Source organism: Chlorocebus sabaeus, chromosome 2 (genome assembly GCF_047675955.1).
Source record: "Chlorocebus sabaeus isolate Y175 chromosome 2, mChlSab1.0.hap1, whole genome shotgun sequence".
Taxonomy (NCBI): domain Eukaryota; kingdom Metazoa; phylum Chordata; class Mammalia; order Primates; family Cercopithecidae; genus Chlorocebus; species Chlorocebus sabaeus.
This window is the reverse complement of record NC_132905.1, coordinates 14,565,053-14,636,557: the sequence shown is the minus strand read 5'-3', so window position 1 is coordinate 14,636,557 and position 71,505 is coordinate 14,565,053. Positions and strand designations below refer to the sequence as shown.

Sequence of the window (71,505 nt, the reverse complement as noted above, 5' to 3'; positions counted from 1 at the left end):
ATTATACCCTGCAGCATTCCTATCAACGCAGACCTTAAGTCTGATAAGAAACCTTTACATCTATTCGCTCTGAAGCCTGCTACCTGGAGGCTTCGTCTGCATGAGAAATCTTTGGCCTTCACAACCTCTTACGATAACCCAGACATTTCTTTCTATTGATAATCACTCTTGCAACCAATTGCCAATCAGAAAGTTTTAAAATCCACCTATAACCCGGAAGCACCCCCCACATCAAGTTGTCCTGTCTTTCTGGACTGGACCAACGTATATCGTCAATGTATTTGATTGATGTCTCATGTCTCCCTAAAATGTATAAACCAAGCTGTGCCTCGACCACCTTGGGCATGTGTTCTCAGGATCTCCTGAGGCTGTGTCACTCATATTTGGCTCAGAATAAACCTCCTCAAATATTTTATAGAGTTAGACTCTTGTTGTCGACAGTGTTTATGTATGGATGTGTGTGTTTATGTGTGTGTATGCATGTGTATGTGTGTGTATGCATGTGTGTATGTATCTGTGTGTATATGTGTATGTGTATGTGTGTGTATTCATGTGTATGCATGTGTATGCATATATGTATCTGTGTGTATGTGTGTGTTTATGTGTGTGTATGCATGTGTATGTGTGTATGCATGTGTGTATGTATCTGTGTGTGTGTATGTGTGTGTGTGTGTTTATGTATGTGTGTATGCGTGTGTGTGCATGTGTGGTGTGTGTGTGTGTATGTGTGTATGTATGCCTTTATGCTTTCTTTTTTCTCTCCTAGGTTCTTGTTTTTTGAGAAAAAAAAATTTTTTCTTCCTAGTCGACTGATTCTGTTTTCTCCATTTACTTCTGCCTGTCTCTCCTTCCTCTCGCCGCCCTCTGCTGCATGAGGGACCTAAAATAATTTCTAACAGCCTGGGATTCCTTAAAGAAAACAGAGAAGGCGCCAGACTCCTTCTGGGGAGAAACTTCTGTTTTTCCTTATGGAATCCTAAGAATGTAAAAAGACAAGTTCCTCTCAGATCTTAAAATGATTGTTTTTGTATTGCGTTATCTGATTTCTTTTCTTTTTCTTTTCTTTTTTTTTTTACTAAAATAGTTATTACTACAGGGTCTACTCTTGTGTATTTAAGAGAGGGAGTGGTGTCTTTGTAACAAAGTGCACTGTGAAAGCATTACATGGCCTAGTCTCATGATCTCTCTCTCCCTTTGGAGACCCAGGATTCAGTGTGGGCTCTGCCCAGAGCTCAGAGGTCCAGTTAAAAGACAGAGACTAAATTTAAAACTACCTTTCTAAATGAAATTGGTCTCCTCATAAAATCCTACGGTAGATTCCTATAATTTTATGTGTGGCTTGTGGCTTGGCATCCATTTTTAATCTCCCTCTAACACACCCAGTCTCTCTCTCCCTCTCTCTGGTTCTCTCTCTCTCTTTACAGATATACATTTCCCTCTCTGATTTTCACCCGAGTTGTTCCTTTAGTATGTAAGTTTGGTTGACAATTGCCTAGGGCAATGAAACAGGTTATCACGAAATTGGAAGTCTAAGGTAGTTGTCCTCTTTAGACCCAGGAGTCAAACCCCTATAACTTAATAGTACCAGGACTTAAAAACGATACAGAAAGTTACATGGATGTAATAACTTTTATTTAAAATTGTTTTATATCTGCTTTCCTAGGCAAATAAAAACATAAACAACTTAGACATATTAAGAAAAGCCAGGAGCTTTATAATAGGAGAAAAAAGGGGGTCTTATGAATTTTATCAGGTCTACTTCTGCCTAATATGTCTATGTATTTATATAATGTCTCACTACAAAAAAATACATAAAAGAGGTCTAATTGGCTTAAAGAAAAAAAATCAAATACTTTATCAGAAAAATAGAAACTTTAAGCCCAAATGGTTTTTCAAGCTCACATGACTTAAGTAAATCTTTAACAAATAAGCTGGTTTTTAAATTATTGGTAAAATAAAATTAGAAATGGTTTCAGCATTGTCAATATACATTATTTATTGTTTATTAGTCAAAGGGTTTTATATTTATCTCTGCTAGATATAGGTGACAAAATTTGGCATGAGGATTATGAAGCTATAAATCCAGCCCAAAAGAGAATTATCGTTGCATAACTTTTTGATAAATAAGGCATTTAATATTGTTTCTTTAATGAAAACAGTTAAATCCTGAGTTATTGGTAAAAAAACAAAAAACACACATGTATTTAACTTTAAGGTTCTTACTTAAGTAAACATCTGAAATTCACAGCTATAAAAATGATTAACAGGGAAATAACTTTAAATAATGACTATCACAGTTTTCATAAGTAATCTAGGTAAACTATTTTTACAAATAAACTAGGTAAATGTAATGAAATAAATGCTTATAAATAAATGTCATATAATTCAGAATCTAAAGTGATATTAAATTAAATAATAGATACCCATTAAATGTCTGGGTCCTTTCCAATTTTTCCTTAAAAAATTATAGAAAAACATTTTTCTTAAAGAAGTGTTCTTATTAAAAGGAAATAGTTTTGTCTAATTCAAAGGTTGTTTATTAAACAAGATAAAACATAAAAGTAAATAAGAGAGATGTAAAGAAAATTATAAAGGGGTATCTTTGGCAAGAAAGGTTAAAAGAAAAGTAATTATATATGGAAAGAATCCTGTAAAAATTTTTTGTCCTAAAATAAAATGATTGCTCATTTACAAAAGAGAGATGTTTAGGATAAAACAGGAAGCATGTTGTCAATGGTTTGTGTAAGTCATAATAAGGTTTATAAAAAGAGAATTTATGAAAAAAACTTTATGTGATCAAGTTGACTATAATTAAAAAGAAATTATTTATAATAGTCTTTGTAGAGTTTGGGTTTTGATATTAAAAATGCACTAATACACTAAAGAATTGGTTAGAACAACATTTTCTTAAGGAGTTGCTTTACTCATAATAAAGTTACATGAGATTTTAATTTTTTAACCCAAAAGTTCAACTTTTATTGCATCTTGCTATTTTCAGCTTTCTCTCCCCTTTGAGGACTGAGAGAATAATTCTCTCCTTCATCATTTTCGTCAGCTCATATAAATTTTTTCCCTCAGGTCCTAACTGTTGTGGCCTGATGCTAAAAATGTTTTATCATAAAGGTCTAAAGGAAATGTTTTCGTCCAAGATAACATTCTGTGCTCCTGGCATTTCTTAATATGTCCAAATTGTTCTGTGTTTTGATTTGCCTAGGAAAGCTGATATAAAAATTTTTTAATGATGGTTATTACATCCATGTAACTTTCTGTAATGTTTTTAAAGTCCTGGTGCTGTTAAGTTAGAGGGCTTTGACTCCTGGGTCTAAAAAGGACACCGAGTCCTGTGAAATCTTAAACACTGGTAGCAGTTAAAGCCTCACCTTCAGACCTAGGAGATGACATTCAAAATAAGCTGCATTTGTGAGACACGGAGCCAGAAATGAAAACTATTCAACCTCTCTAGGCCCAGGGACTATCATGGAAGAGGTGGGCATATGAGATTGTAAGGGCTGATTTTGAGAGATTAAATTAGTTCAGAGTTTCTCTATTAATTAAGCATTAACATCAAGGGCACATTGATGCAAGACCAGCATCTGGACTCCTGTGTCAGATTAACAAGGTTTTCCTGAAGCATTATTCCACCCTGTAATTAAAAAATTATAAAAGTTTAGAAAATGGTTTATGGAAATTACATCTTAGGGTCAAGATGATTAAAATTTAATAGATTTGTTTATAAGATTTGAGAAACAGGATTTAATTGGCCTCATGCTGTCTTTATTAGAGCTTATTATTTGGGAAATTAAGTCTCCTCTCTCAAAGAATAAGGTTTTTAGCCCGGGTGTGGTGGCTCATGCCTGTAATCCCAGCACTTTGGGAAGCTGAGGCGGGTGGATCACTTGAGGTCAAGAGTTCAAGACCAGCCTGGACAACATGGGGAAACCCTGTCTCTACTAAAAATACAAAAAAATTGGCTGGGTGTGGTGGCAGGCGTCTATAATCCCAGCTACTCGAGAGTCTGAGACACAATAATTGCTTGAACCTGGGATGTGGAGGTTGCAAAGAGCCAAGATTGCACCACTACACTCCAGCCTTGGTGACAGAGTGAGAGTGTCTTGAAAACAGAAAAGAATAAAGGTTCTTGCTTTTTTTCTGAAATCTCTGAGTTATACCTTTGGCTAAATGAATGACTTATTTTATAATAACCTGTGATCCTATTTTGTGATATCAAGTGTTTTAAACTTTCTGCATTTGACACACTTTCCAAAATAAAACAGTAAATTCACTAATTTGACCTCATCGATTTTTCAGCATTAGTCCTCTGAAGTCCAAAAAAGACACATTCGGCTTATTTGGTAAAATAAAATCATACAGGAAGCACTGTCAAATATGAAATGGTGTTTAATCTTCTTTGGATTATATTTATATAAATTAGTTGTTTATATAAATGAGTATGTGTTCCAATATTGTATGAGATTCCTGTGATTCTGATATGTCTTAGTATATATCTTCAGTAGTAATTATGATTATTATGTAAAACTATTGTATACCACAGAAGTAACCAAATTTCCTTGTCAATCGTGTCTTTATGGCTGTTCTAAGACTTTTGTCATCCACAGTTGTTTTAGTTTCATCCTTTTATAGGTGATTTATAATCAGCTGTAGAACTCTGAAGAGTACTCTTAAATACTCTTCTGACAACCCTAATTGTGCCATCGGAATAGAGAGAAAAACTTCCTGGGCTGTCATGGAGAGCTGATGTATTCATGAGGATTGTTAATCCAGTCTTGAGCACAACAGGAGCTATTCGCATGAACTGAACTAACAGGAGATTGAAATAATCTTTTATGAGTTTTTGTTTAAAACATTTATTGATTCTTTTGTTTTACAGAGTCAAGAAAACTTTCTCTTCTTTTAAGCTGTTTATAGCTTTTAGCAATTTTATCGCTAAAAGTTTATTGCTTTTAGCAATTCAGTTAGCTGTTTGTAGCTTTTGGCAATTCAGTAAAGTATACTCTTATGAGGAAAATTTAAAACAGAATTTCTTTCTCTTTACCTATTTTTCCAAAACTTGGAAACTATTTGTGAGTATTCTTAATTTATGGCAATGTAGTTATTTGTGTAAGTTCAATAAGCATCTTTTTTCTTTTATAACAGGGCATAATTGAAGACACTGTTAATTTTACCAAGGCTTTAACTGGAATGACATATTTTCAGACTTCTTTGAGAAAATGAGGCTGAACTATAGAGCTAATAAAAGCCCCTTGGAAAAACTGGCTTCATATACCCTGTCCTTTACAGGGTCCTGACCTGTGGAAAGTAAAGAACGTCACTTTCTGAATTCACTCAATTCATACAGGTATCTGCAGGCACAAATAAATCCTTGGCTGGGTGTGAGGCTTTTAAAAAGGTCTAATCTTAGATTCCTTATGGAAAAGCTTCCAGCAAAGCCAATTTCAAAAAGAGAGAGCCCATATGGCAAATGATTAGTCTTGCTTCACTTTATGCAAATAATCAAGTCAAGTGTAATAGAACTAAAATTTATTTTACAAATAAATTGGTCCTACTGTGATTTTGTCTTTAATACAATTGGGGAATTGGGGAGAGAAAAGTCATGTTTCAAAATTAACTATAGTACACCTGTTATTAGATTCTAGCCTTGTCTAATGTTTTTCAATTTTTATTATTTTCTACAATTTGGACTGAATTCTAAAACTTCTCCTGGCTACAGTTCTCCAAAATAATGTTTTCAATGTTTTCCCTTCTTTCTTTTTTTTCCCCCCTCATTTTTTCTGATGTGAAATCACTGAAAGTTAAGCTGTGCTTTTCTTAAAGCCCTATAAGCTGAACTTAAACTTTGGAAGAAAATAAAAGCAATCTCTTTATATGCATAAATAATTTTCATACCTGCCTACTGATATATGGACTTGAGAGTAATATGGCCTCTATCAGTTTTCCAGGCTTGTTCTTTCTTTTTTTTCTGCTTATTTCCTCCTTTTTTCTTGTTTTCTTTCTCTCTTCCTTCCCCTATATTTTCTTTGTGCAATGTGAGACTTCACAACCTACTAAAAATGAGCTTTCCTAACAATGTGGGACCTATTTGTCTAGAAATAAACCATCCTAGACATGAGAGATCAGACAAAAACTAACACCAGACACTCATTTTCTTCTAAAATGCTTTCTCCAAAAGATCTTAAATAGAAAACGGGGGCAGGAATACATGGTGGTTCATGCCTGTAATCCCAGCACTTTGGGAGGCTGAGACAGGAGGATCACTTGAGCCCAGGAGTTCAAGACCAGCCTGGGAAACAGAGTGAGACCCCATCTCTACTTAAAATTTAAAAAATTAGCCCAGCATTGTATAACACATGCCTGTAGTCCCAGCTACTAGGGAGGCTGAGGCAGGAGGATCGCTTGAGTCTGGAAGGTTGAGGCTGCAGAGAAAAAACCCTGTAGGAAGAAAGAAAAGAAAAAAAAAGAAGAAAAGAAAAGAAAACCAGGGAGAAAAGAAAAGAAAACCAGGGAGAAAGGAAAATAAAAACTCAGGACACCAATTCACTCTGCCGTAAGGAAAAAATTAAGCTGAAAGCTGAGTCATGCAAGAAGCTGCCTTTCCTTTTGTTCCTAAGCAGATAGCTACAGATAAAAGGTTCAATATCTCCATAGGCAGCTACTCTACGCTCACCTTATTTTATGTAAAGTGCCAATTTACTGTGCATGAGACGAATATATTATTGACTATGACCTTACCCACTCCTTTTCTCTTGTGACATGTGGATTACCATACCTTCCCTCTTTCTCTTACAGCCCACCTTTCCCTCTTTAAATATTGAAACCCTCAAAGTTGTCTTTGGAGAAAGGCACAGACCTCTTTTCTGGGCGTGTCCTTAACCTTGGAAAAATAAACATCTAAATTGATTAAGACCTGTCTCAGACACTTTTTCGTTCACAGGTACCACTTCACCCACCAGGATGGCCATAATAAAAATAAAAATTTTAAAAAAGGAAAATAAGGCTGAGCATGGTGGCTCATGCCTATAATCCCAACACTCTGGGAGGCCAATGTGGGAGGATCACTTGAGCCTAGGAGTTCAAGACCAGCCTGGGCAACATGGTGAGACCCTGTCTCTACAAAAAATACAAAAATTAGCCAGGTGTGGTGGTGTGCACCTGTAGTCCCAGCTACTCAGGAGGCTGAGGTTGGGGGATCGCTTGAGCCTGGGAGATGGAGGCTATAATGAGCTGTGATTGCGCCACTTGACTACAACCTAAGCAAGAGAAAGAGACCCTGTCCCCACCACCAAAAAAAGGAAGAAAATAAGTGTTAGCAAGGATGTGGAGAAATGAGAACCCTCATACATTGCTGGTGGGAATGTAAAATCGTGCAGCTGCTTTGGAACACAGTCTGGCAGTTCCTCCAAACATCAAGCATAGACTTACTACAAGACCCAGCAATATACCCCAAAGAATTGAAAACATTTGATCTTATACAAATGAATACACTATTATTTTAAGCAGTGTTAGAGGCGTTCAAACCAGAGCAACTCCATGTTGAATAGGAGCTGGGTAAAATGAGGCTGTGACCTGCTGGGCTGCAATCCCGGGAAGAAGCATTCTTTTTTTTTTTTTCTGAGATGGAGTTTCGCTCTTATTGTCCAGGCTGGAGTGCAACAGCACGGTCTCAGCTCACTGCAACCTGCACCTCCCACGTTCAAGTGATTCTCCTGCCCCAGCCTCACAAGTAGCTGGGATTATAGGCATGAGCCACCATGCCCAGCAAGTTTTATATTTTTGGTATAGACAGGAGTTCATCATGTTGGTCAGGCTGGTCTCGAACTCCTGATCTCAGGTGATCCACCAGCCTCCACTTCACCAAGTACTGGGATTACAGGCATGAACCACCATGCTCAGCCAGGGAACTAGGCATTCTTAATCACAGGATGTTTTCAATTAAGGGAACAACGTGTCAGGATGGCCGAGTGGTCCTAAGGCGCCAGACTCAAGTTACTGCTTCGATTAAGGGAACAGGTTAATAATGCTTACCCCACAGACCCAAGACTTAACAGATCCAGGACTTAATAGACCCAGGAAATGTCCTGATGTCCCGATATTTTATGAACAAAAGCCTTCTTAGTTTAAGAATAAGTTTTGCTTTAAAGATAATAATATAGATTCTTATGGAAGACTGTAGGTAACAATCCTTTGTCACCAGCCCTTGTGGTAGAGCACATCTCTCCCATGATTTTTATCTTCTATCTAAACAAGAAGAATTGTACCTAAGGCAGACACATTCCTCCTCTTGCCTTCGGGAATGCCCTGGTCTGTCTATGGTGTGGCCACTCTTTCGTTCCTTTACCTTCTTAATAAACTTGCTTTCACGTTACTCTGTGGACTCACTCTAAATTATCTCTTGCATGGGATCCAAGAACCCTCTCTCGGGGTCTGGATCAGGACCGCTTTCGGGTGACAGCAGCATTATTCATAATAGCTGAAAAGTGAAAACAACCCAAGTGTTCACCGAGTGACGAATGGATAAACAGAATGTGGTGTATCAATGCCATGGAATGTTACTCAGCCACAAAAAGGAACGAAGTACGGATTCATGCTGCGATGTGGGTGAACCTTAAAAACATTAAGCCCAGTGAAAGAAGCCAGACACGAAAGGCCACATATTGGATTAATCCACTTATATGAACTGTCCAGAATTGGGAAATCAATAGAGACAGAAAATAGATTAGCAGTTGCCCAGGACTGGAGGAGGGGGAAATGGGGAGTGACTGCTAATGGGTACATGGTTTCTTTTAGGGGTGATGAAGATATTCTAGAAGTAGATGACGGTGGTGATTGCACAACCCGGTGGATATACTAGAAACCATTTAATTATATACTTTTTTTTTTTTTTTAAGATGGGGTCTCAGTCTGTCGCCAAGGCTGAAGTGCAATGGCACGATCTTGGCTCACTGCAACCTCCAACCCCCAGGTTCAAGCAATTCTCTGCCTCAGCCTCCTGAGTAGCTGGGATTACAGGTGCCCACCACCAAGCCTGGCTAATTTTTTGTATTTTTAGTAGAGACGGGGTTTCACCATCTTGGCCAGGCTGGTCTTGAACTCCTGACCTCGTGATCCACCCACAATCTCAGCCTCCCAAAGTGCTGGCATTACAGGTGTGAGCCACTGCACCCGGCCGAATTATACACTTCAAAAGGGTAGCTGGAGTGCAGTGGCACGATGATAGTTCACTATAACCTCAAACGTCTGGACTCATGCAATCCTCCAGCCTCAGCCTCTCGAGTAGCTGGCACTATAGGCACATGCCATCACACCTGACTTTTTTTTCCTATTGTTTTTAGAGACAGGGTCTTGATGTGTTGCCTATGCTGATCTTGGGCTCAAGCACTCCCTGCTTGCCCTCCCATAGTGCTGGGATTACAGGCATGAGCCACTATGCCCAGTCCAAAAGGGTGAACTTAATGGGATATGAATTATATTCCATTAAAGAAAAAAGAAAGCAGAGTGGTGTGAGACAGTGAGGGGAGCCAGTTTACAGAAGGTGGTCAAGGAGGGCCTCCTCAGGAGATGCCATGTGAGCAAAGACCAGAAGTATGTAAAAGGAGTGCTCTGGGAGGGGCAGGGAGGACAGTGTTACAGGCAGAGGCAACAGCAAGTGCAAAGGCACTGGGGTGGGAGCATACTCGCTGAGGTTTTCAAGACAGCAGGAGCCAGCACGGCTGGAGTGGAGAACGTGGAGGCGAGAGGTAGGCAATGATGCTGGAGATGACCTTGGGGACCACGAGGGCCAAGGCCAAGGTGAGAATCTGGCTCCTCTGCCACGTGGGACAGGGATCCACTGGAGGGTTTGAAGCAGGAGCCAGTAAGTGATGTGACCACACCTTTAAAGGGTCATACCAGAGAAAGACAAGAGGAAGGAAGGAGATGTGTCAGGGAACTACCAGCAACATGGTGGAAGCAATGGCTATGGTCCCTGGGGAGCCAGACCTGACATCTGAGTCTCCCACTTTCAGCACAGGGGCTTTTGTTCCACACCCAGCAGTTCAGCAGCCACTTCTCTTCCTCCTTTCCCCTTCCCTCTCTACCTCCCTCTGCCCCGTCTCCTGCTCCCACTTTCCCTCTACCTGGCTGCCCCCAATATAACCCAAAGGGTAGGACAGGTGGTGGACAGGAACAAATGGCCAGATTTGAGGGCCAAGGCTGGGAAAGATGGGAGCAGAATCAAAGATGAAATTTGAGGGCCTAGGAAGTGCCTCTCCCAACCATTCCCTCCTCTCCACAGCTCATCCCGGCTTCTCTAGTCAAAGAGGAGACTTGCAAATTTGAGCTCTATCAGTCTAAGGAGGTACAGGGCCTTTCCTTGCCCCTCATTTTCTTGTGAGCCCCTGGGCTAAGGCCACTTCTCCTGAAGCCTCCACGTGTCACGCTGCCCGAGTAGCCTTGGAATAACTGGCTCATGCCAGCCCCCTTCCAGCCCAGGTCAGAGCCTGGCAAACTAGACTCAGGAGCAGTCATTTTTCCATAAGAGGCAGGAGGGCATGGTCATGATGAGTCCGAACTTTAGCACCATACTTCCTGGCTTCAAATCCCAGCCACGCTTCTTGCTGGCTGTGTGACTTAGCTTCTCCATGCCTCTCTTTCCTCATCTATAAAATGGGAGCAACAATGCTACCGACAGCATCAGGCTATGCCAAGAATGAGGGGAGTTACAGAGCACCTGGCACCTGGTAGCTGTGGGGCAGCTGAGAAGCAGGAGCAGTAAGATTCCTGGGCACCATTTACCTAGTGCCAACTACACATCAGGTGCTATACTTGGCATTTTCCAAACATTTCCTTGCTTGGAAATAATGGCTAACATTTAATGAACCCTGATGGTGTGAGAGACACCACTCTGAGGACTATCCCAGTGACTCAATGAATCCGCCCCTAACCTTAGGAGGAAGCAATTATTACTGCCAGGCCCATTTTACAGAGGAGGAAACTGAGGTGCAGAGGGCTAAGTCACATGCCAGAGGGCCCACCATAGAGGACTTGGGTTTCTAATCCAGGCAGGTCTGGCTGCAGTGACCCCCCTCTTGATACTACCCTGGCCCCCAGTCACCCTAAGTGGGCATTTTGCAGAGAGATTTCAGAGACCTCCTCAAATGCAGGCCCTGAAATTTTCTCCTAAATCATCTTTGCAGGTGGGAGTGGGCTTCCCTTCCCTGCCTTTCTCCTGGCTGTGGCCGGAGCTCCCCAGCGAGCCAGGTGTTATTCCTGGCAGCTTTCCTCTTTCCCCAGAAAAGTCCCAAGGAGGCGTGGACAAAGGCAGGAAGCCCGGAGCCCAGGCGCCTGACCCCTGACGCTGGCTCTTCCAGCCCCGGGCCCTCAATCCAACTCAGGCTGTGGCCACATTCCAGGGTGACTCAGCCCGTGGCCAGCGGGGGCGAAGGAGGCTGTTTTGGGGCCTGTGGGCTCTAGCCTCACCCACAGACACTCTCACTTTTTTAGGCACTGCCAGGCCCTGGCTAGCAGGGCAGTGGGCCCTGACCTTTCCGTCCTCGTCTCCTGCCCACACAGCTGGTTTCCTGCCGACCGTGGGTCAGATCCCAAGGCATCTTTTCTGACTCCCCACTGGAGCCCCATCATGTGGGTTCCTCAAAAAACTGCCCATTCCTCACTCACTGACCCCACGGCCACCCCTACCGCCTGCCCTGGATCTGTCTCTCACGTGACCCTTTGTGAATCAGGGAGAGGAGTCAAGGATGGGATGTCACCCGCCTCCGTGCCCCCTGAGGTATCGCATCTTCACTAGATGGAAGAGCCATGAAGGGAGGACGTGTTGTCCACTCCAGCACTCAGAACAGTGCCTGGTCTGAATGAATCATGTATGCAGTCAGTGTTCAATGGGCAGCACCTGCCTCCCAGAGTTGCTGAGAGGGTTAAGAGAGCCAAGGCAGGTTAAGCGCCTGACACAGAGTCCATCTTCTAGATTGTCCAGAGCAGAGGCTGGCATGGTTCATCTGTGCAATGTTGGGTAGACTGCCCAACCTCTCTGTTCAATCATTTCAACTTAATTCAGGGCCTTAAGCTCTGGGAGGATTTGATGGGGAACAAAAGGGTTGCTCCAGCTCAGCTGTTAAACAAATTTCTGTTTAACCCGCTTAACCCATTCTTCCCCCAGGGCTCACCCACAGGCCTCCAGGGTTTTCAGTCTGCCATTAACAGGGTTTCCCAGATGCTCTTCCATACCTGCCCCGCACTGCTACCACTGTGCAGAAAAAGCACATGGCCTAGCCCTAGTTTTTACTTTCTGGCTTTTGAAATAGATACAAATTCACAGAATTATTTCTCAGCATAGGAAACAACAGCAGAGGAAGTAGAGTGGTAACTAGAGTAGCTGCATGTTGGAGAGGCAACAGGGAGTAGTGGGGACTGTGGCAAGGTTTAGAGAGGGTGCTACCACTGAGTCCCAGGAAAGTATTGCTAGATCTTCCCATTTTTCACAAGAAGTTGGAAATCTAGATTTTTGTGTATGGAATCCCCCCGTTTTCTCCTCTTGTCCCACACAGCACAAACCCAGCCCATCCAGGGCTGAATCCAATCATGGACTACTGTTGGGTGACCTCTGATCAGTGCATGTTAGAATGAGACAGATTTATTTGTGCCTATAAATTCTGCATCTTGCAAGGGCCCAGACCAGCCACTGGGCCACAGGGACCCTCACTTGATGCCACTATGCCTTCTGGACCCCCAGAAAAGGAGCCTCCCAACCAAGAAATCCCTCTCAATTCTCCCCATGGTGGTCGCACAAGCCCAAAGAAAGATGCAGTAGCCTGGTGACATGGCTGGGGCTTGAGAGACCACCTCCATGAGCCACCTCAAAGTACAGATAAACTGAGGCCTGGGAAGCAAGAAGAATGTTTCTGATACTCACAAGGCAAATCAATTAGCCTCAATGGACCCACAAGCCATAGTCCTAACTCTCAGCTCACCACCCTCATGTTCACTGAATGGGGCTTGAAAATTCTTGCTGTAATTGCAGAAATTTGAATTTAAACTGGGAACTAGATGATATTAAGAATTATCTTTTTATGTTCTCAGGCAAGAAAATAGAATTGTAGTTGTCATTTTTTTATGCATTCTGAAATATTCAAGGGTGGAATATCATGACATCTAATTTTTTTTTTTTTTTTTTTTTTTTTTTGAGATGGAGTCTTGCTCTGCTGCACAGGCTGGAGTGCAGTGGCGTGATCTTGGCTCACTGCAAGCTCCGCCTCCTAGGTTCACGTCATTCTCCCACCTCAGCCTCCCGAGTAGCTGGGACTATAGGCTCCTGCCACCGTGCCTGGCTGATTTTTTGTATTTTTAGTAGAGACGGGGTTTCACCGTGTTAGCCAGGATGGTCTTGATCTCCTGACCTCATGATTGGCCCGCCTTGCCCTCCCAACGCACTGGAATTACAGGCCTGAGCCACCACGCCTGGCGTACATCTAATATTTTTTAAACAATGTTAATGACTATCAAATCAAGGTATCGGTACATGGGGGTTCTTACTGTATTCTTTTTCTTTTTCTGTATAGTTGAAATGTTTCCTAATTTAAAAGTTTTAAATTAAATTCTAGAGGTAAAGATGGAGTTGCTCACTCTCAGAAGCAGTGGTTTCTTACTGGGATAAGCATGAATGTTGGAGGGGCCTAGATGTGGAATATAATATTTGTATGACTTTGGGAAAGTCACTTCGTCTTTTTAAACCTCAGCTGTATGATAAAGGTGGTGGAAATTACCTCAAGCCTTGGTCAGGATAAAGAAATGAGACGAGGGAGCTGCAGAGCCTTGCTTATTTCAACCCAAACTGGATCACCATTCACAAGGCATCAGGGTCACCCACTTGTTCCACTTGTTTGTCCTTCTTTAAGAATCTTTTGCTTATAGTTGCATCTCTTAGTATCTTAAGGCCACACAGTTCTAAGACTTTTAAGTGTTCAGATTACCAGTATAAAGTGTGGGAAGAATGAGAATTCATTCTTCCTGTGAATTAAAAATTCTTGCAAAGCCAGGCGCGATGGCTCACACCTGTAATTCTAGCACTTTGGGAGGCTGCGGTGGGAGGATCACTTGAGCTGAATTTGAGATCATCCCGGACAACATAGCAAGATGCCATCTCTACAAAATATTAAAAATTAACTGGGCATGATAGCACACACCTGTAGTCCCAGCTACTGAGGAGGCTAAGATGAGAGGATCACCTGAGCCCAGGAGTTCAAGGCTCCAGTAAGCTATAATTGTACACTGCACTCCAGCCTGGACGACAGTGTGAGATACTATCTCTAAAAATAAAAGCTAAAAATTCTTATAGCCCAGAGTTTTAATCCAGACAGACCTTGAGCAAGTTGCTTAGCCTTTCTGAGCCTGTTTCCTCCTCTGTAAAATGGAGATAACCAGAGTGTCCCTAGCTAAGCTGGAAGGAGAAAGTGAGATTAGGGATCTAAACTGGGGTCCCCAGGGTCCATGCACCTGCCTTCAAGCTGCCAGTGACCCTCATTCCCACACTTCTCCCCACTACCCCCTGTTGACCCTTCCAAGGTGCCCACAGATATAAAAATCAAAGGCTCAGCAGGGCACAGTGGTTCACACCTATAATCCCAGCACCTTGGGAGGCCAAGGCGGGCTGATCACCTGAGGTCAGGAGTTCAAGACCAGCCTGGCTAACATGGCAAAACCCCGTTTCTACTAAAAATACAAAAAAAATTAGCCAGGCATGGTGGCACGTGCCTGTAATCCCAGTTACTCGGGAGGCGAGGCAGGAGAATCACTTGAACCCGGTAGGCAGAAGTTGCAGTGGGCCGAGATCACACCATTGCACTCCAGCGTGGGCGACAAGAGCAAAACTCCATCTCAAAACTAAATAAATAAATAATAAATAAAAATTTTTAAAAACCAAAGGCTCATCCCCAAAGATAAATTTGCTCTTCAGATAGTTAGCAAGAACTAGCCAAAATAATTTAAACTGGCATTTCTTCTAACCCAGCAACTCCACTGTTAGCTACTATGATCATCATCTCCATTTTAAAGATTGGGAAACGGAGGCAGAGAACAGTTACTCAACTTGACCACATTTCCACAGGCTGAGAATTTTCATAGGTCAAGAATGCCGGGCTGGACACGGTGTAGCTCACGCCTGTAATCCCAGCACTTTGGGAGGCTGAGACAGGCAAATCACTTAAGGTCAGGAGTTCAAGACCAGCCTGGCCAACGTGGCAAAACCCCTCTCTCTACTAATAATACGAAAATTAGCCAGGCATGGTGGTGTGCGCCTGTAATCCCAGCTACTCCGGAGGCCGAGGCAGGAGGATCAATTGAGCCTAGGAAGCAGAAGTTGCAGTGAGTGGAGGTCATGCCACTGTACTCCAGCCTGAGTGAGAACACAGCACATTGAAGTAGTAGAAACACTGGAAACAACCTAAGAGTCCATCAAAGGGACAAAAGAAGGCCAGACACAGTGGCTCACACCTGTAATCCCAGAACTTTGGGAGAGCCAAGGCAGGCGGATCACCTGAGGTCAGGAGTTCGAGACCAGCCTGGCCAACATGGAGAAACCCCGTCTTTACTAAAAATACAAAAATTAGCTGGGCATGGTGGCACATGCCTGTAATCCCAGCTACTGGGGAGGCTGAGGCAGGAGAATCGCTTGAACCCGGGAGGCGGAGGTTGCAGTGAGCCGAGATTGTGCCACTGCACTCCAGCCTGGGCAACAAGAGCAAAGCTCCATCTCAAAAGAAAAAAAGATCCCGCAACTTATTCACATGATGGAAGACATTCTCACAGAGAGAATCAAAAGAATGGATTCGATCTCCATGTAGCAAAAAGATCTGCTTGTAGCAAAAAGAACAGATGTCAAAACTAAAATCTGGAGTGAAAAGAGCAAGCATCATAATGTCTGAAAACATTTCTATACAGTGTATTGAGAAAGCCTGACAATTCGGAAAAATAATTCATTTCTTCACTGAGACATTTATTCACTGTCTTTTCCTTTTCTTTGACTACATAGTTGTAAAGATGTCTGGAGGTTGAAGAAAAATACAGTGAGCTTATTGTTTGAATATTTAACTAACATATTGTTTAAAAATCAAAAAGTTCCCAAGGTTTCCGGAATTTTCAGACACGAATGTAAACTAACTCTCTCTTACATGGCTCTGTATTAGCTACAAGCTCATGTCTGTGTATGTAAGAGTAATTTTTAAAACATCCGGGAGACTGAGGAGGTATGAAGACTAAAGTCAATGTGATAACTTGGGGCCGGATCCTGGAACAAAAGAGGACGGTAATGGCAAAAGTGATACATCTCGTAAAGTTTGAAGTTTAGTTAAGAGTAACGGACCAGTGTTGGTTTTTAATTGCGGCAAATGTCCCGTAACAATGTAAGATGTTAACAATAGAGCAAACCGGGTGAGAGAAATACAGGAACTTTTTGCACGATCTTTGCAACTTTCTGTAAATCCCAAACTAGTCTAAAACAAAAAGTATATATTTTTTAAATATGGAAGGTTCTACCCAGACTGAGCAACAGGAGAGGCCCAGAGAGGGAGAGAGGACTGGACTTCAGGGGCTGGGGGAGGGTTAAGGGGCTTCGGTCTTATCTATAACAGGATAAATATCTGTTTTAAGTCGAATATATTCAGCTATACCTTGTGCAATTCAAGTTAATTTTAAAAATATTTTATAAAAAGGAGAACTACAGCTATCTCCTTGATTCGAGGCTGTCTTTACTTTTTTTCCTAAATCACAGATGCTCAATGGAGCTGGGAAACCTTTGGGACCAGGAGGCTGTGACATCTGGCCCTGGCTCCGTTCTGTCCAGGCTGTGGGACCTCAGGGGAAGGCAGAGCCCTTCACAGGCCTCAGTGTCTCCCTGGCAAATGAAATTACTAAGCCCACCGACCCCCCTCTTCCAGACAGGGAATCCGGGGAGGGTGATTCCAGGGCATGATCAGGACATCCCCCAGGGCTCTGCACTCCGCTGGCTCAACACTCCCATCTGTGTAATGGGTTGAGGAGCGAGGCTACCCCTACAGGACTGCGGAAAGCAAGGCAGGGTGTGACAGCGCGTGGGTGGGTGCCGGGTGCAGGCGGAGGCTGAAGAGTGGAGAGTGCTTCTTCCACCCGGGCCACGCCGAGGCTGTCCCCGCACCGCTCCCCGCCCACAAACCTAGGTCCTCACCTGAAATCCCCTCCCAGGTCCCTGCCGTCGCGCTGAGGGCCAGACCCGGACTTGTCGAGGTGGGTGATTCGCCCCGGGGCACCTACCGGACCCCAGACCGTCCCACCTTACACCTTTTTGGCAGGGGCCGCACTGCCTGGCCCCCTCCTCCGGGTGCGGGGCCCCGGGACTCCCACCTCCAAGGGTCTCGCCCTGCCCGGGATACTGGAGTGGGATTCGGGCCGAGCTGGCGGCGGGCTCTGAGACCCCTGGGCTGCAGCCCGGGCGGGAGCCGCCCCCTTTGTCTGGCGGGGCCGAGCGGAGCAGGACACTCACCGCGTGCGGCGGCGGCTCAGTAGCAGCAGCAGCAACAGAGCGGCCAGGAGGCCGAGTAGCGCGGCCCAAGTCATCGCGGGGCTGGCGGGGCTGGCGGGGCTGGCGGGGCTGGCGGGGCTGGCGGGGCTGGCGGCCTGGCCCACTCCCAGGTAAAGTTCCCCGCCCCCACCCGCCGCGCCCCTCCCACTCCGCCCACCCCGGCCCGCTTTGGGGCGGGATGGCGGGGCGGGGCGGGAGGATGGGGCCCTCCGAGGTCCGCAGGGGTCGGCCCAGGGCGCTCTGGGAGAACCCCTCTCCCCGCAGCTCAGGCCGGGATGGAAAATGTGGGAGGGAGGGGAGGGGAAAGGGAGGGGAGGGGGAGGGGGGCGGAGGGGATGTGGTGGGCTGGGGAGTGACCAAGGGGAAAGGAGATTGATGGGGGACGGAGGGGGATGTGGTGGACTCAGGGGTGATGGAAGGGAGGGGAGAGAGAGGATGTACAGGAAGGAAGAAATTATATGTGGGGAGGGAAGAAGGATGGGGAAGATGAGAGAGGACTTTTGGGGAAGGGAAGGGGAGGGAATCTGGGAAGACGGAGGGGCGACGGGGAAATAGTGAAGGAGTATGGGGAGGAGGGGGCAGAGTGGGAGGAGAAAATGTGGTGGGAGGGGACGAACACGCAGGAGGAGTGTAAGGGGGTCAGGAGGAGCTTTCCCACCACATTCCACAGTCCACCTAGACAGAGGGCATCCCCCCAAGGCTCCTCCTCACGCCAACCCCCACCCCAGGCGTGCTGGAGATCTGGAGTTTTCCATTGTGTGGTCTGGGCTAGGAGGGTTGGGTGGATTATATCGCACCCTATAGTATCTTCAGTAACTACTGGGCATGGGGTACAAGGGTGCCTCAGGAAGTCCCCTCATCCTCACCTGCTTTGGGGACAGATAGTGCCCGTGAAGTATGCACCCTCTACCTGGTGCATGTTAGGGCCTCCGGATGTGGTGGCCATTGTCGCCGCTACCTGGTGCTTGGGGTGCCAGCCCCCTGTGCCCGCGGCTCTGCAAGGTACCACCTCAGGGTGCTGATGAGAACTGGGGCTCCAGGCTAGAATGCCTGGGGGTCAATCCAGCCTTGCTCCACGCCCCTGCCCCACCATCCCCATTCCCACCCTGGGGAGCCTTGGGCAGGTAGCTCAACCTCTCTGAGCCCACCTCGCTATCTGGAAGCAGAGAGGGCAGAGGTGTGCTTACCTCTGGGGCTATCGTGAGGAAGTGATGAGAGCTTGACAATAAAAGGAATCGCAATCCTTTGAGTGTTTGGCACAGGTAAGTTTTATGAAACCATGGGCTGAACCTGGAACTCAGACCCAGGAGGTCTGGTTCTAGTCCTGTATCTGCCCATTCAGTGCCTGGTGAGCTTAGGCACGTTTCATTCCACCTTCCCAGCAATGCTCTGGAGAAACTGTTGCTCCCCCTGTTCTCCTGGCTTCCATCCTTGTCAGTCAGAGTCCTGATAAGGCCCTTCAAGAACCAGCATGATCCGCCCCCTCACCTTTACCTCCCTGACCCATGTCCCTGACTCTCTCCCTCACCCACTCTGCTCCAGCCACACTGATCTCCCCATCTTTCCCTAGAGGTCCCACTACAGGGCCTTTGCACGTGCTGTTCCCTCTGCTCGGAGCATTCTTCACACAGCCCGCTTTTTCCACCACGTCCCCAGTCCCTCTGTGTCTGCTCAGCTGTCACTGCAGAGAAGCCTTCTTTGGCCACCTGCTCTAAAGCAGTCATCCCCACCACATTATAGTGCCATAACCTGTTACTAATTTTTGTCTGTTTGTTTTTTCGATAGTTTTTTTTTTTTTTTTTTTTTTTTTGGCAGTACTTCACATGTCCTGCTATCATTTTCAAGATTCATTTATTTGCCTGCTTAATGTCAGCTGTCAAGGCAGCTGGATGACCCCCTCGTGGCCTCGGCAGATTCAGAACAGCAAGAGGCAAAAGGAGTTTCCTGAACCTCTTGTTTATTTTTCCAGCTTATCTGCCAGAGAAGCCAACAATCCCAAAAAGGCTGCAGAATGGGCGCAGAGGATTTTCTCCAAATTTGGGGAGCTCCATAGGGCTGTCTGCTAGCAGTGGGGTTCCCAGCCGGGCTTGGCCAATCCTTAGCGTTGTGACCCCAGGCAGACTGCTCCACCTTCCCAAGCTGGGGTTCCTCATTGACAGAATGGGGAAAAGAGAACCTCATGGAGTTGAGGTCAGGAACAAATGACCTAGTCCATAGGGCACACCTGTGTGAGTGCCTGTCACACCAGGAGCATCAGGGAAAGTTAACCACCATTAATGGTTAGACCAGTCCTGCTCCTCTTCATTATCTGTGATCAGGCTTGGTCTCAATTTTCTCATCTGAAAAATGGGAAGAACAGTTCCTTCCTCATGGGGCTGCTGTGATAACTGAATTAAATGAAAAGAGAATGAAATCACCCAGCACAGGGTCTGGTTTACAATAGGTGCTCAATAAATATTAGCTCTTCTACTCCTCGCACCTGGCTTCAGTGCAGACCAATTTCAATTCAGTACAAATTTCTCTCCCAGATACTCTCTTCCCTTCTCGAGCCATAGACAAAATCCTCCCAGGGAAGGAGAGGCAGCTGCTCACACACCAAAGGAAGATGAATGTGAGCCTCTGGCTCTCCCTGGATTTGTTCAGGAGTCGGCATGTATTTAGGAAGGTGGCCAGGCCCCCTTCCCAGAGAACGACCCGCCATGGATCTGAGCCGGTCCAGGAAATCCATCTGTGCTAGTGATTTGTCCTACCTTCCAGATATCTGTTGGAGGCTTCTAGAAAAATGTGTTTCCTTCATATTTGCCTTCTCTCCTGCTTTGGGAGCCATTGTGTGGGAAGGTGATTGGCTGGGGAGTTGAGGGGGGCTGTAGTGTTATGAGGGAAGGCCAAGAAAGCTGCAGAACCTCAAACTAGAGCTGCAGAATCACCATCCCTGGAACCACACCCCCCCCCGGCCCCGTAGATTTCTCATTTAATGAGCTAACCACATGTCTGTGCTAAGACACCGTGAGTCAGATTTTTCTAATACTTGCAGCCAAAGACATTCCCAGCTGAGACGCCTTCTAGGTATGGCTGAGGGGAGGACCAAATGAGGTGATAATGCATCCAGAGCACCTCTGCAGGACTGGCCCATGCGAGAATTCAAAAATGTTGCTTTGTCTTATTATTTCTACTTTTCTTACTGTGTAGGTTTTCTGTGTTTATCAGGCTAATAGGACATCCAACCCTCTGGCTATGGCATCTTGGAGGAACAGGCAGGTCTTGAAAAATAGCAGAAATTCCAAATTCCCCTGCCCCGGGAGAACTGAAAGGACCCTGCTGAGGACAGAGCTGATATGGCCTCAGAATGAAGATGAGGGAAGATCATCCCAAGGAAGATCACCCCTCTAGCCCATGGCGAAAGGGCTGGAATACGCAAGGACTTGCAAAGCAAGTTTTGCTTTTCATCTAAACCTAAGCAAGTTGCTTAATCTGTGAATCTCAACTACTTTACTTGTGCAATGGGCATGTTGCTGGTAGTGGTGATAGCAGGGAGCTACCCGCAGAGCTTCCAACTCTGGCATGTAAGCCTTCCTCTGGGGAAGGGAAGCCTTCCCTTCATATGTCAGCTGGACCCCCGGGAAAATTTATTCTCCCAGGGTCCAACATTCAGACATTTCCCTGTAGGAGCCTCAGTGTGTTCAGATGTTCACTGTCCAGTAGAAACAAGACATCTAGGCAACTCTCCCATCTCACCAAGCCTCTGTTCCCTTCCCTGGCCACTGTGGGGTTGTGAGAGTAATGTCAAGACCCAACTCAATTAGAACACAGGGAATTTTGCCTGGGAAAGGGAGGCCTTCTACCCTGCACCACTGCTTTCTGTCTTCCAGGGATCAGCTCTGATTCACGTCTGCATCCTAAAGGCTACAAATAAACTGTGTCGGGAAAGGAAAATATTATGTGTATTGCCTTCCTCAAGGCTAAAAACCAGTCCCAACAGAGAGGGGCAGTTTTAAATTTTTTTATGTAACAATAGCTCTAACTTTAGTTGGTAACTTATGCCATTTGAAACACTTTTTCATAATAATTTATTTATTCCCCCCAAAGAACCTATAAAATGCATGGTATTATTATTCTGAATTCACAGATGGTGAAGTCGAGGTCCAGAAAGAGTCAGTTCACCCAAGGTCCCATAGTACTTCGTTCGATAAGCTAGAGCACGGGAATTTGATGTCTTCTTAGGACAAACTAACTTACTCCCTGGTGCTGCAAACACACCCTGGGCCTTCCCACCTCCACACCTTTGCTCATGCTGTTTACCTGCCTGGAAGCCCTCTCTTTCTCCACCTTTTGGTTTTTCCAAATCTGTTATGAGCAGGTCCTCCAGGAGAGCCAAGATGAGAAGAGTTATACTAAAGGCTTATTGAGGGAGTGCCAGGGAGTAAAATGAAGAGGGAGCCAGAGGGGGCTGGGAGAAAAGGACAGAAAGAAGGAGGACAAATGGAAGGAAGGGACAGAGGAAAGAAGGGACTGTGGGCTGCAGTGCACTCTTAGAAAGGTCAAAGCTGGCCGGGCACAGTGGCTCATGTCTGTAATCCCAGCACTTTGGGAGGCTGAGATGGGTGGATCACTTCAGGTCAGAAGTTCAAGACCAGCCTGGCCAACATGGTGAAAACCCTGTCTCTATTAAAAATATAAAAAATTAGCCAGGCATGGCAGCCGACACCTATAATCCCAGCTACTCGGAAGGCTGAGGCAGGAGAATTGCTTGAACCCAGGAGGCAGAGGTTGCAGGGTGCCGAGACCGCACCACCGCACTACAGAGTGGGTAAAAGAGCGACTCTGTCTCAAAAAAAAAAAAAAAAAAAAAAAAAGGAAAGGAAAAAAAGAAAGAAAGAAAGTTCAAGGCTAACAGGTTGTCCTTACGCCTCCTGAGGAGCCTTATGTCTCCCAAGAACAAGTCTGCTTCCCCCAGTGATTGGCTAGGAGCAAACCCTGGGAAGCGTGGCACATCTGTCAATCAGGCTCCCCCAGGGAAGGTCTGAGAGGTGTGTTTTCATGGCTGCTGCAGCCATGAAAGCAAGCACAGCTGCCATCTAAAACTGGAACAATGCAAGAATAAATTCTTCCACTTATAGAAGCTAAGTGAGGTTGAGAGGTGGAGGGGAAGGAAAGACCCAAACTGCAACGTTTCTGGTGTTTTTGTGCTGCTAAAGAGAGACTGGTAAACTCAAGTCTTCGAGCAAGTATTGCAAATGAATGAAGTGAGTCAGTCATATCAGGATGGCAACAGGGAGGGATGGGAACAGTAGAAAACTAGAGAGGGCTACCCCATCCAAAAGAAAGCAGCTTCTATCAGTTCCAGCCAACTAAAGCCATGCAGAAATACATGCCCAGTGTGGCCAGGTCTCCAGACTCAAGAGAAGCCAGAAATAATGGCTCTGATTATTTTAAAACACTGCATAGACCAACAGCACACACCTGCCCGCTGATTTTTAGCCGTGCAGTCTAGTTGTGCCAAGGGCCAGTGGTTTAAACATTTGGGGTATGCAAAATAGGTTTGGAGTTGGGATGTTGAACAAAATTGTCCTGTAGAATTAGGGAAGGACAATAGAGTTTTAGGGGGCAGCCTGAAAGAGGGGGCAAAGACTAGGCCGACATGAGGGCAGATGGGGGGCCTGTCCCAGTGTGACATCCCCCCTATGGAATTAGGAGCCAATAAATGACCATTTCTACTGGTGATATGTCATCCTGAGTGTTTAGTTGTTTGCTGTCTTGGGCTGTGGAATAACAGCACACATACAGTCATATACATACACACCCCCCCACACACACACACACACTACTGTCACACACACACTCACATGTTGCCCCAGTTACCCCCAAATATTCAGAAACAATCTGCTACACACGTCAAGTGACCAACGCATCCTGGTTTGCCCAGACTTTCCCAGTTTTAGCACTGAGAGCCCCGCATGCTGGGAAACCTCCCGGTCCTGGGTAAACCAGGAAGGTTGGTCATGCTATTACCACACCTGGTAATAGTGGCCAGAGATGGGGTCAGAGCCGCGGCAGCCACCTTGGAGCCTAAGGAGAGTCTTTGCTAAGTCACACAATTAATTAGCCACTCCTGGAACTGTGCTGCAGTAGGTTAAATCACTGTCTCCAGTTCTCACCCACTCCCTATATCAGAATTAGACATTCCCACCCTTGGCTGCAGGGTTGTGGTGCCTCCCACTATGGGCAGAGAATAATATCTCCTTGACTCAGTGATGGTGGACTCGGGCCTGTGACTCAATTTAACCAGTGGAGGATGAAGAAATAACCAGTTGCCAGTTCTGAGTAGAGATTTCACGAGGAATCACATATTTCCACTTGACCTTGGTTTCTGCTTTGAGCCATGACCCACAGAGCAAACCTGAGCTCAACCTGCGGCCTGAAGTAGAGAACCCCTAGCTGACCTGCAGAGGTCCGAGGAAGAAAAACGTACTTGTCGTTACAAGTCATGGAAATTTTGAGATCTTCTTAAGCAAAAAGGATTGACTAATGTATACTTTATCTCCAAACTTTTTAGAATCCTTTTGGTTGAATGTTCTTTGTGCCAGTTAAATTAGAATAGGCTGCTTTCTACTCTTGGAGCCTTGGTATATCTGTACAAGAGGATCGTGATGACAGGGCCCCCCTCCCACGGTGGTTGGACAAATTCAAGAAGATCTTGTGTCTAGTGCATGCAGTAGGCACTTAATAAAAGAGATGAATGAAGCTATGCCGGGCACAGCGGCTCACGCCTGTAATCCCAACACTTTGGGAGGCTGAGGCAGGTGGATCATGAGGTCAGGAGTTCGAGACCAGCCTGGGCAACATGGTGAAACACCATCTCTACTAAAAAATACAAAAATTAGCTGGGTGTAGTGGCGGGCGCCTGTAATCCCAGCTACTCAGGAGGCTGAGGCAGGAGAATCACTTGAAATCAGAAGGCAGGGGTTGATCGCGCCACTGCACTTTAGCCTGGGCAAAAGAGAGGAAACTCTATCTCAAAAAAAAAAAAAAAAAAAAACTAGAGAGAGAGAGAGATGAAGCAAGGCTGGGCGCAGTAGCTCAAGCCTGTAATTCCAGCACTTTGGGAGGCTGAGGTGGGTGGATCACTTGGGGTCAGGAGTTCAAGACAAGCCTGGCCAATATGGTGAAACCCCGTCTCTACTAAAAATACAAAAATTAGCCAGGAAAGGTGGCGTGCACCTGTAATCCCAGCTACTAAGGAGGCTGAGGTGGGAGAATTGCTTGAACCGGGAGGCAGAGGTTGCAGTGAGTCAAGATTGTGCCACTGCACTCCAGCCTGGGCGACAGAGTGCACCTGAGACCCTGTCTTAACAGCAGCAGCAGCAGCAGCAGCAGCAGAAACAAAAGAGATGAAGCATAATTCTTTCAGCACATGTTACCAAGTATTTATTTGCAAGCACTGTGCAGGCCTCTTTATCAAGAATTTTACAGAAGAAATGAAAGACAGAAAACCTCTTCACTTGGTCTTTTTTATACAGGAAGAGAAAGTGTGTCTGAATCAGAGGCAGAGGGTTGGAAGAAATGACCTCTTTTCTGCCATCCAGGCCTTGCTGCTGACTGTCTCTAAGAATGGGCACATGCCTGAGCCTTTGGAGATTTGAAGGTCTCTAAAGTGCAAGGATGTCAGCTGCAGGGGAGCCATCCTCCAGCATCCTTCTCCAGGAAAGCCAGGATTATGTAGGGAATGTGCTTGGCTAAGAGCCCAGAGGTGGGGGCAGCTATCCAGATGCAAACACAGCTGGGCTAGGAGGCCTTTTGTTCAGCGTTCCCAGGCTAAGTCCACCTGGACCTCATCTTAGCCTGTGAGAGGATGTTCTGGAGCGGTCTTGCCCCTCTTCCCAGGCTATCTGCCAGAGGTGGTGGGTGCTACAGGAGAGGGACTCCAGCAAGCTTCTCATCCTTTGATTTTCCCAGGACAGGGGGACAGGTGGCCTTATGGCTCCCAACCAGCTGCCTTGGCACTTTGTAGTGGAAAAAATGGTGAAGTCAGACCTCAATCTCCTCAACTCCCTGCTATCCTGCCTGAGAGCCAGCGTAGTATGGAAGACAAGGAGAAAAGAGACCATGTTGATCCGTCATCCAGACAGACCCCAAGTGCTGGTCCTCCTGCCACCCTGAAGCACCCCAGAAGCCTCAGAACTTCTGGTTTCTCATATTGAAAATGGGACGGCAGTCATAGCTGCTTTGCTTATTATGTCTCAGAGTTACTAAAGAGAATCCAGTTAGATAATGGGGGTAGAAAAATGGCTGCCTAAGGCCACATTTACCCTCTCCTAGGATAAATGTGTCCCCCTGTCCTGGGAAAATCAAAGGATGAGAAGCTTGCTGGAGTCCCTCTCCTGTAGCACCCTAATCTGAAATTATACCAGAGGATCAAGAAGAATAGAAAAACAAATAAACAAAACCAGACCACAGACTCCATTTTTAGCAAAGCCAGGAGAGACATATAATTCATTGGCTTCAGAGTATGTGTGAAGCAGCTAAGACAGGGCAGAAGCCACATGGAAGTGGTAAGGGGGCTCAGTGATAACAAATCTCAGAAAGCATCAGCAAAACTACACTTCTGAGGGATGAGGGCTTGCCCCGAGATGAAAGTTATGTTCCTTATTTATAAAAATGAATGTGGAAGCTTGGGTGAGTACTGTTAGCAGCAGAAGCTCTCCTGGATCTTGTTTGGTTCAGAGAAACAGAGGAGATATAGCGAAGAATTACAGAGAGAAGACATATTTGCAGGAAGCAGTCTGTCTCTATGGCAGCAGAGAAGAATCACAGTTATGGAGCCCACGAAGCTACCCTAATTCTTTCTTACACCCACAGGAGCAATCAGCAAATAGCTGACCCAGGGAAACCAAGCCCTAACAATGACAAGTTTTTGAAAAAGTGTAAAAGCCTTGATACAAAGACATTATGATAAATTATGCAGAAAAGAGCAGAAAAATCTACCAATAGATGGAAGTGTTAACACAAAATGGATGAAAATTTTATCCAAATCATCCTGGCATAAATTCAAAAAAGAACTGAATGGAGGCTGGGTGTGGTGGCTCACGCCTGTAATCCCAGCACTTTGGGAGGCTGAGGCAGGTGGATCACCTGAGGTCAGGAGTTCAAAGTCAGCCTGGTCAACATGGTGAAACCCCATCTCTACTAAAAATATAAAAAATTAGTTGGGTGTGGTGGCAGCTACCTGTAATCCCAGCTACTCTGGAGGCTGAGGCAGGAGATCACTTGAAATGGGAGGCAGAGGTTGCAGTGAGCCAAGATCTCGCCACTGCACTCCAGCCTGGGCGACTAGTGAAACTCCATCTCAAATTTAAAAAAAGAAAAAAAGAAAAAAAATCTTAGGAGAATGGAATGGAGCAACTATCTCTATGAAGGAGAACAATAAGGAAATTGAAGAACTCAGACAGAAGAAGGCAGGCAAAAGGAGGAAATGGACATGAAGGGTTAGCACTCAGGAAAGAAGTAGAAAGAAAAAAAAAAGTCTCAGAAATTAAGACAAAATTGGAGGGGAAGGAAATAGGCCCTGCAGAAAATACAGCAAGGACATGTTAACAGAAATGGAAAAAGAGAAAAAAATGAGACAGAAATATAGAAAACATTAGAAAGACTAGAAAGAAAATTGGCTGGGCGCGGTGGCTCATGCCTATAATCCCAGCACTTTGGGAGGCTGAGGGGGGCAGATTGCCTGAGGTCAGGAGTCCAAGACTACCCTGGCCAACATAGCGATACCCCATCTCTATTAAAAGTACAAAAATTAGCCGGGCATGGTGGTGCACACCTGTAATCCCAGTAACTCGGGAGGCTGAGGCACGAGAATCACTTGAACCCCAGAGACAGAAGCTGCAGTGACCCGAGATTGTGCCACTGCACTCTAGCCTGGGCGACAGAGCAAAACTCTGCCTCAAATAAATAAATAAATATAAATAAATAAAGGTGTGAGCATCCATGTACCAGATAACCCAGCAACAGATAGTTATAGAGCAAGGACACTTTAAGTCACTTCTCTCAGCTCTTGAAATACCAAGAGAAAAAAAACGGGGAAATAGAAGGTCAAAATAACGTGATGAACATTCACAAACACTGGCTACTTAGTAAGCCGCAAAGAACACTGCAATCATTTTTTTAAAAGCAGAATAAAAGTACAATAGTCTCAGATCACAATGCAACAAGCCTGTGTGACCCCCATTCCTCTCCCTCCCACCCCAGCACGTCCCCAGAGGGCAATAATCCCCCAGCCCCACTTCACCAGGCATCAGCTCCTGTGTCTGTTCTATATTCATGTCAGATCTCATGTCGGCCAGGCACGGTGGCTCACGCCTATAATCCCAGCACTTTCGGAGGCTGAGGTGGGTGGATCACCTGAGGTCAGGAGTTCAAGGCTAGCCTGGCCTACATGGTGAAACCCCATCTCTACTAAAAATACAAAAATTAGCCGGGCATGGTGGCGGGCACCTGTAATCCCAGCTACTCAGGAGGCTGAGGCAGGAGAATCGCTTGAACGGGGAGGCAGAGGTTGAGTGAGCTAAGATGGTGCCACTAGACTCCAGCCTGGGCAATAGAGTGAGACACTGTTTCAAAAAAAAAAAAAAAAAAATCTCATCTCAAACACACAAACATTTCACTGCTTTAAGCAAAACAAAATAGAAATCTTTGGTGGGTGTTCAGCTATGCTCATGGTTCACAGCTCCAAATTCTGATGCACAGACCATCACGTAGCCCCAATGTCTACATGTCCTGCATGTCCGCAGAGGGCTAGAGTGAGAAAGCCTGGGCTCCATGGCCAGACGATGTGAACTCAAAGCCTGGCATCCCCCCACTTAAAAGGCCTCAGGCATGTTGCTTCTCTGTGCCTCTGTTTCCCCAGGTGTCAAAAGGAGTTGGTTGTGAGGATGAAAAGAGTTACTCTCCGGAAGTATGTAAAGCCTTGGATAAATGTGGGCTATTAGCATTATTATCACAGCCTCCCAACCTCCCTCCACTAGTACCAGACACACAGAAGAGAAATGGAGAGAGTTCTGTGTCTCCCTCACCATTTATTTGGTGATCAGAAGGACCTCCTGCCTGTGATTTCTGACCTGGCAGGATACTGGGGGGCCTTTGCCTCTGCCTGGAGACAGCCTGTCTGAGAATGAAACCAACTTACAGGGCAGCAGAACCAAGAGATAGGGAAATACAATTTCTTGAGAAATCATTTGAACCCCCGGATTCAGCCACACCTGAAGCCAGAATGCTCCTGACCACATGAACCATTAAATTATTTTTGTTTGCTTGTTTGAGCCAATTTGGGTTGAGTTTCTGTCACTTGCAATAGAAGAAAGTTCTCCATTCTGAAGCCGAATAAAGTAGTATGTGAAGTACCTGTTTCGTACTTGGTGGTTAATGGATGAAACCTATTATATTATTACATTCTCATTTTGTAAACCTTCTCCAGGGCTTTGTGGGAGGCAACCAGATAAGAATTAGAGTGATACAGCTTTCCACTCCTTCCCCAGCCTGGATAAGATGCCGCATTCACAGCAAGCTCTATGCAGCCAGAGCCAGCTTCATGGACATGCGACCTGGGCACTCACATAGGCTCCTGCACCTAGAATGGCCTCATGCTCGGCTTAGCGCAGTCCTGTCACCAGCTTGAAATTCTTAATTATTTTTGAACAAGGGTCCCCATCATTTTACTTTGCTCCGGAACCCACAAAGTATATAGCTGGTCTTAATATCAGTATCATCTCCATTTTCCAGGTGAGGAAACTGAGGCTCAGAGAGGGGAAGCAAGCAGCCCAAGATCACACAGCAAGAAAGGGGTGGAGCTGGGCATCAAATTCTGATTCTGAGGCCCAAGTTCATAACTGCGATGTGCCAGTGCCTGGACAATTCCTCATGTGTGGATGGCACTTTACAGTTTATACTCTAGTGCATAGCATTTGACCCTCATACCAGCTTTAGAAGCAGAAATTGTCAGGCTGGCATCAGGCAGAGTACTTGGGTTTCTTCAAGTCTCAGAAACCAACCCTGGCTAATTAAAAAAAAAGAAAAGGTGGGGACGAGGTATTGGAAGGAAAAGTTGACCAGCTGGGACTTGGAAAGGACAGGAACGAGCAGCTCCAGGAACATGGGGAGCAGGAGCCAGGGGTGGGGAGTGGGAACCAGCGGCCAGGTCTTTGGGGCTCCAGCTGTTTCCAATCTCAGCGTTCGTTCCCCTTCAGTTCCTGATTCTCCCAGAGCAAGTCTGATTGGCCGTGTTTGGGTCACGTGCCCGCCCACAGACCTTGATGGTCAACCAAACAAGGTAGGAAGGATGAGCCCCCAAAGGCGGGTCAGAAAGTGGGGTGGGAGGGTTGAAAGCTGGGCAGGGATGGCTTTGTGCCCATTTTACAGATGAGGAATGGGAAGCCCAGACAGAAGGCAAGGCCACAGAACCGGGAATGGCAAAGTCTGGGCTCCAATCAGAGGCCCAGGCTGCCTCTCCCCACTCCTGGGACTCCAGGCTGGCAGGGGAACAAGAGGTCATTGTTCTCCCTGTCGGAGTGAATGGCCGCCTCTTGGGGAACCCAGGACCCGGATGGCGTCTCCCCAGGGCACAGGAAACCGCCTCAGACTGAGCTGTATTCAGGGGTCGAAGCCTCTTCCCCATCCTCTCCCTACAGTGGACAGACTCCCCCTTCAAATCCAACCTCACTGCTCAACTCCAGCCCTATGGTTTTTAAGAGAAGCTAGTGGGGGAAAGGCTTATTTTTCCAATATGCATGTTTCCAATATGTAAGACACTGTGTGGACCAAATAAAATATGTCCAGGCCTGGAAGCAGCCCAAGCATAGCTAGTTTATAAGCCCTGGAATGCTCCTTCCTGCACACAAAAATTAAGGGTCTGTTTACGTAGATATGCTGGTGTGTTGGAGTTGAACTTTTCCTTACTCTGAACTCAGATATGCAAAGAAAAATGATCCTTTTACATTTTTCATGGATGTCATCTAGTTCAGTGGTTAGGAGCAAGAGACAGGCTGGAGCCAGAGGACCTGGGTTTACATCTTGGCTTTGCCACTATGTGACCTCAGGCAGGTCACTTAACCTCTCCGAATCTCAGTTTCCTCTGAGGGAGATAGGTACACATGTGTGTGGCATTTAATAAAAACAACAAAAGTCCCTGCTACTGTTCTGTGTCGCTGGTATGATGTCGGTCATGAGCCCTCACATTGGAAGAAATACAAGATCTTAAGCCAGGCTAATCATTTAAACTGTTTATTTAGGCAAGACAGGCTTCCTCTGGGGTGTTTCAGGGACAAATTCCATTGATCAGTTTCCCACCTTCCTCTGCTCCTCTTCAAGAAGCTTCTGCCTGAACACCACTTTGGTAACAGGGAAACAGCTCCGAGGAGAGAGATCAAGGTTAGGAAATGCCATTTAGCGAGTGTCCCTTCTGCACTGAGCCGTGTAGGTACACAAGCTCCTTGAATCCTCATAACCATTCTGGATGAAAAGAATCATGACTCCCTTAACCAGCATCATGGAGCTTGCAAGTAATGGAGGCATCATTAGATTCCAGGATGTTCAACTTTGAAGCCTGCCTTTTCTCTGCTCCTATTAACTGTGTATTTCCATTCCTGGTCGTAAGGCAAGAATTCAGAGGCATTTGTGCTTCAATTGACCATGGTGCTTGATCCTGAAAGGAAAAACTCTTTCTCTCTCTCTCTCTAACTGATTGACAATAATAATAACAATAATTTAATGGCTCAAGCAGGGAAAGTCCAATGGTGGGAAATCCTGGCTTCAGGGAACTGGGAAGAAAAACAGCTTCAGGTATCGAAGGATCCAGGGGCTCCACGGATGTTACCAGGACTCACTTCTCTCTCTTAGCAATGCTTTCCTTTGTATTGGCTTCTCCCTCAGTCAGCCTCTCCCTGTTTCGTGTCAAGATAGCCTTAGCAGCCCTTATGCCCTGGCAGCTTGGCAATGCCAGTGGAAGGAGATTCTGGGACTAACTCTGGTTGGCCTTATTAAAGTCAGGTGCAAATCCCTTTGCTTCTTTCTCTAGCTCATATCAGTCAGGCCTGCGTCGCCTTCCTACTTCTAGAGCTGGAGGTAGAGACTAGGGTAGTTTTTTCACAATGATGCTCTACTTAATGACCTTCCTGCACCCAAGCCCTTTGCAATGTGAGTTTATTTCCACATGATCTGAATCTCGGCTTGGCCTTGAGACTTGCTCTGACAGCTGGAATCCAAGGGAAGTGATGCTGTGCCCGCTTCCAACCTAGGCCTCAAGAGTCTTCTTCATTTCTCCCCTCTCTGTTGGAACTCTGGATAGCCACCATGAGAACAAACCTGGGCCAGCCAGCTGCAGGAGAAGAAACCATCTCAAGGACAGCCTGGTCCCCCAGCAAAGACTAACCTCAGTGCAACAGTCAGCTGACCTACCAGAGTTTGTTTTTTGAGCAATCTTATCTACCTTCTTGCAGGACTAGGATTGACCGATGACAAAACAAACAGACAAACAAACAAAAAAACAAACAACAAGCAAACAAACAAAAAAACAGAGTAAGGCACATCTGTAAAGCTAGAAATTGGAAGGTTGTTAGGGTTTGAATCCTGGCATGGCCATTTCCTAGCTGTTAGGCTTAGTTTCCTGTGGCTGTCATAACAAATTGCCACAAACTCGATGGCTCAAAACAACAGAAGTTTATTCTGACACAGTTCTGGAGGCCGGAGGGTGAACATCAGTTTCACTCAGCTGAAAGTCAAGGTGTCAGCAGGCCGTGCTCCCACAGGAGGCTCTGGGGGAGAAATCACTCCATGCCTCTTCCAGCTGCTGGTGGCTGCCAACATTCCTTTGCTTGTAGCCACATCACTGCCATCTCTGCCTTGGTCTTCACATTGTCTTCTTCTTTTCTGTGTGTCTGTCCACCCTCCCTTGGCCTTCCTGTTATGAAGCATGTGACATGCATGCTCTTAATACATGTGATAACATTTAGAGCCCAGCAGGATAATCCCAGATAATATCCTTATCACAAAATCCTTAATTTGATCATATTTGCAAAGACTTTACCATATAAAGTAATATTTGCAGGCTCATTAGGAGAACCTGATTTCTTAGAGGCCCACCATTCAGCCCACTATACTACTAGCATGTGGCCCCAAGTGAGTGTCAACCTCACTATACCTCAGTTTCCTTATCTGTAAAATGACAGCAGCCATCTCACTGGGTAATTATAAAGATTTAATAAGTACTTAGAATGGTGACCAGCACATGATAAAAGCTTTGTAAATGTTAACCTTCAATAATATCAAGGGTCGGTCAGGCGCAGTGGCTCACACGTGTAATTCTAGCACTGTGGGAGGCAGAGACGGGTGGATCACTTGAGCCCGGGAATTTGAGACCAGCCCGCGCAACATGACAAAACCCAGTCTCCACACACACACACACACACACACACACACACACACACACACAAACTTAGCCAAGCGTGGTGGCATGTGCCTGTAGTCTCAGCTACTTGGGGGGGTTGAGGCACAAGAACCTCTTGAACCCGGGAGATCGAGGCTGCAGCGAGCTGAGTTTGCACCACTGCATTCCAGCCTGGGGGGCAGAGAGATACTCTGTCTCTGAAAAAAGTAATAATAATAAGATTTGGCTGTGACTAAAATTCCCACAAGAACAAATCCCTTCTCTGTCCTGTTTGCTAATGCCTGTCTTCATAGCACCCACTGTGGAGACTTGCACATAGCAGGTGCTCAGTAAATATTAAACGCACACACGCCACTATGTAGCTGTGTGGCTTCAGCAAGTTGTTTCTCCTCTCTGGTCCTCAGTTTCCTTCTCCCTTCACGAAGAGCTTCTGGTAGGGAAAGTCCATTTCTCTTTCTGGAAGGGTGTGTCCCCATCAGGGGTAGAGCGTTCAGGGGTCAGGAGCTGGCCACAGCTGCTATCTCCCTGAGTCACTAAATTTCTCAACTTGAGGCCAAGTGTCTCAATATTATGACTGAGCCAGTTAGAGATAAGATGTGGAAACATTGATTTGGCCCAAGCAACTGCAGTCATGGCACTGGAGCCGGACCTCCCTGGATCTTCTCAGCAGCATGAGTGAGTGTTTAGCACCTGCCAGGAACACAGGCTGCTGACCTGCAAACAGATGGGGAGGCCCAGAGGCTTGGCTTTGGCAGCAAGAGCCTGCCTTTACCGTCTCTGTTTACACAGCCAGCATCCAGTCAAATCTCTGTGGCTCCAGTGGAGAAACTAAGGCCCAAAGAGAGTGAAGGATGTGTCCAGGGTCATGCTGGGAGACTACTATCCCATGAAGCTAAAACCCAGAAGTCCTAACTCCCAGCCCAGCACCTGTGGGAACCCACCAGGCCCAGGGAGAAGGAAGGCTGGCAGGGTGTCACAGGCAGGGAGTGTGCCTGAGCAAAGGGGTGAAAGACCAGATGCAAGCTCAAACACTAGAGTGAATGGGAGAAAAGGCCACGTGCCCAGGACTCTGGACTCAATTCAGAGTAGAAAAGGGAACCATTGATAGTTTTAGGAAGAAGAGCAACAAGATCTGAGAGGCTTTTCCCAAGTGCGTTATAGACCACAAGCATCAGAATCGCCTCCAACAGGAGCTGGGGGAGGTTGTCAAAATGTGGGTTCCTGGGGTCCACCCTGGATGTGGCTCCCCATTGTAACAGGCCCCCTCTGAGGGGATTCTGAAGCACACCCACTGTTTTAGTGAGTAGGAGATGCAGCTAACATCCCAGTTATAAGGTCTAATCTCAGACAAACCTGGTTTCAAATCCTAGCTCTGCCACTTACTTGCTCTGTGATTTTAGGTCAGTTACGGCACCTCTCTGAGCGTGTTTTCTCTCCTCCGTAATGAATAAGCTCAGCATTTGCCTCAAAGGTTTGTTCTAAGGATTCAGTAAGATAATGTAGGTAAAGTGCTCTACATAGATCCAGAGCCCTCCTAGTGCTCAAAAACACTGGTTTTGAGAGATTCCCTTGGGCAGCAGTGGGGAGAAAGCAATGGAGGAGGGCAGGCATGGAGACAGGGAGGCCAGTGAGGAGGCAGCTGAGGGACTCCAGGGACAGGTCTGTGGCTGGGGTGTGAACGTGGTGACGGGCAGAGTGGCTCCTTTGCACTGTGCCAGGTGGTGCTGATTTTGTATGCTCGATTGTGAAAGAAGCTCCCTGGAGTTGGTCTAGGGCAGGAGAGAAGAGGATGAGCAAAAAAACCAAAAGAGGTTGATCATAAAATCCACATTCGCAGTCACGGACTGTGTGCTTAGCGTGGGCCAAGCCCTGTGTTAGCTGCTTCCTGATCTTCATCCTCACAACTACCGGACAGTGTGGGTAGCACTTCGTCAGGGCTTGTCAACCTTGACACTAGTGACATTTGCACTGGATAATTCCTTCATTAAGGGGCTGTGCTGTGCACTGTCAAATATTTAGCAACACCCCCTGGACTCGACCCACTAGATGACGTTAACACTCCCGCCTTCCAGTTGCGACAACCAAAAATGTCTCCAGACATTACCAGAGGTTTCCCGGGAGGCCGACATCACCCCTAGTTTAGAACCGCTGCTTTATTCTCCTTTTACAGGGAGGGAATTGCAGTCTCAGAGATCCAAAGCCCTTTGCCCACAGTCTCCCAGCTAAGAAGTGGCCGGATTTGAACTCAGGTCTGACTCGGAGCCCCGGATGTTAACCTCTGCTGTGAAGGAGGCAACATCTATGCAGTGGCAGACCCAGATGGTCTATATGGGAGCCTTGGGGACAGCAGTCTTTTCCGAAAGGGCAGCTGGAAACACCTGCTAAGCAGATGGGCTGCATGAATGTTTATTGGGGATGGTTGGAGAAGCTATCATGGGGATTACGAGGGAGCCAAATTCCCCTCCAGGGGCTACCACCACTTGCCCTGGACAGAGGGACCGAGGGAGATGGGCGTGGAGGGCAGGCCAGAAGGACCAAGGTGGCACTGTTAGGAGAAGCTGGGTGAGGTCAGCTATGCCTGGAGCCCCACTGCGAGGAGCCTCCCAAAAACACTCTCCAAGACCTTTGGGCTAAATATTTATCCTGTGAATGTTCTTTTCCTTCCTGCGTGGGGAGTAGGGGCTTAGAGGTGGGCCCAAGAAATTAGGGGAGACAGAATCCAGAGAAAGAGGAAGGGGGCAGGCCAGAGGTCAGAGGTCAGGAGAAAGTAGTCAGAGGCTGGGAATAAACGTTCATGCCCTAGGGGTTGGCATCTAAAGCCTTCCAGAGAGAGCGCCACTGCCCCCACAGCCATCTCCCTCAGGGAGGCGTAGAATGCAAAATATGTTTTTGTTTTCTTAAGAGACATGGGGAATAAAATTATGTTTTTTTGGTCCAGTCTTTTTTTTTTTTTTTCTTTTTTGAGACAGAGTCTCACTCTGTCGCCTAAGCTGGAGTACAATGGCATGATCTCAGCTCACTGCAACCTCTGCCTCCTGGGTGCAAGCAATTCTTGTGCCTCGGTCTCCTGAGTAGCTGGGATTACAGGCACCCACCACCATGCCTGGCTAATTTTTGTATTTTTAGTGGAGGCAAGGTTTCATCATGTTGGCCAGGCTGGTCTTTAACTCCTGACCTCAAATGATCTGCCTGCCTCGGTCTCCCAAAGTGCTGGGATTATAGGCATGAACCACTGTGCCCGGCCCCATCTTGAGCTTTTTAAGCAAGGGAGTTGGAGGTGAAGGGGCAATTAAGTCAAAAAATCTTACCCAGAGGCCAGGTGCAGTGACTCATGCCTGTAATCCCAGCACTTTGGGAGGCCAAGGCAGGCAGATCACCAGAGGTCAGGTGTTCGAGACCAGCCTGGCCAATGTGTTGAAACCCCATTACTACTAAAAATATAAAAATTAGCCGGGTGTGGTGGTGGGCATCTATAATCCCAGCTACTCAGGAGGCTGAGGCAGGAGAGTTGCTTGAACCCAGGAGGTGGAGGTTGCAGTGAGCTGAGATTGAGCCACTGTACTCCAGCCTGGACGACAGAGCAAGACTCTGTATTAAAAAAAAAAAAAAAAAAAAAAAAGGCTGGACACAGTGGCTCATGCCTGTAATCCCAGCACTTTGGGAGGCTGAGGAGGGTGGATCACCTGAGGTCAGGAGTTCGAGACCAGCCTGGACAACATGGTGAAACCTTCTCTCTCCTAAAAATACAAAATTAGCCGGATGTAGTGGCGCACACCTGTAGTCCCAGCTACTTGGGAGGCTGAGACAGGAGAATTGCTTGAACCCGGGCGGCGGGGGCTGCAGTGAGTCAAGATTGCACCGCTGCACTCCAGCCTGGGTAACAAGAGCAAAACTCCATTCAAAAAAAAAAAAATCTTATCCAGAGAAGTCATTTTTTTAGACTCAAGGATACTTTGTTTATACAGATGGTTGCTATAAAAGGCCTGACTTTGCGCCGATAAAGAAGATGGATTTATGGTAAAGGCAGCCCCTGAATGAGCTCAGTAATCAAAGTCAAGATCCCACCAGGTTAAGCTGCAGCAGGCTCCGCTCCCCATCAATCAAAAATGACAGGCTCCGCCCCCTATCAAAAATGACAGGCTCCGCTCCGTCTGATGGGTTCTGCTCCAGATGATGGAACTAATAAGGGCATCATGCTGTCAAACAGTTTTACTACCGAGACTGTCCCTCACGTGTCCAAAGCATCACATCTAACCCCTAAGCTATGATGACCCCCGAGCTTGCAAATCTTGGTGGGAGAATTGCATAGAGCATGAAGTACGTTTTTCATCGGAAATGGTGCTCATTAAAGAAATATGTGCCTGTTAGCCATCACTTGGATTGTACATGACATCGTTGATGTTGCTGCGTGTGTGTGTGTGTGTGTGGGTGCACGCATGCACTTGTGTGTTTACATTTTCTTTTCCTTCTTTGTTCCTCCACTAAAGCAGAAAAAGTGTTAGAAGATGTTTAAGAGAGATGTTAAAACAGAGAGAAATGCAGTTCCATCCACTGTTCTCTCTTGTAAGATAAAAAATGTGTCTCTGGGTGTTTTTTTAAGCCAAAAGCCATTCTTCACCAGGAGGGCTTGTGGGAAAGCAGATTCTGACTCAGTAGGTCTGGGGTGAAGCCTGGGATGCTACTTCTCCAATGCACTCCCAGGCAACGCTGCAGCCACCGGTCTGGGAGCCATGCCTGGGAGTGGCGGGGCCTTAGCACACTGTGTGTGTCCCTGCCTCTGGACACCTCCTGCCGTCCCTGCTCTTCCCTCCCGCTGCTAAGTCTCGCTCTGGTCTCCCTGCCTTCTTAGAGATGGCTCTTCCTTTAGCAAGTGTTTGCTCCACTTAAGGATTCAGGGAACATCTGGGCTGGAGAGATGCTGGAGACCATTTCGTTCAACTCTCTTCAGTTCTTAGGTGCTTTTGTGGCAAGAGCTAAAAACCCAACTCAACCCACACACATTTATATAGACTTGTGGGAAATACAAAGGGCTTTTTTTTTTGGTGTGTTTTAAAATATAAATGGTATCATATTGTATGCGTCATTCTGTGCCTGTTTTTCTCCCTTAGTAACCAATCTTGGATGTTTTCTAGGTCAGCAGAGGCAAACCTCCCCATTAATAGCAGCACAACATTCCAGGATCTAAACTAACAACAGTCTTGACATTACTGACATTTACGGCTGGACAATTCTTTGCTAAGGGGCAGTCCTATGCATTACAGGACGGTTAGCAATGTCCCTAGCTTCTACCAGCAAGATTCCAGTAGCACCCCCCGCCTCCACCAGTTGTGACAACAAAAATGTCATCAGACATTGCTAAATGTGTCCTGAAAGGCAAAGCTGCCCTGGTTGAGAACCATGGGGATAAGATGTAGAAAAGCAAATTTCAAAGAGGTAAGATGAGTTACTTCCTGGGGCATAAGGAAGGACTGGAATGGGGATTGAGAGTTCTCATTCATTATGACTTCATTCATTCATCCATTTCATACATATTTATTAAGCACCTGCTATGTGCCAGACACCATGCCAGGTGCTAGGGATGCAGCAGGGAAGAAAACAAGCCAATATCCTTCCTATTGTGGCTCTGCCATTCTCCCAGGGGAGACAGACATGAAACAAACAAGTAAGACATCAATACAGAAGATGTGCTAAGAACTATGGGAGAAAGTAGGGCAGGGGGCAGGCTGGGAGTGCTGGGGCCCAGGTGGGGACTTCGCAGCCTCATGTGTGATGTTTTAATGTATTAAAAGGAGAATATCTCCATGAGTTATTTGGATGATTAAAAATTTTTTTTGTTACTTGAGCCTAGGAGTTCAAGACCAGCCTGGGCAACATAGCAAGACCCCTCTCTACAAACGTGTTTTTTAAATTAGCCAGGTGTGTTGGTTGCACATCTGTAGTCCCAGGTAAATGGGAGGCTGAGGTGGGAGGATCACTTGAGCCTGGGAGGTGGAGGCTGCAGTGAGCCATGATGGTGCCACTGCACTCCAGCCTGGGCAACAGACAAGGTTGAGGCAACCTTGTCTCAAAAAAAAAAAATTTTTTTTTAAGATGGGTGGGCTGAGCCAGTCCCAGCCTGGCTCCCTGCAGCAAGGAGATCTTTCAAGGGGCTGAACCCTGGTGCCTGGGCAGCAGCTGGCCTCAATTCCCCATTCCTTCCTTCAAATCCCCTCGCTTAGGACAATAAAGTCCTCAACAGGTACCCTCAGCTGCACTTGCATGGAGCTGCACCCTCATCCCAAGAGCTCATGGCATGCTCCTAAGGCACCCTCTCTCCACCTATGTGGGTTCCTCCAGTCCATTGTTAAAAGATAATAGTAATGTCTAACATTCCTGTAAAACAATAATCCCCATGTTTCTCGAGGCCCTAGGTTTCTGGTCCCTGCTCCCTCTCTGACTTTTTCTCCTCCCACTCTCCCTCAACTCACTCAGCTCCAGCCACACTGACTTTCTTTCTGCTCCTCAAGCGTTCAGGCTGGGTCCTGCCACTAGGCCTTTGTACCTGCTGTTCCTAATGCCAGCAGGCTTTCACCATGGTCTCCCCACAGCCAGCTTCTTATCAACCAAGTACCAGCTCAAATGTCGCCTCCGCAAAGAGGACATGCCTGACCACCCTAGGCAAAAGAGGCCTTTTCTCCAAATCTCCTTACACGTCTCTCTTACAGGTGTGTTTCTGTTACGGTTTGAATCTGTGTCCCTGCCCGAATCTCCTGTTTAATTGTAATCCCCAATGTTGGAGGTGGTGCCTGGTGGGAGGTGATTGGATCATAAGGGCGGTTTCTCATGGTTTCACACCATCCCCCTTGGAGCTGTCATCGCAATAGTGAGTTCTCATTCGATCTGCTTGTTTAAAAGTGTGCGGCACTTCCCCTTTCTCTTTCTTCCTCCTGTACCAGCCATGTGAAGATGCCTGTTTCCCCTTCACCTTCTGCCAGGAGTAAAAGCTCCCGGAGGCCTCCCCAGAAGCAGATGCCACCATGCTTCCTGTAGAGCCAGCAGAGCCATGAGTCAATTATACCTCTTCTCTTTATAAATTATCCAGCCTCAGGTATTTCTTTATAGCAGTGCAAGAACAGACTCATAGTTTCCTTCATTGTATGTGTGACTTAATGAAATGATTCTGTTTGACTTTTTGCCGGGTTGTCATCAGCTCCATAGGAAGAGGACCTTATCTTGTTCTCTGTGGACAAACACACAGTAGGTGCTCCATAAGTACTTGTTGAACAGACATGTAAATGAATGAATGAATGAGAGCCAGTGGGATTTGGATGACTGCGTGCATGTGCTAAGTAAACTTTTTTCCATTATCTCTGGGGTGTGTGTGTGTGTGTGTGTGTGTGTGTGTTCAGTCTGGGTTTTGCCACATCTTTATACCCTCTGTTCTATTACAACTTAGCATTTTTCCTTTTATATAAAGCAACGTATTTAAAGGAATCTTGACAATATCACTAGAAACAGAAAGCCAGTATCTGCACATACTTGCTATAAATAGCAAAAAAAAAAAAAAAAAAAAAAAAAAAAAAAAAAAAAAAAAAGAAGAAGAAAGAAAGAAAACCCTATACAGATAAATTCTGTGAAGACATGAAAAAGTCATCAAATTCTCACAGGTTACGATTGCTCCTGTAGATTCTAAACCTGAGGCTTTAGGAAATTGATACTCTCTTGAAAAAAAAAAAAATTAAGCTTGAGAAGGTTGTGTCTTTCTTAAAAAGGAGATTGGCAGGTGCCAGAGAGGTGTTCAAGACAAGCAAACCCCAACCCAAGGCTTTCTCAATGATCTTTCTCCAATTCATCCCGACACCCACTTGCAACAGACCCTGTGGATGGCCCCAGATCCAACCTCCCTTCCTGCCCCAGGAATCTCTGGGGAGTTCCTTCCAGCTGAGCCATCCAAGGGCTCCTCCCCAGCCCTTATCTGTGGAATGGAAAAAAATACTAGCCCACACCTCATAGATTAAGAGAATCAAATGAGCTCATTTATAGAAAGTGCATGGAACAATGACAAGCATGAAATAATAGTCACTGATGTTTACTGAGACTAACAGCATGTCACGCCCAGTGCAAAATGCCTCATGTCATACCACAGAGTCTTCATAACAACCTTTAGCTCATGGAAGTACTATTTTTACCCTATTTGGCCAATGAAAAAGCAGAGGCCCAGGAAGGTGAAGTAACTTGCCCAAGGTCACACAGCAAGGAGGCAATGGAGCTGGAATTTGTACCCAGGTTGCCTGACTCTAGGGCTGTACACAGCCAGATACCATAGAGGCTGGGGTTATTGTTCATCCAGACCCATGTTCCCACAGGTCCTCTCATCCCTTACCTGCTCCCTTTGCACCTTGCACTTCTATCATCCTGCTCTGAGGAGATTCCTCTCCCTGGAGATCCTTGGGCTTGAGGGAACCAGGAGGAGAGGAGGTGAAGTTGGCCTGGATGACTCTGTGGTCAGGTTCCTAATGACCCAGTAATTTCCTCCAAGTCTAGTATTCTCAGGATTAAGTTCTAATCATCCATCTACCCACTCACCCACCCATTCATCCATCTGTCCATCCATCTATCCATCCATCCATCCATTCATCCACTCACACATCCACTCATTTACCCACCCATTTCATCCATTCTTTCATCTACCCATCTATCTATCTATCCACTCACCCATCTATCAGTCCATCCATCCATTCATCCAGCCATCCATTCACCCTCCCACCTATTCGTTCATCCATCAGTCCACTCACCCATTCACTCATTTACTCACTGATTCATCTATTCTCCCATCCACCCATTCATCCACTCACCCACCATCCATCCATCCATCCATCCATCTACCCACACATCCATCCATCCATCCATCCATCCATCCATCCATCCATCCGCCCATCCATCCATCCGTCCATCTATCCATCCATCCACCCATCTACTTATTTACTTACTCATTTCACCTATTCTTCCATCCACCCATGTATTCATCCACCCACTCACCCATCTACTCATTCACTCACCCGTTCATCTATTCTCCCATCTACCCCCATTCACCCACCAGTCCATCCATCCATCCATCCATTTAACATTTACTGGAGGCTCACTACCTGCCTGCAAGGTTCAGGTGGGGGACAGAGCAGGAGTGTACAGGCCTCTCTCAGCCTCCACCCTCCCTCATGAGAGGGTGCCTCCATCTCATGATGAGAAAGGCCTGTGCATCTCTGTCTCTGTCAGGCACACAGAGAATGGCAGTGGTGAGCCTGTAATGTATTGGGAAGATATTGCTGTTTGCTCAGAAACTGGAGGAACCCAGTTTCCTCCCTGCCAGGAGACACTGGGTTCTGCGCCTCCAGGCACAACCATCTTCCCTCCCTTCCTCCCTTCCACTTTCCTCCCTCCTCCTCAAACCCTTGCCTAGGTGCCCCCAGGCTGGCCGCGTTCACCAGAGGATAGAGGACCACATACTATTCCCAGCCTCCAGTGGAGGCTAGTCCCACCCTCCACCAAGGTGGAAAATTCCTGCAGTTAGAGTCAGCGGTGGGTTCAAGTCCCACCATTACCCATGAGATCGGACCACACAGCACACATGGCCGCTTTTTTTTTACCTACCACACGTCCCACATCTCCCACAGTCCTTTAATCCCTGACCAGTCCTACAGGGGATGGATGGATGTGACCTTTGTAGCCTCTCCCCTCTCCTCAGGGATCACAGCTCATTGTAGATCACAGCCCAATGTCCCAGGTGACTCACTTACTAGAATTCATAATTCACTTCATCCTGCCACCAGTGCCCCTGTGAGCTAGACACTCAAATTGATTCCGTTTTACAGATTTGGCGACTGAGGTCCAGAAAGATTAAGTCGCAGTCTGAGGTTGCATGGTGGATGAGCAGCAGATACCCTGGCGGGCAGCCTGGCTCCTGAGCCATGTGTCACCACCGTCTTAGTGGAAAATCAGCCACAAGGAGGGATTCCCCTCCCAGTCTCCTGGCCCTTGCCAAAGGATCTACACTAGACATGAGAGGAGGAAGAGAGTCCACCTGACTCTGGCCTCAAACCCTCATTCCTTAGGAAACTGCGCTAATGTTGCCCCCTCCCTCCCTGTGACCACCCCAGGTTGTATCTGCACCTTCCCAGCTAGCCCCGGTGTCATCACGTATTTATCTGTTGATCACTCAGCTTCAGGGACTGCCATATCAGCCCAGGAAGGCAGGATCTTGTCTGTCTGGTTAGGGGCTGTGGTCTGGCACTGGGCACATAGTCAGTATTCAATAAATCTTGGCTAAAGCCCTTTTGGATCGATCGTCTATTGTCAGTGTGGCTCAGATGCAGCCCCTGCCACACTGACTGTGTGGCTCCGGCAGATCACACCCCCTCTCTCAGCCTCCCTTCCATCATCTGTAAAATAGACTTGTCTCTGAGTCCTACACATGTTAAACACTCAAAGGATTGCTGTTGCGTGAATTAGTGAAATCCGAGCCGGAAGGGCCTTTGGAACCCAGGGTTGCAAACTCAAAGACTCCAAGAGCCAGGCAGGAACCAGAAACCACCGAGGGAGCTGGGTGGGGACCGAGGCAGCTGCTACTCAGCTCTAGTCACCAGCACTGCCAGATCTTCTGCTTTCTCAAGAAAAGCCAGAAATCTAGAGATTTACAAGAAGTTTCCCAATGTATAAGTATTGGCAGCTAATTTAAAACATTGAAACACATCTGTGGACATGATGTGGCTGCAGGCCGTTTCTTTGCGACTCGTGATTCATCTAACTGCTCGTGGCACAGATGAGATCAAAGCCCAGAGAGGGTGAGCCACGAGCCCCAGGTCACGGAGCACAGGAAGTGAAGAGGAAACAGCGACCTTTCTCCTTCGGCTGCAGCCCTGTTGCCCAAGCTCAGGGCAACGGCTGAGCCCTGATCACGAGGGAGGCAGTGCCGCCTTCTCCTCTAGGCCTGGCAGTGCCAGGGTGAGAGGAAGGTCACGATATCTCTGTTTGGGTGCACTGCAACCTCCGCTTCCTGCCTGGACCAGGCTGTATCAGGCACTGGGATGAAGAGAACATTCCAAGCAATGGGCTGGCCTAGGAGGTAAGAGCTGGTAGCGGAGAGGGGCTGGGCATACCCCTTCCTTACTTCAGGGACGTGCAAACCCCTTCAGCAGGCCTGGGCAGAGCTGGGGCGGTTCAAGCCCTGCTTCTGGAGAAACATGCTCTGCCATTGAGGCTAGGAGCTCTGTGCCCGCATGGCTCTCAGGACCTTGGAATGCATTTGTCCAGCAGCTTCTATATACCAGGCCCTCATCTGACCCACGCTCCCACAACTTCCATGGCCACTCCTCCCTCTGTCCCCTCTTGCTCTCTCTACCCAGGTACAATGGTGCCTGCTCTGCTCTGAACACAGCAGCCCTGCTCTTACCTCAGGGCCTTTGCACACGCTGTTCCCTCTGCCTGGTTCACTTCACCCATTATGCAGATGGCTCATTGTAGACCTCTACCTGAATGTCACCTTCTCGGTGAGGCCCTCCCTACCTGTTCACTCTGTTTAAAATTGCAAACATCCCCCACACTCCTTAGCCTCCATCTGGCTTTCTTCTACCCTGCAGCACTTAGAACCGTGGGACACGCGTATGTTACACGTGGGACACGCGTATGTTACACGTGTTTATTCGTGTTTCCCTTTCCTGTTGCTGCTGTAACAAATTGCCACGAAGTTGGGAGTTGGAAATAACACGAACGTGTGAGATTACAGTTCTGGAGGACTGAAGCCCACAGTTGGTCTCAGCAGGTTAAAATCAAGGTGTGGACAGGACCACGTTCCTTCTACAGGCTCACAGGGATAATCTGTTTCTCCAGCTTCTCAAGGCCATCTGCATTCCTGGGCTCACGGCTCCATCCTCCATCTTCAAAGCCAGCAACAGCGAGGCCATCTTTCCCATGCTGCATCCCTCCGCCTGCAACGCCCCTACTTCCCTCCTGCACTGATAAGGCCCCTTGTGATTACATTGGATCACAGTGTCATCAGCTGGGTAATCCAGGGTCGTCCCCCCCAGCTCAAGGTCAGCTGTTCAGCAGCCTCCATTCCCCTTGGCTGTGTAACCTCGCACATTCACAAGTTTCAGGATGATGATGTCTTGGGGAAGGGTGCGTGAGTGTGCTGACCACACACTCAAACACACCAGACGTCGGCTCCAGGAAGGCACATGGTTTGCTGCTTGATGTATGCCCAGTGCCTGGTGCATAGCCGGTGCTCGGTAGACCCTTGGTGACTGCATGGGTGCTGGAGTAGAATGTGGCTGCCAAAGGAAAGGCAGGCAGGAAAGGTGACTCAGCTACCCCAGGAGTCCTCCCTGTCTTACTGATGAGGAGACTCAGGGAGACCTGACATGCCGAGGGCTGAGGAACTGTGACTTAGCCCCTACCCTTCCACACCCATCCTGTGCCTGCAAAGAGGGGTGAGCCCTGGGCTGTGTCAGGGAGCCCCAAAGAGAAGGCCTGAAGTCTGGCAACTTTAAAGGGGACAGTCCAGGCCCTGAGCCCCTGAGCGCCCTTCACAACCCCTACAAGCTCCCCTCCCAAGGCTGGGCCAGCAGTGCCTGTGGGGGGCTGCCCAGGCATGGTCCTGACATGTGGGACTGCCTGTGTGGTCCAGCGGGACCCAGATTAGTCATGGGACAGCTGGGGTGCCCTCCCTCCAGCTCCATATGTCTCCCTGGCTTCAGAGGAAACCGACTTAGGGCCCAAGTTTCTTCACAACTGAAAAATGTTCCACCCCAAAGGACATGAGCAACAGCTCGCCGAGAAAGAAAGAGAAATGAAGTAAGTGGCTTTTCAGTATTGGGAGAGACGCTTGGCCATGCACAGCTACAGGCAGAGATCTGGGAAACAGAATGCCGGTGAAAGCAAGTGAGGAACAGGGGAACTCTGCACATCAGGACACTCATCATAAAAGAACTCTGTTTGTTTCACAAGGACACATATACCTCCAGGGACATATATCATGGGCCCCGGTATGGAGGCTCAAGGAGAAAATAAAACAAAATAATTTATTTTGTTTTAAATTATTATTATTTGAGATGGAGTCTCTCCCTTGTTGTCCAGGCTGGAGTGCAATGGCGTGATCTCGGCTCACTGCAACCTCCACCTCCCGGGTTCAAGCAATTCTCCTGCCTCAGCCTCCCAAGTAGCTGGGATTACAGGTGCTCACCACCATGCCTGGCTAATTTTTGTATTTTTAGTAGAGATGGGGTTTCACCATGTTGGCCAGGCTGGTCTTGAACTCCCGACCTCAGGCGATCCACCCGCTTCAGCCTCCCAAAGTGCTGGGATTACAGGCATGAGCCACCGCACCTGGCCTAAATTATTATTATATGTTTATTTTGGTTTAAATTATTTTTATATTTTACAATGGAGCTTCCTGACATGTGACAATGATGCTATGGTTTTTTGTTGCTCTTTTTTGTTTGTTTGTTTGTTTTGAGTTGGAGTCTCGCTCCATGACCCAGGCTGGAGTGCAGTGGCACGATCTCATCTCACTGCAGCCTCCACCTCCCACATTCAAGCGATTCTCCTACCTCAGACTCCCAAGTAGCTGGGAGAACAGGTGCCCACCACCACGCCTGACTAATTTTTTGTATTTTTAGTAGAGACAGAGTTTTGCCATGTTGGCCAGACTGGTCTCAAACTCCTGACCTCAGGTGATTCACCCACCTCAGCCTCTCAAAGTGCTGGGATTACAGACCTGAGCCACCGCGCCCGGCCAATGATACTATGCTTCACTCAACAAGCAAAAGGTACTCTGCTTCACTCTTCATTTAAAAATAGAAATTGAAACCATACTGAGACACCTGCTTCCATCTATTAGAGTGACAAAAACATCAGAAAGTTCACACATGGTACTGACAAAGCTGTGGGGAAACAGGCACCCTCACACGTTGGTAGGAGAATAAATTGGTACCAAAGTGCAGTTTGGTCACATGGATCAAAACGTAAAATGCACGAATCTGTTATAAAATCTGACTTTCAGAGATTTTGCCCACAGATACATTCTCTCTCTCTCTCACACACACACACACACACACACACACTCTACATACAAAGACAGTCACCACAGTATTGTTTGTAGTTGTTGCTGTTTTGAGACAGGGCCTTACTCTGTCAGGCTGGAGTGCAGGGGTACAATCACAGCCCACAGCAGCCTCAACCTCCTGGGCTCGGTGACCCTCCCACCTTAGGCTCCTGAGTAGCTGGGACCACAGGCATGCACCACCACAACCAGCTAATTATCTCTATGTTGCTGTGGCTGGTCTCAAACTCCTGGGCTCAAACAATCCTCCAGCCTCAGCCTCCCAAAGTGCTGGGATTATAGGCGTGAGCTACTGTGCCTGGCCCACAGTATTGCTTTATAACAGAAAATGCTGGAAACAACCTAAAGGGCCATCAGTAAGAAAACAGCTATTAATAAATATGGTCCAGCCATGCAGTGGAATACTATGCAGCTGTGAAAAAGAGCAACACAGGTATGTGTGATGAATTAGAAAGAATGACAAGTATGTTAGGTTAAAAAAAGCAAGCTGCAAGACACTGGGTGTAACATACATCTATCTATGTAAATAAAGAGTGCACACAGTCATGTGTGTTTTCGTACATACAGACTTTCAGTAGCAGAGTCCGTGGGAAACTGGAGGCAGGGTTGCTTAAGGAAAGTGAAATCTGGGGGTTAAGGGTGGGGAGAGACACTCGTTTTCATTGGATATGTTTTTCATTGAATTTTTTCCCACTTACGTGTCTTACCTATGTTTTAAGCATAATTTTTAAAATACAAAAGCAATGCTCACTTGTCACAAAATTTAAACAATAAAATGCAAACAATATGCAACCAGTTGTCCCTAACCACTTCCCTGAAATCTACTATTAACATCTTTCCAGAGTTAACAAAAGGTCTTCAGTTTAGATATGCTTCTATATTGCTTGAACTTGTGCAACAGCTGTGTGATTTGAAATTAAACACAAGAGCCAGGCACAGTGGCTCATGCTTGGAATCCCAACACTTCGGGTGGCCAAGGCAGGCGGATTGCTTGAATCTAGGAGTTCGAGACCAGCCCAGGTGACATGGTGAAACCTCATCTCTAAAAATAATAAATAAATAAATAAATAAATAAATAAAGGAAATTGAACACAAAACCTTCCTTTTGAGTCAAAGATTATCAAGGAGGTTGTTATAGCTGCAGAGGTGGCCTGGACAGAGTGGTGACCATAGAGACAGAGAAGTGGCCAGTTGCAGACAGAGAAGTGGCCAGGAGGCAAACGTCACAGGTTGAACTGACAGGGTGAGACGCACAGGCAGGGAGAAACAGGAAGGAGGACATGCCGTTGAGTTCCCTTGTCTAGGCCCACACTGAGGTGACACGGGCCAAGTGCCCCAGCCGGACAGGGTAGACTGGGATCAGGGTCAGGAACTCAGTGAGGGGGGTCCTGGAGCACTGGGAGCAGGTGTGAAGGTCTCAGATATTTGGGGCTGGGACCCTCGAGATCATAGCAAGATAAGTGGATGACATACTCAGTTTCAAGAGTTAAACCCCAGATTTACATGGCTGCCTGGAGTCTGCATTCATGGGTGTGAAATTTGGAGGGAGATGATCATAGTAAGAATACTAATACTAACAGTAACAATAACTATAATAAGAACAGAGGCCAACACTCTGTAGCACTTACTAGAGGCCAAGTGCTATACACATGTTAACTCATTTAATCCCACAATCACCCTCTAGATATAGGTGGGTATAGAGAAGCATGCCCCATTTCACAGATGAGAAAACTAAGGCCCAGAGAGGTGAAGTAACTTGCCTACGGTCACACAGCCTGCATGGGATAGAGAAGGGCAGGGCGTATCACTGAACAAAATGGAGGTCCCTTCACCCTAGAGTTGCAAACCCAGCCTCCCTCACTCCCACTACCCCTCTGGGCCTCACTGCATGGATGGACAATGGCAACAAGCCCTCCTGGGCCTCCCTGACTCTGCCCGCATCCCTCCTTCCCCCCAGCAGTCCCTTCTCTATCCAGTGGCCAGAACCATCTTCCTAAAGTTCTAATCTCATCTTCCCTTGGTCTGCTCTCAGGCAGGGCCAGGCATTAGGTGAGGCCAGCAGGTGCCCGGACAAAATGTCAGGACACCCCACTCTCAGGTGAGCCCCTGCTCTGGCCTGATTCACAGCGAGGCCTCCTTATGTTTTGAACACTCAGTGTCCTTCTTGCACAGACGGGAACAGTCTCTGGAATCCCCCCAAAGCCACGTTTGAAGTTTCTTTCCAGGCAGACAGGGCCTGTACAGGCAGATGGCTTCTTCAGTCCAGATGAGGGTGGAGGCCTGGCAATCTGGCAGCTCTGGGCTGGTGGGACCATGTCCAGGGGAGAGGTTTCTGTTTTCCTGCCGTGGTTCTCTGGCCTATGCTGGCTGGATGGGGGTGTTGATAAATCCTCCAGCTTCCTGGGGCCTGGGGAGGAGCAACCATGAAGTGGACTCTGCACCCACTCCCAGAGGCCCCAGCATGACAGAGCCCCAGTTGCCCAAGTGATAACCTGCTTATCAAGACACTCAGCGGTACCAGCTGCCCCCTCCCCTCTCCTCTCAGAGCTTCCTGGGATCAGCTCCCCGCTGAGCTCCCTGCCCTTGGACCCTCTAAGTGTCTGCTTCTGGAGGAGGCCCAAGCCAGACCCAGGAGACAGGTCAGTGGCTCAGGGCTCTGTGGCTCATGATATCTGCAGTATTCTCCCTGGGGCCTGGGTCTTCCTGTCTTCTGGGTGATCCCGGGTGATGAGCAGGTCAAGAAGACAGTGGGTGACTGTGCGCGGTGGCTCACGCCTGTAATCCCAGCACTTTGGGAGGCTGAGGCGGGTGGATCACTTGAAGTCAGGAGTTTGAGACCAGCCTGGCCAACATGGTAAAAGCCCATCTCTACTAAAAATACAAAAATTAGCCGGGCATAGTAGCGGGCGCCTGTAATCCCAGTTACTTGGGAGACTGAGGCAGGAGAATTGCTTGAACCCAGGAGGCGGAGGTTTCAGTGAGCAGAGATTGAGCCACTGTACTCCAGCCTGGGCCACAGAGCAAGACTCTGTCTCAAAAAAGTCAGTGGGTCACTAAACCCTCACCCTAAGGAGGTTGGTGTTGACGGGTGATCTGTGGGCGTTCACTTGTCAAGCTCTCACTGCACATGAACTGCAGGTAAAACCAGGAACAGCCAGGTCAAGTCACTTCACGAATAATGAGACTGATACCCAGAGAGGGCCCGTCAGCCCAAGGTCACCCGGCCAGTAAGTGGCAGAGCCAGAGGCCGAACCTAGATCTGCCTGACTCTAGCCCAGTGCTCCAAACACATGTTGTACACCTTATCACACATGGGCACCCACACTGTGTGCCTGCCCTGTGCCCTGAAACCTCTACCGCACAGAGGAGAATGGGGCCCCAGGGAGCTCTGAAGAGCTGTGGTGGGGATGATAAAACAATCACACTATCACTCCTTCTAGAGCACCTACTCTGTGCCAGCCTCTAGAGCACCTACTCTGTGCCAGCCTCTAGAGCACCTACTCTGTGCCAGGCTTTAGAGCACCTACTCTGTGCCAGCCTCTAGAGCACCTACTCTGTGCCAGGCTTTAGAGCACCTACTCTGTGCCAGGCTTGGTCCGTGTGCCTTGCCTATGTTGTCTCGTATGTTCTTCCTTTGTCAGCTGAATTTTCCAGAGAGAAAATTAGGACTCAAGGAAGGTGGCTGGGCACAGTGGCTCATGCCTGTAATCCCAGCACTTTGGGAGGCCGAGGCGAGTGGATCACCCAAGGTCAGAAGTTCCAGACCAGCCAGCCTGACCAACATGGTGAAACCCCATCTCTACTAAAAATACAAAATTAGCCAGGCGTGGTGACACACACCTGTAATCTCAGCTACTCGGGAAGCTGAGGCAGGAGAATAGCTTGAACGCCGGAGCGGGAGGTTGCAGTGAGCCAAGATCGCGCCATTGCGCTCCAGCCTGGGCAAAAAGAATGAAACTGTCTCAAACAAACAAACAAACAAACAACAACAACAACAACAAAAACAAAGAAAGAAAGAAAAGAAAAGAAAAAGAAAAGAAACAAGGCAAGGAAGTTCCAAAGTCCATACAGTGGGTATCTTAGGCAGGGCTCTATCAGATGAAAAATATAGCAGAACCCTGACTCAAATTGGCTGATGCCATAAGAATTTATGTCAACTCTATCTGGTAAAAGCAGGAGTAGAGGTAGGCTTCAGGCATGGTTGGATCCAGATGTTAAGTCAATATCTACCAAGATGCACTACCTCTGGCTCTCATCTCTTTTACTCCACACAGACTCTCCAGGTCATGATGAGACCAAGGTTGCCCCTAGACACTCCCAGCTTTTTTCTCACCAGCTCAGCAACCCCAGGGAAAAAGCAGCATGAATTTCCAATTGTTTCAGAACAAGGTCTGTGGCAATGTTGCTCACACTTGAATGTGCCCATGTTCACTCTGGGGACCGGGGACCATGATAAAATGCAGATTCTGGCTCATAAGTCTGGGGTGGGGACTCAGATGTTGCATTCGCTGCATTTTTTTTTAAGATAGAGTCTTGCGCTGTTGCCCAGGCTGGAGTGCAGTGGCATGATCACAGGTCACTGCAACCTCCACTCCCAGACTCAAGTAATCCTCCTGCCTCAGCCTCCCAAGTAGCTGGGACTTCAGGTGCATGCCACTATACATTTTTTTGTAGTTAATTTCTGTATTTTTTGTAAAGACTTGGTCTTGCTGTGTCACCCAGGCTGGTCTTGAACTCCTGAGCTCAAGAGATCCACCCATCTTGGCCTCCCAAAGTGCTGAGATTACAGGTGTGAGCCACCACACCCGGCCCAGATGCTGCGTTTCTAACAAGATCCCAGGTGCTCCTTGTGCTGCTGATCTGGAACCATTCTTTGAGTAGGGAGGTCTTTGCATGATGCCATTCCTCTCAGTTAAAAGCACATTGTAGGCCAGGTGTGGTGGTTCACACCTATCATCCCAGCATTTTGGGAGGCTGAGGCAGGTGGATCACCTGAGGTCAGGAGTTCGAACCAGCTCGGCTAACATGGCGAAACTCTGTCTCTACTAAAAATACAAAAATTAGCTGAACGTGGCTGTGGGCGCCTGTAATCCCAGCTACTCTGGAGGCTAAGGCAGTAGAATCACTTGAACCTGGGAGGCGGAGGTTGCAGTGAGCCGAGATTGCAGCATTGCACTCCAGCCTGGGTGATAAGAGCAAACCTCCATCTCAAAAAAAAAGCACATTGTATACATATGCAGAATATGCATCTAAAGGAAAATTGTAATCAACATTAAAAAGTAAAAGCACATTGTGCACACACATGAAACTATTGCCACATCCCAAGTGTCCTGCCTCAAGTAAATGATGAACTGGTCACAAGGACATTAGAGGTGACTCTGCTCCCATTACCCCATTTCTCCACAAGGCCCAGACACATTCCCAAGGCTGCACAGCTGGGAAGCAGTAAAGCTCGGATTTGACCCCAAGTAATGGATTCTCCAGACGGAAGAACCAAGGGCCCTGCTGATGGCCCTTAAAGCTCTTTCTAATCCTTCTCCATTACAAAAACACCATGCTGAGCAACCCCACAGGTGCATGTCTTTGTAAGCATGCACTGGTAGGTTTTGCTGTATCAAAAGACGATGTACGGTTCTATTATTGTTAGGGGCTGCCAGAAGGGAGAGAGACTGCCCATTTCCCCACATCCATGCCAGAACTGCATGTTCTTGTTTTTGCCACTCTGGTGAGAGGCGCCTTCCTCATGGCCCTAGGAAGGTAGTGAGGTTATGTCCCAGCCCCAGGTGGGCAGCCTCCTTCCTGTAAGGGATCATCCAGGGAGCACCCTGTGCCAGCCCAGCTCCGGGCATCCTGTTGTCGTGGAAATATTTCAGGTCCTGCTTTTGTCCTGAATAGCAACTTCAGTGGAAAGAGAAGGTCTCTGTTATGGGCTAAATTGTGTGTTCCCTCAAAATTCGTATGTTGAAGTCCCAACCCCCAAGACCTCAAAATATGACTGCATTTAGAGATGGGGTCTTTAAAGAGGTGGTTATGTTACAATGAGGTTGTTAGGGTGGGCCCTAATCCAGTCTGCCTGTTGTCCTTGTAAGAACAGACCCCAGGAGCGCTCCTGCACAGAGGGATGGTTGTGTGCAGAGGCAGCAAGAGGGCTGCCACCTGCAGGCCAAAGAGAGAGGTATGGATGGAAACCAATCCTGACAGTCGGCATCTCGAGCTTGGACTTCCAGCCTCCAGCACTGTGAGAAAATAACTGTGATGATTAAGCCACCCAGTCTGTGGTCTTTTGCTAGGGCAGTGCTAGCAAACAAATATAGCTTCTTTCCCTGCACACCTGGAAGAGTTCCTGAGAAGATGCCCATATGCCTAGCTTGGGTCACTTCCCATCTGTTACCAATTGCTGTGGCCAGGAGATGCTGAGCTCTAACTGGCCAGGCCTTGGCCAAGTGCTCATCCCTGGAGCTAGGGATGGGTTCAGCCCACCAACCTGGGTTCACTTCTCCTTGTTTGATTAAAAATTTTAATTTAAAGCAAGTGAGGGCTGGATGCAATGGCTCACTTCTATAATTCCAACCCTTTGGGAGGCTGAGGTGGGAGGATCACTTCAGCCCAGGAGTTTGAGACCAGCCCAGGCAACATAGCAAAACCTCATCTCTACAAAAAATATTTAAAAATTAACCAGGTGTGGTGGCACGTACCTGTGGTCCCAGCCACTTGGAAAGCTGAGGTGGGAAGATCACTCGAGCCTGGGAGATCAAAGCTGCAGTGAGCTGTGATTGCACCACTGCACTACAGCCTGGGCAACACAGCGAGACTCTGTCTTAAAAAAAAAAAAAAGAAGAAAGTGAGGTCAAACCTGTGGCTAACAAGGGGATAATTTACATGTCTGAGCTCGAGTTCAGATATAGAAGTTGGATTCTCTTTACTTTTTTTTCTTTTCTTTTTTTGGGGGTGGGGACAGAGTCTTACTCTGTCGCCCAGGCTGGAGTGCAGTGGCGTGATCTCGGCTCACTGCAACCTCCACTTCCTGGTTTCAAGCGATTCTCCTGCCTCAGCCTCCCGAGTAGCTGGGATTACAGGCACCTGCCACCATGCCCGGCTAAGTTTTGTATTTTTAGTAGAGATGGGGTTTCACCATGTTGGCCAGGCTGGTCTTGAATTCCTGACCTCACGTGATCCACCCACCTCGGCCTCCCAAAGTGCTGGGATTACAGACATGAGCCACTGCGCCCAGCCATCAAAATTAGAAGTCTTTTTAAAAGTCCCTTTGATCCCACCCGTGGTAGGCAAACCCTACCTCAGGCATTGGGTCAGGCTGCAATTTCCAACTCATATCTGCTTTTAGCCCCTGGAGATTTCGCTTAAATCCTGTGAGCTCAGCCATCTATCCCCAAGATGCAGCTCCTCCAAGATACCTGGCAGGTATCCCGGCAGGAGGGTGCCACGGTTCTCTAACCTGGCTGACTACTGAGCCTCTGGGCTCCATGAGGACAAGCTGGCTCTCTCACTCGCTGCTAGCCCAGTCCCTGGCACAACCTTGGGGCTTGGCAAGCATTTGTTGAATGAATAAAAAGGCTGTGGCTTATAAGCTGGTTCAGGTTCCAGCTCCCCACTCATTCCTCATGGAAAAACCACTTCAATCCTCCAAGCCTCCCTTTCTTCATCTGCATGGGGGATATTTCGTTGTTATTGTTGTTTTTTAAACTTGGCATTTTTTTGAAAAGTAGAACAGATACAGATACAAAAACCACACAGCATAAGCATGCACCTTAACGATTAATTATAAGGCAACTGAACATGCTTGTGACCACCCTCAGGTCAAGAAATGTAACGTTGCCTGCCACCCCTAGACAGCCCTACAGAAACCCTGTCCTCTCAAAGCCGTGCCCTCCTCCCAAAAGTCACCACTACCCTAAGTTTTATGGATATCACTTGTGTTTCTTTCTTGCTTTACCAACACTGCGAGCAGCCCCAGACACTATATTTTATCTTGCCCACTTTTTAAAAACTTGATGTCTCTTTTAGTTTCTATTCCTCCTCCATCCCTTGCTTTTCCTTACAGTTTATCTGCGAAGTGCCTGGGCCATCTAACCTGCGCAGATCCCTGGGTCTGGGTTAGGCTGATGACAGCACTGTGTCACGGTTTACCACATTCTGTCCTCGGGATTTTCTGTAAAATGGCGGCTGGATCCTGAGGCTATACCAGGGGTGTTTCCAAGCTTCTGCCCTCATGGGCTGTGGTGAGAATTGAAGGGGGATGGGTGAGTGTCTGATATCAGCAAGCGGTCCTCAGATGCAGCCGCCAAGGTTGTTCGGAGCTAGGATGCAGCCGCCAAAGCTGTTCGGAGATGCTCACGAGGCCTGAACACGTACAGCCCGAGGGACATCCCGTCTCAACAGTCCATCCTGGCTTCTCTCTCTCCACCCAGACCCACCCACCCCACTTTGGGAAAGTTCCAGGGCTACGGCTGGTTTGTCCCAGTGGGAGCTGGCAGCAGAATGACCTGTAATTTTAGCTGTTTCTCTTCCCTAAAATTATTTCCCATCTGGAAATGGTTTCCCAACCCTGCCCAGGAAAGAGTTGGTGGTGCATGGAACATTTTTCTACTAAAAAAAAAAAAAAAATAGGGGCCGGGCACTGAGGCAGGAGAATCGCTTGAACCCGGCAGGCGGAGGTTGTGGTGAGCCAAGATCACGCCACTGCACTCCAGCCTGGGCAACAGAGCAAAACTCTGTCTCAAATAAATAAATAAAACCAGCCACCAAACGTGGAATCTCCGCAGCCCAGGCTCTGGAGGCCTAACTGAGTGCCAGCTGTATACTCTGCCTTGAGGAGCCTCTGCCAGTGAGGAGCAGAGGGTGAGAGGGTAGAGTCAGGGCTCTGCTGCCAGGGTCCCCCTATCCACCCAGTGCACAGACAAGGACTCTGATGCAGGGCCTGGGACAGCCCCAGGCGAGCTGAGAAGAGGGATCCGGCCTAGGGTTGAGTGGCCTGCCCAGCTGCTGCCGCACTCGAGGTCTGTGGGTTATTCTAGGCCCCACAAGGAGTAGAATCACAGAGCAGAAGTTCTTTCTATGGGGATTCTCTTGTAGCTGCTCTGAACATTTCAAGAAAAAAAAAAAAATCCCTGCCGCTAACATCTCCCCATTACCTCACTAATTATCTTCTTTCTTTCTTTCTTTTTTTTTTTTTTGAGACGGAGTCTCACTCTGTCGCCAGGCTGGAGTGCAGTGGTGCCATCTCAGCTCACTGCAACCTCTGACTCCCTGATTCAAGCGATTCTCCTGCCTCAGCCTCCCGTGTAGCTAGGATTACAGGCATGCGCCACCATATCCAGCTAATTTTTGTATTTTTGGTAGAGACAGGGTTTCACCATGTTGGCCAGGATGGTCTTGATCTCCGGACCTCGTGATCCGCCCACCTAGGCCTCCCAAAATGCTGGGATTACAGGCGTGAGCCGCTGAACTCTCTTCTTTCTAACAAAGTTCTCACAGGCCCCTGACTCCAGACTGTGTAAGCAAGAGCATCTGGCAAGAATATCATGATATTTTTAGCACTTCTTGTACTTATTTTCATAATTTTTTTTTTTTTTTTTTTTTTTTTTTGAGACAGAGTCTCACTCTGTCACCCTGGCTTGAGTGCAGTGGCACTATCTCGGCTCAACCTGCAACCTCCGCCTCCTGGGTTCAAGTGATTCTCCTGCCTCAGCCTCCTTAGTAGCTGGGATTACAGGTGTGCACCACCATGCCTAGCTAATGTTTGTATTTTTAGTAGAGATAAGGTTTCACCATGTTGGCCAGGCAGTCTTGAACTCCTGACCTCAGGTGATCTGCCTGCCTCGACCTCCCAAAGTGCTGGACAGGTGTGAGCCGCTGTGCCTAGCCTTATTTTCTTTTCCTTTTTTTTTTTTTTTTTTTTTTTTTTTTTCCGAGACGGATTCTCACTCTGTTGCCTAGGCTGGAGTGCAGTGGTGTGATCTCGGCTCACCACAACCTCTGCCTCCTGGGTTCAAGTGATTCTCCTGCCTCAGCCTCCCAAGTAGCTGGGACTACAGGCATATGCCACCATGCCTGGCTAATTTTTGTACTTTTAGTAGAGATGGGGTTTCACTATGTTGGCCAGGCTAGTCTCGAACCCCTGACCTCATGATCCACCTGCCTCAGCCTCCCAAAGTGCTGGGATTACAGTTGTGAGCCACTGTGCCGGGCACCCAGCCTTATTTTCATAATTGTTTTCATGATAAATGATATTGGTTTTCCATGTTTGCTAAAGATATAATGTTTCCTCTGCAGAAACAGGTTTAAAGAAAAACGTGGGCAGAAAGTCCATTTAAAATACACATTAAGGAAAATAAAACACAGATGGCACAAAATCCAAAGCTACCTGGAGTTTGGGAGACTCAGGAGCCATGGTGAAGAGGGCAGACTCCAGATCTGAGGACCCAGGCTTGCATTCTGGCTGTGACTCTGTGGACCCTGTGATTTTAGGCAAGTCACTTGCTTTCTCTGAGCCACGGTGCTTTATCTGTAAAAGAAAGGAAAATAATAACACCTCCTTCCTATGATGATCTCTGAGAATTCAAAAAAACAATGCAGAGAAAACACTCATCCCAGTACCAGGCCCATGGGTTGCATTTAATGCTGTCGGAACACAAGGTGGGTGCTATTTTTATTCCTCTTAGGAAGCTGAGGCCCAGAGAGGTCATCTAGCCCATCCAAGGTTGCACAGCTTGTAGGTGGTGGAGGCGGAACTAGAACCTCCAAAGTTCCAATGTGAGGCTGGGATCTGTCCTCTTAAACTGCTATGCTGCTATTGGCAGATCCATCTATCCACCCGTCCGTCCATCCATCCACCCACCCACCCACCCACCCATACATTCATTCAGTCAGTCAGAATTCATGGAATTGTTCTGAGTTCATGGTGTTTTTTCAAAAAGCAGCAAAGTGCAGAGGTTCCCAGAGCAGATTCAAATCCCAACCTGCCGTGTGCAGGCCATCTGGGCAAGTTGTCCCACCTCTCTGAGCCTCAGCTTGCCCATCTGGAAGAGGGGAACATTGATAGCCCTTTGAAGTTCCCGGAAGAGGTAGAAGACCATATACTGGGACTTCACAGTGTCCTGCGTGCCCTGCATCTGACCCCATGCTCTGCCTTTGCCTCTAAGTCTCAGTGATTCCAGCCCTGCCATATGTCTGCCTCATCCTGCCTCCCTCCTCCCTTTCACTCCACTTTAGCCAGACTCGGCTACTGAGGTTCCCTGAACAGCCCCAGGGCCTTTGTACACTTGGTTCCTCCAGCCTGAAATGTCCTTCTGCTTCCACCTGGTAACCATGATTCCTCCCTGAAAAATCAGGTGAGCTTCCCTGTCTGCCCCAGGAGCATCCCCTGAGGCTGAGCCAAGCTCTGCCTTTCTGGGCTCCCCCAGCTCCCTGCTTCTCTGACATGGAAAGGTCATGGATGTAATAACTTAGACAAATTCTTATGCTCTGCCACAGTCCATCATCTTAGTCGCAAATGTCTGCTTCCCTTCTTTCATGCAGATACATGCACCCCTCTGCAGACGAGGCCACACACATGTTTAACACAATTATGGCATGTGATCTGAAGGCATGAGATCTGCCTTCATACATCCAACATGCAATGGTGCAACAGCATTACCTCTGGCTAGTGACCTCCCCTGGACTCAGCTACCACGTCTGCAGAAAGGGGGCAGTAACAGGACCTGCCGCACATCTGCTGTCATGAAGACCACATGAGCTAATATATGTGGGAAGCCCTTAGCACAGGGCCTGGGAGAGCATAAGCACACGATGCAAGGCAGAAGAAAGGCGTGTCCTAGTATGATAGGGCCCTTCCGACCAGGGCTGGTACTAAGGTGAGAGAAGTGAAGTGCCTGCAAGTGCAAAATGTAAGGCAGCGTTCACCCTCAGAGCAGTGCACCTGCCGCTGGGTCCTAGGAGTCACAGAGCAGTCCCGCTCTCCCCCTGCTGGTCACTCTGCAGAATGACGTCCCTTCCCTTTGCTCTCAGGGATCCCTGAGCCTCGGTTTCTTCATCTGTAAGGTGGAGTAGGAGAATCTGCCTCTCAGTTTGCAGGGCAAACAGGAGGCATTCCTCAAACATCAGTGTCCTCATCTCAAGGCCAGCACTTAATGAGCACCTACTATGTGCAAAGGAATATGACTGAGACATAATCCCTACCCTTCAGGGGTTTAGCAAGTGGAGAGGGGAGGAGGAAGGCTGGAAACAGTGACTAAAGTAAGACACTTGTCCCTATGCAGCACCTACTGCTTACCCCAGAGCAGTCAGAACCACGGCCCTGGCACCTGTTCATCTGCATATGTTTACTAAGCACCTACTGTGTGCCTGAGCCCAGGCTTGGCTGTGGATTAAGGGATTTAACGCTGTCAGAACACAAGATGGGTGTTATTTTTATTCCTGTTGGGAAGCTGAGGCCCAGAGAGGTCATCTAGCCCATCCAAGGTTGCACAGCTTGTAGGTGGTGGAGGTGGAACCAGAACCCCCAAAGTTCTAATGTGAGGCTGGGATTTGTGCTCTTAAACCGCTATGCTGCTGTTGGCAGATCCATCCATCCACCCATCCATCTATCCATCCATCTATCCATCTATCCCCATCCGTCCATCCATCCACCTATCCTTTCATTCAACAAATATTCATTGAGCACCTACTGTGCCACTGTGCCAGACACAGTGCTGAGTACTGGAGAGATGCCAGTGACCAGAAAGACACAGCCTGTCCCTGCCCCCAGCAGCTGTTCAGACGGAGAGGATGGGCAATAAGCAAGACAAATACGTAAAATATATGGCACTTGGTGATTCTTGCTGTATGTAAAAATAGAGAACAGGCTATGCATGGCGGCTCACACCTGTAATCCCAGCACTTTGGGAGGCCGAGGTAGGAGGATCACCTGATCCCAGGAGCTTGGAACCAGCCTGGGCAACATAGCATAGTAGAGACCCTGTCTCTACTAAAAACACAAAACAATTAGCCGGGCATGGTGGTTCACACCTGTAGTCCCACCTACTCGGGAGACTGAGGTGGGAGGATTGCTAGGAGATCAAGGCTGCAGTGAGCCGCGATTATGTCACTGAACTCCAGCCCAGGAGACTGAGCGAGCCTGTCTCAAAAAGGTTGGGCGCGGTGGTTCACGCCTGTAATTTCAGCATTTTGGGAGGCTAAGGTAGATGAATCACTTGAAGTCAGGAGTTTGAGACCAGCCTGACCAACATAGTTAAACCCTGTCTGTACTAAAAATACAAAAATTAGCTGGGCATGGTGGCGCGCCTCTCAGGTACTCGGAAGGTTGAGGCACGAGAATCGCTTGAACCTGGGAGATGGAGGTTGCAGTAAGCCGAGATCGCACCACTGCACTCCAGCCTGGGTGACAGAGCGAGACCCTGTCTCAAAAAAAAAAAAAAAAAAAAAAGCACAGAAGAGTGAGAGGGTGGGGCTGGAGTGTGTTTCCATTTTAAATCATGGGGTGAGGCCTTGAGGGTCATTTAGGGACCTTGGCTCTCATTGTGAGTGAGCTGGAAGCCATGGAGGGTTCTGAGCAGGGGAGGAGCCTGGCCTGACTTAGGTCCTTACAAGATCACTCCATGAGGAGGCCAGACTGTTAGGACCCAGGGTGGAGGCTGTGAGCCCGGGGAGGAGGTGACCGCACACAGGATGAGGGCTGGGCTTGGTGGGGCAGTGGAATGGGGAAACAGAGTCTGGATGTATTCTGAAGGTGGAACCGACAGGATTAGCTGGTGGATGGGATATGGAGGTGGCAGACAGAGAGGAGTCCGGGATGGCTCCTTGAGCCTCTGGGGAGGGTGGAGCTGGCTGCCCTTGAGGCCAAGAAAGCTGTGGGCAGAGCAGGTTTCTGCGGATGATGAGTGGGTTGCGGATGCATTCACCCTGAGTTGCCTGGCAGGGTGGACGTGGAGTTTGGGTTTACCCTCGTGTTGATTGGCACACACTTGCGGTGCGGTTATCACGCCTCCGGTGTCGTCACCACGCGGGCGCTATAGGGACGGACCTTTCCCAAGACCTGCTCTTCGGGGACTGCTGCGATGCCCCGCGCAGCCGCCAGGGGGCGCCCGAGCCGCACCGGGGACGCGCGGGGACCGGGTCATCCTCCCGGCGGGCTACCTGTGCGGGGCAGGACGCTTGGCCGCACCCTTGGCTTCCGCCACTCCGAGTCTGTTGCATTCCTCCTATCCCCCGCGCGCCATGTGACAGCCAAAACTATCTCCAGACATTGCCAGGCGCCCCCTGGAGGGGAAAATCGCCCCCACGGCAGTCAGAGCCATGGCCTGCTCTGCCACATTCATTTACTGAGCGCCTACTGTGTGCCTGTGCCTGGACTCCGCAGGGGCTCACGGGGGTTCCTCCTTTTCATCCAGGTTTCTGTTCATATGTCACCACCTCAGAAAGACCCTGTGCTAGACACGCTCCACTCAATGACCTGAAAGGATCTTGTTGAAATGTTAACTTATTACATTTTTGGTTGTTTGTTGTTTTGTTTCTGTTTTTGTTTTGAGACAAGGTCTTGCTCTGCCACCCAGGCTGGAGTGCAGTGGCACAATCTTGGCTCACTGCAGCCTCAACCTCCTGGGTTCAAGTGATCTTTCCACCTCAGCCTCCAAGTAGCTGGGACCACAGGTGTGCACCACCACACCTGGCTAATTTTTTTTTTTTCAGTAGAGACAGAGTCTCACTATGTTGCCCAGGCTAGTCTCAAACTCCTGGGTTCAAGTGCTCCTCCCGCCTCCGCCTCCCAAAGTGCTGGGATTATGCCACTGTGCCTAGCCTTATTTATGGTCTGTCTCCCCTACCCAGCAGACAAACCCCTGCCCTCATGGAGTGAAACTTCCAGTGAGCCAGAAGGTCACCTGTTTGAAGTGGTGGCATTTGAGTTGTGCCTTGAAGGACAGAAGCTGCTGATCATGGCGGAATTTGAAGAAAGGTCTTTCCTGGCAGAGGGAAAAGTCAGGGCAAAGGCCTAGGGGCTGCTCAGGTCCCTGCCTTAGGGCATTTAGAGCATCCTGCCCCATGGGTGATGGGTCCCCAGGCCACACACAGCTGCTGGCCGAGAGCCCCAAGTCATCGGGAAGCCATGTGGTGTGGACAGGGGCCGGGCAGCCTGGACATACAAAGGCCCATTGACAGCTGCATGGGAAGGGCCCAGGGCACCCAAGCTGGAAGCCGAGGCAGCTCCCTCTTGTCAACTCCCAAGGAGCTTTGGGTGGGGACAATAGAAAACCCGGAACTTCTCAGGAGACTCAAGTTTCCCAGGGGTGGGGAGAAAATGAGGTGGCCTGGTCATTGGGACATGCAGGGCAGCTGTGTGAGGCTTTTGCAGTCCCCCAGCCCTGGTTCTAAGTCTAGCCCTGCCCGCTGCTGGCAGAGTGGCCTTGGCCGTGTCATGCTCCCTCTCAGAGCCTAAGTTACCTCATCTCTAACACAGGGTGAAAGCCAGACGCAGTGGTTCACACCTGTAATTGCAGCACTTTGGGAGGCCAAAGTGGGTAGATCACTTGAGTCCAGGAGTTTGAGACCAGCTGAGCAACATGGTGAAACCCTGTCTGTACAAAAAAATACAAAAATTAGCTGGGCATGGTGGCACACGCCTGTAGTCGTACTCGGGAGGCTGAGGTGGGACGATCACTTGAGCCAGCGAGGTCGAGGCTGCAGTGAGCCAAGATCGCACCACTGCACTCCAGCCTGGGCAACAGAGCAACACTCAGTCTAAATAAATAAATAAATAAATAAATAAATAAATAAATAAAATGGGGTGAAAAACAGAAGCAACCTTCCAGCGATGGTGTGAGACTGCCTGGGTAGAGTAGTGGGAACCAGGCCTGACCCAGCAGGTGTTCAACGGCAGGTGGTCAGCTCTAGCAGTCAGCTATAGTGGCTGGCTGGATTGGCCATCTGTGGTGGTCAGTGGTGGTGGTCGGTCATAGTAGTCAGCTTTCAGAGTCGGCTATTATGACACTAAGCATGAGGACCGTCAGGTGAGCATGGCTGGGGTTTTTGGTCAGAGAGACCGGGGTTCCACAGATCTCCTGCTTTCCAGTGTGGGGCAGGTATGATCTCCTTTTCCCAAGCCTCTGTTTCTCCATCTGTAAGATGGGGATAATGAGAGCCCTACACAGGGCACTGGGACTATAGAATGTTCCAGGGCCTTGGAGGGCAGCCTCAGAAGAGCAGGCCAAGGAAAGCGCAGGTCTCCCGACTGAAGGAGGTCTGCGGAGCCAGTAGGTGAGGAGTGGCTGTAAATGAACAGGAGCTGGGCTTCCCTCTGCGGGCAGGGGGGACGCGTGCGGGCATGTTCCCAGCCTGATAGCAGGAAGCATTTCAGGAAAGGCCCAGCTGAATAGTGAAGATAGCAGAGCAGGAATGTGAAGAACACAGACCTGGGGTCAGCTTGCTGGGCTCAAGTCCCTTGTACTAGCTGTGTGTCCTTGGGCAAGTTACTTAACCTCTCTGTGCCTTGGTTTCCCCACCTGTGACACAGGGATAAGATCAACCCTACTGGGCTATGGGGTTGATTTGAGGTCCTCATGAGAGAATATTTTTATAAAGGATGACAGATGGGCTGAAGGCCTTTAATGATGACGCAGGCCAGGCATGGTGGTGCGTGCCTGTAGTCCCAGCTACTCAGGAGGCTGAGGTAGGAGGATCGCTCAAGCTTGTGAGGTTGAGGCTACAGTGAGCCGAGATTGCACCACTGCACTCCAGCCTGGGTGACAGAGCCAGACCCTGTCTCAAAATAAATAAATGATGTTGGACTGAGAAAGCATCAGCACTCACCCAGGCTCTGCGGGGAAGGTGGATGTGAGCAGGGCCAGGAAGAGCCAGGAGGAATAGGAGGCAACTCCTGCATGTTTGTGTGAGCACAGCCAGGTGTCAGGGTGGGGGGCAGCCCGAGCAGGAACCCTGAGAATATAAAACAACTCGGCAGCAGTGGCAATGGCCTCGGGGACCCTGAGAGCTACTAACGCAGCCACCTGGATGCACACAGGAAAAACAAGCATTCTGAGATCAGAAGTATGGACTTTGGCCTGGGGCAATAGGGAGCCACTGAAGGTTTGGTAGTCAAGGGTTAGGCTCCTCTTATTGATAGAACTAGGATACTCCACAACTTCATCCCCAGCACCTACCTCGGGGCCTGCCACATAGTAGGTGCTCAGGAAAATGCTTTTAAATGAAGAAATGCATCAATGCATGAATGAGAAACTAGCTACTAAAAGCTGGCCTTATTTTGCCCTTCTTCACTCACATAGCACTAGGTACCTCCAGGGACTTACACACAGAGGGACTAGCAAAGATAAATGTCCTTAGTGGGAACCAGCTCAGGGAGATAGACGCACAGTGAGGAGGCCAGAGTGGCTGGAGTAGAGAAAACAAAGGGGGAGCAGGGAGGGGATGCCCCGCGGAGGTGAGCCAGCTGGACCCCTCAAGGCCTCGTGGGTAGGGAATAGGGCTTTCTTCCAAGTGCAGTGGGAGCCTCCAGAGGCTCTGGTGGTTTTGCGTGGGGATTTTTGTGTGTTTGTATTTGTTTTTTCCTTTTTTTTTTCAGATGGGGTGTTGCTCTGTCACCCAGGCTGGAGAGCAGTGGTGCAGTCTCGGCTCACTGCAGCCTCAACCTCACAGGCTCAAGTGATCCTCTTACCTCAGTCTCCTGAGTAGCTGGACTACAGGCACGTGCCACCTTGCCTGGCTAATTTTTTTATTTTTTGTGGAGATAGGTTCTCACCATGTTGCCAGGGCTGGTCTCAAAATCCTGGATTCAAGCGATCCTCCTGCCTTGGCCTCCCAAAGTGCTGGGATTACAGGCATGAGTCACTGCGCCCAGCCAGTTGCATTTTAAATCCTCCTATCAAAGAGCATAGGCATCATTATCATCCCCATTTCACAGATGAGGAAACTGATACTCAGAGATTGAATGATTTACCTAAGGTCACACAGCTGCATAGAGACGGTGCTAGGATTCAGCCTCAGCCCATTGGGCTGTGGGATCTGCAGGGCTGGAGGGGATTGGACGATGCCAGCTGGATCCAGCACAGGTCCCCATCTGCTAAGCTCTGCCCTGCGACCTCTAGGTGACACTGGGTGTTGGCAGGCATGAAGGACCTACATTGTGGGACTGTGGGGAACATGACCAGGCCCTGATCAGTGGGTCTGCTGAGTCACCAGACCTGGCCCAGAGCTAACCTCCAGCAGCTGGAAGCCGCCCCAGGGTCCATCCTTGGTGCCCTGCCCAGCAGCTACCAAGCACAGCCACTGCCACCTGGGCTGGATGTTCTACAGAAGCCAGAGTGACAAACTACCCCAAAATCTGCCCTCCTCCCTTTGCTCTGTGGCCTCTGGCAAGTCCCCTGCCCCCCTGGCCTGCAGTGCACCTGCTGTCTGGCCCAAGCCCCAGGCCACAGTGCCCCTCCCTTTGGGTTGGGTAGAATCCTGACCAGTTGCTGATACTGAGTTTAGACAGGAGGGCAGAAAGGCGGGACAGGTAAGTGCAGGCAGTGGGGAAGCCTGTGGGCCTCACAGGACTAGACTCCTGTGGTGTGGCAGAGGCCAAGGCTGCCCATCAGAACCCCAGGGGCCCAGGCTCCACCCAGATAACAGGACACAAGAAGAGAGAGCCTCCTAAGCAGAACTCAGCTTCTATAAGCAAGACAGATAGATAGGGCAAGCCAGCTAGCATTTACTGAGGACTTAATATGTGCTAGGCATTCTACAGCTGTTCTCTTATTTAATCTTCTTAATAGCAGATGATGATCATGACGCATGGTGATTCCTGTTTTGCAGATGAGGAAACCAAGACCTAAAGAGGTAAAGTCCTTGCTCGAGGTCCCCAAGCCAGGAAGTGGCAGAACCAGAGTGAAATCCAAGTCCATGTCATTCCAGAGCCCCTTTGCCTGGACCTGGAAGCCCCTCAGATTCTAAAGCTCTAATCCCCTCACCAGCACCCCCAGCAAAGTGCAGCATTCAGGACTGAGCCTCAAGGGACCAGCCAGGCCTGACTGTGAACCTTGGAGCAAGGCAGGATCGTCAGTGCAGTAAAGTGAGACTGGTGGAGCCTGATGGCCTCCTTAGGGACAGCCCGGGACAATCACAAACACAAGCTGCCTCTGTGCTGGAGCCTGCCCTGTCCTGGGAACCTCTCCCACCCGGGATGAGCTCACCTCAACATACAAATCACCTGCGGCCCGGGTGGCCCATTTTATGGATACAAAGCCTGAGGCCCAGAATGTCCCTGTAAAGTACCCAAGGTCACATAGTGAGCAGACAATTGGTGATACTGGAACCTGGTTGCCTCTTTCGTGCAGCCTCAGTTTCTTTTCCTCCCAGGAGCTCCTGTGTTAAAAAAAAACATACAATGTGGCCGGGTGCAGTGGCTCATGTCTGTAATCCCAGCACTTAGGGAAGCCATGGTGGGCAGATCACCTGAGGTCAGGAGTTCAAGACCAGCCTGGCCAACATAGTGAAACCTTGGCTCTACTAAAAATACAAAAATTAGCTGGGTGTGGTGGTGGGTGCCTCTAGTCCCAGCTACTGGGGAGGCTGAGGTAGGAGAATCACTTGAACCTGGGAGCGGAGGTTGCAGTGAGCTGAGATTGCGCCACTGCACTCCAGCCTGGGCAACATAGTGAGACTCTGTCTCAAAAAAAAAAAAAAAAAAAAAACCCAACCGAACAAAACAAAAACAAAAACAAAAAAATACACAATGTACTCTCTTGACCCTCATCATCTTCCAACAAGCTCCCCAGTCCTCCATCCTGCTTATGACTGAACTTCTGGTGGAAGCTGTGCATACTCTCCAACCCACTTCCACACCCAGCCCTCTCTTCACCCTCACCTTCACCCTCTCCACACCATCACCCTCTCCTCACCACCACCCTCTCCTCACCATCACCCTCTCCTCACCGCACCCTCTCCTCATTGCCCTTGAGCAAGCTTCCATCCTCTGTGTCACCAAATGGCTCTTGGTGTTGTGATCCTTTCTGCCAAGTCCCGGCGTGGGATCCCATGCTCATAGCCACTTCTCAGCAATGTTCGACACTACTGACCACCCTCTCCTTCCCGAAACATCCTTCTTGAAACAGCCTCCATTCCTGACACTAGATGCTGCATGGGCCCTGCCTCTTCTCCTCCTCCCTGGCAGCCCCACTCCATGGCTTTAAACAAACGTGTTTCTGATACGTCTCAGACTCCCAACAGCATCCTTGATCTCTCTCCAGGGCTCTGGACTTGAATGTCTAATTACCTACTTGAAATATCCTAAAAACACAGCTTTGTTTCCCACAAAGACTTATTTCATTCCTCCTTCATCATCCCCACACTCTCCAGTCTTTGTTCCTCAGTGTCACCACCCTGTAGCTCAAGCATCAAAGTGAGGTATCACTCTCAAATCCTCTGTTTCCCTCCCACCACCTCCAACATTTGTCCAGAGTTGTCCATTTCTCTGTAACTCCATGGCCACCACCCTGGTCCAGGCTGCTACTGTCCTCACCCTTGACCTCCTTGTTGTTGCTTTTTTTTTTTTTTTTTTGAGACAGAGTCTCGCTTTGTCGCCCAGGCTGGAGTGCAGTGGCCGGATCTCAGCTCACTGCAAGCTCCGCCTCCCGGGTTTACGCCATTCTCCTGCCTCAGCCTCCCGAGTAGCTGGGACTACAGGCGCCCGCCACCTCGCCCGGCTAGTTTTTTGTATTTTTTAGTAGAGACGGGGTTTCACCGTGTTCGCCAGGATGATCTCGATCTCCTGACCTCGTGATCCACCCGTCTCGGCCTCCCTCCTTGTTGTTTTTTTGCTGCTACTTTTGCTTCCCATGCAGCCAGGGGAACTTTCAGAAACAAATCAAAACATGTCACTTGCCTGCTGAAAACATTCCAGTGGCCTTTGGCTGCTTTTCCAAAAACTCCCAAGTCCTCACATTGGCCTACAAGACCCCATCTTCCTCTCCAGTCTTCCCTCCTCCCTTCCTCCTCAGCCACACTGGCTTCCTTTCATGTTCTCCAGCAAGCCAAGTTCTTCCCTGCCTAGGGGCCTTTGCACTTGCTGTTTCTTCTGTCTGTAACTCTCTTCCTTCTGCTCTTTCTATAACTGCCTCTTTCTCTCTTCTATAGTCCAGCTCAGCCATCACCTCTCCAGAGGTCACGTCCCTGATCATCTAATTGAAGGACCTCACCTTCCACCCTGGTCACTCTCAACCCCATCACCATGTTTATTCCTTTCATAACTCAGCACTGTTGGGAGCTCATTTACTTGTTGACTTGTTTACTGTCTATCCAACTCTTGTCGCCAGAATGTTGGTCCCATGAAGGCAGGGATTTAATATCTTTCTTGTTCAGTGCTTTAGATGGAAACCAGGTACACATAGCACAGTGTCTGGCACATAGAAAATGCTCAATAAATATTGGATGGATGGATGGATGGATGGATGGATGGATGAGATGGATGAACAAATGGATGGGATGGATAGGATGGATGGATGATGGATGGATGGTATGAATGGATGGATGTGATAAATGGATGGTTGAGATGAACCGATGGATGAGATGGATGGATGGATGGATGGATGGGTAATGAATAGCTGGGATGAGTAGATGGATAGATGGATGATGTATGAGTGGATGGGATGTATGGATAGATGGATGGGTGAGGGATGGGTGGATGAGATGGATGGATGGATGGATGGGATGAATGGATGGATGGAATGGAGGGATGAGTGAATGGGATGGATAGGATGAATGAATAGATGGATGGATGAACAGGTGGGTGGGGGATGGATGGATAGGGTGAATGGATGGATGGATGGATGGATACATGGATGGGTGAATGGATGGATGGATAGATGAATGAATGGGATGGATGGGATGGATGAATGGATGGATGGATGGGTGGGTAATGGATAGATGGGATGGATGGATGGATAAATGGATGGATGGATAGATGGATGGGAAGGATGGATGGATGGATGAGTGGATGGGATGGATGGATGGATGGATGAGTGGGTAATGGGATGGATGGATGGATGAGAGGATGGGATGGATGGGATAGATGAATGGATGGATGGATGGATGGATGGATGGATGGATGGATGGATATGCAAGCAGATAAACAAACCTAAAGTACACCTTTAATCATGCCACTCTCCTCAAGAACCTAACTTGACTGCCCACTGCCTATGGAATAGAGAGCAAACTCTCCTCTGGGACATTCAAAGTGTTCTGAACTGGTTCCAAAGTGGGGGTACAGTGAGTGATAAGTGAGAAAATAAGTTATTCATACTGAAGCATTAGGAAGTAGATCAGTTAACCATCTGTCTCCTCGATCTGGGTATGAGCCATTTGAGGGCTGGATCATCTTCATCTCTCTGTCTAGACACTGAGCCCTGGGTGGGCAAGATCAGAGGTGCCTGATGAATAAATACATGACTGAGTGAGCAAGTGAGCAAGTGAAAGCAGCCCCACTCTGCCCCAAGAAGCCAGCAAGTGAAAAGCAGGAAGGTTCAGACCCAGAGGGCTGAGCAGTTCAAATTTAGAATAGGAAAGTAGTTTCACTGTTTCAGGTCACTGCTCCTGGCCAAGGTTTCAAAAGTATGTAAAGCTGGTGCTCTGCAGAGACAGGGAAATTGAAACTTACCAGAAACTAGACTGGCAGTGTCTCTTGGGAGGGACTGATTTGAATACCAACGACCTGATCTTCCAATTATAAGAGCCGCACAGTGTCAGACTAAAAAGCACACTCCCACGTAATTGCAATCAAAGCCACAAAGACTCGCACCACTAAGAGTGGCGCTTCTTGAGTGTCCTGTCCTGCTGACACACTTCTGGTTTTTGCAGACCTTGGGCCCTTCCATTGTGACTCTCTTGGTTTGCAGGTGGAAGAGGGGCAGAGCTGTGAAGAGGAGAGCTGGGGGTCACCTCAGCTCTGCCAGAGGTTCTGTGACCTGCCAGAGGCTCTGCAACCTTCCCTGAGTCATCATCTGTGGAGAAAGGGCTTGCCACTGAGTGGTGCGTTCTATTTGTACCGCCCTTCTGATCAATCTTTGGTTGGGTTCCTTGGGAAACAGACTCAGAGAGCTGGCACACGGGCGGTTTATCCGGGAGCGCTCTCACGCACAGCGCCTGTGAAGGGGGTAGAGCGGTGTAGGGGGCGATTATGTGGGGCTGGAATGCAGGCACACCAGAGGCCTCAGCAGTGCTCAGAGGCTGGAACAGCCCTTCCGAGTTGTCTACATCAGGGCCATGAAATGGGGTCCTTAGACCCCCATGTCAACCCGACATTGGAGGTGGGCTGCCCCTGTGGAGGAGGCAGTCTTAGGCAAGGCGGTTCTTCTTGGCTGAAGGTGAATCCTGGAGCCTCTGTCCTGAAGGGGACTCCAGGTGGCAGACTATAGTCTCCACTGAGGTCCACTCCTCTTCACTTCCACCGCCTGGAGCCAACCCATCACCTCCCACCTGGATGCAGCCTTAAGCTCCTGCCCGGAGCTCAGCATCCATGCTTGGCCCTTCACCAACACAGAGTCCAGTCTGCACCAGGAACCTAAAGCCACAGGGGCTCTCCCAGAACAGAAATCAGATCACTTCACTTCGCTGCTTGGAACCCTCAAGTGGCCTCCCAGAACAAAACACACTCAGAATAAAATCCTGAGTGATCCCTGCCTCCCCCTATGACCTCTCCCTTCACTGTGCTTCAGCCCTCTCTCTCTCTCTTTTGTAACAATCCATCATGATGTTCGGTGTTCTCTCTTTCTTGAGGCAACAGCTCTGTTCCACCGCAGGGCCTTTGCTCTTGCTGTTCCCGCTGCCTGATGTTCTCTCTTCCCTCAGATCCTCCCATGGCTGACTCTATGTCCTTCAAGTCTCATGTGACACGTCACCTTCTCAGAGGGATATTCCCTGGTTGTCCGATCTAAAGTGGTTCCACATTTCTCGCATGTTACCTGTCTTTTAAACCACTTCTCACTGTCTGAAACTATATTACGACTTTACTGGTTGACATCCTGTCTCCTTCCATCAGAATAAACTCCATGGGGATAGGAATCGCGTCTGCCTGTTCGCCTCTGTTACATGCAGCATCTAAATCAGAAACCAGTGCATTGTAGGTGTTATCTATTTGCTGAATGGCTTAATAATGATTTCATGAATCTGTCTCCTTAGTTATTGCTAATCTTGCTCTTTTTACTGTTTGCTTTAATCAGATTTGGCAGGATTTATCTATCTTCTGGTGCTTTCTTTTTAAAGAACACCTTTTTCATTTTATTTATCACTTCTATTTTCTTTTTTCTATTTCATTAATTATATAATTTACCTTTAATTTCTTATCCCTACCCTTTTGGCTTCTTCTATTTTCTATTTTCTTTTTCTTTCTTTTTTTTTTTTTTTTCTGAGATGGACTGTCGC

The 71,505-nt window shown here is 48.2% G+C and overlaps 1 protein-coding gene and 1 long non-coding RNA gene across 3 annotated transcripts in view; both read right to left on the bottom strand.

The window, feature by feature from the left end:
* The window catches only part of PTGIS (prostaglandin I2 synthase), a 67,855-nt gene extending 50,201 nt beyond the window's left edge, over positions 1 to 17,654 (bottom strand). Inside the window, exon 1 of the mRNA XM_008014482.3 lies at positions 17,522 to 17,654. Coding sequence (XP_008012673.2) covers positions 17,522 to 17,595 — 74 coding nt within the window. The 5' untranslated portion in view covers positions 17,596 to 17,654. The remainder of the gene's footprint in view (positions 1 to 17,521) is intronic.
* Positions 17,655 to 32,245: 14,591 nt separating this feature from the next.
* On the bottom strand, positions 32,246 to 66,669 carry LOC140708883 (uncharacterized). Of its 2 annotated transcripts, none has more exons than XR_012089149.1 (4): positions 66,405 to 66,669; positions 57,467 to 57,607; positions 53,781 to 53,902; positions 32,246 to 32,507 (listed from the first exon to the last, which is right to left on the bottom strand). It is a non-coding gene; the product is annotated as an uncharacterized lncRNA (long non-coding RNA). The 2 variants fall into 2 exon arrangements; XR_012089146.1 differs by lacking the exon at positions 66,405 to 66,669 and adding an exon at positions 62,583 to 62,746.
* Positions 66,670 to 71,505: the final 4,836 nt, after the last annotated feature.